Below are 72,089 nucleotides of genomic sequence, written 5' to 3'. Positions count from 1 at the left end.
CTGGGCACTTTACTATTTCTCCACAAATCCTTGCCAACCCAAAGTCTACTCTCCTCATTCTTGAACGGTATCTTTTATATAATCACTCTCTTTTTCAGTTGCTGCAGAAACTATGGCTTGATGCGAGATGCATCACACCAAGGAGAGATGGAAGGGAGACAGACTTGAAGAGCAAAGATGACCACACTGGAACATTAATACTTTGTACATATCATGAGACAACATGACTCACTAGAAAAGAGAATAACGCTTGGTTAAGGTAGAAGGCAGTAGGAGAAGAAGATGGCTGCATTCCAGATGGATAGACTCAATCAAGGAATCCATGGTCCAGAGTCTGCAAGACCAGGGCTGTTGATAGGGTGTCCTGGAGGTCTCTCATTCATAGGATCATCTTAAGTCAAATTCAATGACAGCAGTTCACAACAAAGACATTAGGCCTAACTAGGGTTGCCATAACCCGGCTGCAACCGGGATTATCCTGGTTTTGGCGGCCCGGGGCCCCTCCCGTCCTGAGTGCCGCCAAAAACCAGGACAACCCCGGTTGCAGCACTTGACCGCGCTGCCCTCCTCCTCTTCCACCGAGCAGAGGAGGAAGAGGAGGGCCGCGCAGCCTGGGGCAGAGGAGGCGAAGGGGGAAGCCCCGCCCCACACTCCCCGCCTCCCTGTGCGGCTGCGCGCCACCCTCCCTGCCTCCCTGCACGGCGTACCCTAGAGAGCAGGTCTTTGGGACACCCGCCACTCAGAGCTTTTGCCCACCCATGTCAGTATATATACTCTGTAACAGGCATTACCTTCCAGGTTACAGTGAGAAAAGAAAAAAAAGGCCATAAATCATTCATGTTTCACTGGGAGTCTAAACGCCTCATCTTTTAAATGTATACCGCATTGGTATTCTTGTAATTCTTTATCACAGGATCGTTTTTGAGGCCCTAAACACCTTTACTTGTAATATGCAAATTTCTCCCGAAGCTGACCAATGGGAAAGAAGCAATCAGCCCTCCACTTGGGTTGGTTTTCAGTGGCTTGGTGAAGGAAGAGTTTTTGCCTTGCTTGTAAATAGGAAGGGCTTTGGGATAGCAAAAGGCTGCAGAAATAGTTTGACCCCCCCCCCCTTTAAACATCCATGGCTCAGTGCTATGGGATTCTGGGAATTGTAGTTTCTTGTGGCACCAGAGCTCTCTTGACAAAAGGAGGCTGAATGGTCCACAGAGCTACAGTTCCCAGGATTCCATAGCCTGGAGGAGGAGGAGGAGGAGGAGGTGGTGGTGGTGGTAAGTGGCCAGAGGTCTCAAGTTTTTTTAAATTTTATTTTGTGTGCTTTTAATGCTAACAAGGCTCCCTTGTTTTGACAATGATAGTGTGGTGGTGATGATGATGATGATGATGATGATGATGATGATGATGATGATGATGATGATGATATGAGTCAGCTTGAGAGGCATGCAGGCACTGTTTCAGAAGCCGAGAGAGTGTGACTTTCCAAAGTGCCTTTTCTGTGTGTTTTTGGTTCTTTAATGGTGATACTGATATCAGCAAGCCTCTGAGGCAAGGCCAATGTAAATTGCTGTGATTTTTACAAACTCATGCGCAGTGAAGAAAAACCAAAGTCCCTTGACCAAGTACACACTTCTGAGAAGTACACTTGGTGCAGGAACGGTGAAACCACCTTGACATGTTCAGTATGCATAGCCATGTTAAACCATGCTAAGTGTTAAACCCAAAGGGCTTGGTTATGGAATAAGCCTCTGAAATATGCACGAGGCCATGTTCATTAAAGCCATGTTCAATGCCCAAATGTGCTGTTGTGTGTGTTTTGGAATGGAGAGGGGTGTTTGGCCAGAAAGGGAAGTCCATTTCTGCCATCTGTCTAGGAATAATGCCCAAATGTCCTCCATTTTGATCATGCCTAAGAAACATGCATTTATATTAACATTTTAAAAAAATCATCAATTTTTTTTGCGTGTCCTCCATTTTTAAGAAATGTTGTCCTACATTTGAAAATGTTGTCCTACATTTGTCCTACATTTGTCCCGGTTTGGAGGTCCTGACTTATGGCAACCCTAGGCCTAACAGACATCAGGCTTGGCATTAACACAAAAACCTCAGTTGGCAGATGCTAGAGTACAGTAGTAGAAATTTCTTGGCTGTTCCTCTTGAGCCCCCTTTGTCTTTCTGGTGCCTATATATGCCTATACTGTTGGAAAATGTGAAAGATAGTATCAGACCTCTCAAATAGAATAATCACCCCTTCATAATCAAACGTATCTAGCTTGCAGCATGTGAACAGGGTTGTTGATAACAAGGAGGTCTCTTCTTCATTGGATTGCCATAAATCAACTTGATGGCAATTAGTAACATCAATTAGAAAGATGAGAGAAAAATGGCTGCTGGTTAGAGCATTTTAGGAAGGGAGCAGTTGTGGCAAATCAAATCAAAAAGAAGTCTGTAAACATGCAAACTAGCAATTAGTGAGTGTCGGCACGCAAATGTTGGCAACTCTAGCACGTGCGCACAGACACACATATACAACCTATTTCCTGAAACTGGTCTGCTGGCCTCTGGTTTGGTTAAGGATGCTATTCTTTGAGAGTTGCTTGCAAAGGACAATATCAAAGGAGGTCAAACAAACAAATGCCTTATATTTATCCTGAATAAACCTGTAGTATAATTAAATGCTAATAAACTATAAACAGTGAGGCAGAACTCCATCAAAATGAAACACATGCATGGCCTTCAGATTGGCATCATGTTACTTTACTGCATTTTTAATTGTAGCTCAATTGTCTCTCCCTCTCCCTCCCTCTTTTCCATGCTGTGGGATATTGTCATTCAACAACACAGAGGACATGGATGATTGTGAAAAATAATAATCTTTTTAAGCATCTTCTGCTGAGGAACAACATGTGCTTTATAACCATGAATGAGCTAAGCCCCTTGAATCCCTGTGATGAAGAAGAAATACAATATGAGTCCTTCTCCATCTGCTGTAAGAACATGTGCATGTGTGGCAGCTGCCTTGCTCAGTCCTTGTTGACATGACACAGTTTCTCACATGTCCTTCACTGCAGCGTATTATGGGTTTCCCATTTAACCTTGGCCACAGGGCAATGAAGCTGCTGAGTTCATCATCATAATCATATCATGACTGGCCCAGATTTCAGGATGCCTGCTGACAGAGCAGGGGGGAAACAATCTCTTGGCATGTTTCTAAAATTCTCTCCACAATTTTGTTGAAGGGATTTAATGAAATAAGGACAATGACTGGCACGTGTGACCTCTCAATTAAAAGCTGCTAGCATAGCCCTGATTACAAGTGTTGCCCTACTTGAATTTTGTAACTGAGAGTTATTCTTTCTTTACCACCTGCCTCTACTGGCCACTTTCTTCTGTCTTTAAGTTATTTTGAAGAAGATTTCTTATATGTACAGGGACAGTGGCTGGAATTCCATTAGATCTCATGCTTTCTGTTATGTACCAAAGACTGTTACTCAGGTTGAACCCAAAATGTATGTTTATACGGTTGACTCTTAGTACCACAGATTCTACATCCATGGCTTGAAAAAAAAAATTAAAACCCAAAAGCAAACTTTGATTTTGCCATTTCATATCAGGGACACCATTTTACTATGCCATTGGGACTAATAAGATGTGAACATCCACAGATTTTGGTATCCACAGAGGGCCCTGAACCAAACTCCTGCAGATACCAAGGTCCCACTGTAAGTTAAAATGTATACTTGGTTAAGATTGTGACTGGTTTACAAGACATATCCATTTAGATTTCACATTGAGGTTAAAATGCATTAGCTGCACTCACACTTCGCTTTCTTTATTTGTAAATTGGGTGCATCTACACTGTACAAATAATGCCTTCTGACACCACTTACATGCTGTAGCTCCATCGTACGGAATCCTAGGATGCCAAAGAATGATGGTGCCTCACAAAACTACAAATCCCAGGATTCTGTATAATGGAGCATTGGCAGTTAAAGTCTTGTCAAACTGCATTATTTCTACAGCGTAGATGCACCCTTGCTAGGATGTCCTTGAACAGGATGTAATGGTTCAGATCAATAAATATCTTTCTTGGTGTATACACACACACACACACACACACACAGAGAGAGAGAGAGAGCTTTCAAGTATGACCAATCCCTCATTTGTGTTGGGTTAACAATATTTAATAATAATTCCTTAGGTTTATGGAAAAAGCCAATAGCCTAGCATTTTGCTTTCTGAGGCAGAGCAGTACAGGCTGCCCTGTCTCCCTCCACCATTCAGTGCACAATATCTGAGCCCATCAAGTTATGTGCGCACTTGACACAAAGGGAGCCCTGGTGGTGCAGTAGTTAAATGCCAGTATTGCAGTCGTTCACTCACCGACACAAGGTTGTGAGTTCGATTCCAGCCAGGGGCTCCAGGCTTGACTCAGCCTGGAATCCTTCCAAAGTTGCTAAAATGAGTACCCAGCTTGTTGGGGGCAATTAGTTTACATGTTGTAAACTGCTTAGAGACTTCTTAGTTCAATAGGCAGTGGTATAGAAATGTAGCACAGATGCCCTCCCCTGGCAGTATGTTGCCTCTTCTTAATGCCGAAAATCCTTTGGTCCCAGGAAAGCTTCTGGAAAGAAAGAAACAATGGCGGTTTACAGATCGCCCCTTTCCTCGCCGGATCGGGGCCTCAGTTGCCACAGTGGCAGCCTCTGAGGCCCCGATCCACCGCTTTCCAGGCCGTGGGGAAGTGGCAAAAGGCCGCTTCCCCGCGACCTGGAAAGGGGTGTCCTTGGGGCTTCACGTCCCAAGGACACCTGACGGTGGCGGGGACAAAAAGAAAGGGGCAAAGCTGGAAGGAGCTCCGTTTCGTGGTCATGACATCCCAATGGCAGCGCCCATGTAGAATGGGCGCTGCCATTTTGTACGTACTAGGTACGTACTAGGGTTAGGCGTCCGGAAAGGACACCCTTTCCTAACCCTAGTATGTACCTAGTACGTACTTTGCACGCATCTGGAACACGCCTATGTTAGCTAATGGGCACAAATATGCCATTGGTTCCTGGTTCATGGAGGGGGAGCCAGTCACCACATCAGATAGCTGAAGAAACCCCTGTGTGGCTAGATGACCTTTGGATTCCTTTCCAACTCCACAATTCTGTGATTTTATGAAATATCTGAACACACAAAACCTCCAGTCAGAGATAATATCCCTCTCCAAAGATGCTAGCTTTGTTGCCTGGATTCTCGCACTTTCTCTCATGCTTGTCATCCTAACCAGCCACGGTCCTAGACATTTTTATGCTTGAAGCACAGCTGTAAAAAGATAGTGACAAGCTAACATTGCAGATTATCACACCATGGCCAAGTCAGCAACAATTGCGCTTTTGGATGGTAGCGCAACAGTAGCACTATAGCAATACTTATTTTCACACAGTCGCACAATGATGGCATAAAACCTAATTAATTGTGTGATTGCATTCCACACACATGCATGAATGAATCGCTATTACATTGTGGGTGATCACTTTGCATATATGCCATTTCGGCACATGTTAATGTTTCCATCAAGCACAGAATAAAATTAAAGATTTTTTTAAACTTTACTACATTAATTCTATCTGGTGCAAAGAAAATCATGTCCTATAGCACACAACAAGACTGAAATCCACGCCAAAAACTATCCTACCAATGTGAATGAAATGCCTCTGCTGAAATGCAGCATGGGTTAATGTCCCCGGTTGCTCCCACAATAGTGCAGTTGAAATGTAATTGCTTTTCACACTCACATAATTGTGCTTCACTTGTGCTACTGGAAACTCATTCATGCCAGTTCCCCACGAATGAGTTGTTGCTGGATCATGCTGGGTTCTTTATGGGAGCAGTCCGGGATGAGTGCAACGTCATCCAAAACAGTTCAGCAAAATTGTGTGATTTTCCCAGGACAATCCCTTTTACTCCTGGTTTTCCTCCTCATCTGAAAATCTTCTAAGGCAGCCACCACAAACTAAGGTATACAATATCAAAATGCCACTGAAATGATTTTAGCACCTAGAGCAGAAAATCCCACAAGTGCTTCTCCCAATTTTTGGTGGTAAAAATGAAACAATAAAAAAGTAAGAAACTATGCTAGGACAGGCGTTAATCCTAATCTTCAATCCATTTTTCTTCATCCTCCTAATCCCAGACCCCACTTCTCTCACACATCTGTCCCTTTAACCTCCTTCCGATCAGTCTCCAGTGAGATTCTTGTCCATCATTTCTGTGGTCTCTTACCTTCCTTTCACCTCCTATCACTCACTCTCTGCTCCCTCTTCTCTGACACAGCAAAAGATTAGAATCCGGCATATTATTTACATCATTCTGAAACATTAATTGAGTCATTGATCACACGCTGGAAACCCAAAGAGATAGATTTGTTTTGCTGAACCTTTAACTAAGATCTGTTTAACTCCATATTTACACATAATCCAAAATCCCAAGACCGTGCTATCAATTCAGCAGCTTGGCTTGTTTAGCTACAATATGCTACAATAATCCAGATCTCAGTGAGAGAAGAATCCCATGGCAGCTCTTCTGTTGTCTTTGTGTTACTTGAAGAATTGATGAAATATGAATCTACCTTATGCTGTTGGTTTTTCTAGTAAACATAGTGTGCTGTGACTAGCGGCAGTGCTCAAAACTACAGGCAGAAGTTTTTTTCACCATTGAATCAAATTTTTTCTCAGGGATATTTTCAAAGAGATATTGGCCACATTACAATAGTCTGTTTCAATATAAAAAGGGGAGGAAAGGCAAAAGGAATCTTAGGTCACCTTTAAGACAATTCAGTTTGTTTCACCATAAGTTTTCATAGGTGACTGTTCACTTCTTCAGATGCATGGAGTGCATCCTCAATAGATAAATGTTGGTAGCAGGAATGCAAAATGTAACATACTGGTAAACACAAAATGATGGCATGGTGATAGGATGACAAATACAAATCTTTATGGTAGCTATGAAGAATCTTAGCGATCTTCCTATGCCCATCATGCATTTGGTGATATGAAATGTATAAAAATAAGACTCTTTATCTCATGGCCTCATGGCATGTGTTAAAGTCTGTTTTTTATTGTTGTGTGCCTTCACGATATTTCCAATTTATGGCAACCCTAAGGTGAACCTATCATACGGTTTTCCTGGTAAGTTTCTTCTGAGGAGGTTTGCCATTACCATCCTCTGAGGCTGAGAGAGTGTGTTTTGTCCAAGGTCACTCAGTGGATTTCCATGCCCGAGCTGGGATTTGAACCCTGGGTTCCCAGTGTCCTAGTCGAACACTCAAACCATTACAGCACACTGAAACATCTGTATTTTAGCATTAAAACAAAAACAGAGCTATTACTTATGCATAGAGCCCTATCTAACTAGGCCCACTAAGGGGCAGTACAGATGGGCGGCTGGAAGCCCCCCTTCCTGCCCCGGTTTGGTGCCACAGCAGCCGCACACTGTGACATCAACTCAGTCCCTAAAAGAAGCTGCTCTGAGCAGCTTCCTGGAAGGGGCGTCACAGGCACACTTGTGTTCCATGATGACGCCCCTTATGGCTAGTGTCTTTGGATGCTGTGTGCCACGGACATCATCATAGCACACGCTGTGTGGACGGGCACATACCATAATGGTGGTGGGGTGGCATGGTAAGGGTTTCCAATGTGTGAATGCTGTTCCCAGACTTACAGCCTTCCCCTTGGCTGGTGAGTCCTAAGTGAAGCTGAGCAGCCCCAGCCAGCTCTCTTTGGCTCAGAAACGGTATCTTTTACAAGCACTGCATGCTGCCGCCAGAGAAGCTGTCCTAACATGAGGAATGGGGCCATCAGTTAATAACTGGCTGACTGGATTTCCAGGCATGCAGACACATTGCTTACCAAGCAGCTGACATTCTGCAATGACCTGAGGTGACAATGATGAAAACCAGAAAATTATTTTCCTTATTTTGCCTCTTCTCTCATTCTGGTTCTTTTAAAAGACAGTAAATAACACGTTAGGAATATGACATCAATCTAACCCACCTTTTCAGCACAGGACTGCCATGTGCACACAGCTCTGTGGTAAAGCAAAGGTTGGCCCACATTATTGGTTGCCTGAGGTAATGGAGGTCCACCACCACCAAAGTCATGGTGCATTATACCTAAGGCCTTATTTTTGGCATCTGGGGCAGAAAACCCCACAGATAATTTTCTCCATCTCCCTGACAGTACAAATTCAAAACTGATAACTTAAATAATAGTACCTCAACTCTCTTGACTGAGGTGGCTACCTCACTCTACCTAATGGGAGGGCTTTGCATGAAAAAAGTCCCTAGTTTAATCCCTGGAGTTTCCAGAGAAGGCTGGGAAGCACTCTTGTCTGAAATCCTAGAGAGCCATAACCAATCAAAATAGATAACCCTGAGCAAAATGGACCAATGATCTTATTTGATATATAGGATATCTTTCTATAGGAATAGTCTATATAAGCAGTAGTACCTAACTCAAGACTTCTTCACATGGGAGGAATGTATCACCATCCTGAAAGAAAAAGAAAGTGGGGCCAATTTGAAAATGCATGAAATTATGTACTAGCTCATCACATGCAAAGATAACACAGCATCCATCCTAAAGAGAAAGCAGTGCGAATGTGAATGCTAATGCGAATGCATTCATCACATGAGCACATACCCATCGGCTTCTTCATTATGAATTAATGTGTTTGGGCCTGTGCAGGGAGGACAGGATTGCATCTGGAAGCCAGCCAAAAAGACCAGTCATCTCCCCACCACCACCTTCATCCTCCCCTTGTTTGGAAACATTTCCTGTTAGAGCATTAAACTGAGTTTTTATATTGTTGCGACGTGCCTTCAAGTTGTTTCAAACTTATGCCAGACCCTATCATGGGGTTTTCTGGGAAAGATTTCTTCAGGGGGTTTGCCACTCACCCACCTTCAATCTTTTCCCCAAAACAGCTGCTTTGCTCTTGGCAGCCAGGGAGTACAGGAAGGAAAATCACAACAAAAAAGGATCATGAGAATTGTAGTCTAATTGGGGGGGGGGGGGGGGGGTCAAGATGCATTTCATACTAACACAAATTCGAATTGACTTCGAATTTGCTGTGGAAAAGGATTTATAAATTCGATAGTTTTCCGAATGCAGCTATTTCTGGGATGACCCACAACTGCGTTTGGATTGCCTTCCAATTGCGTTTGGCATTGTTTGATATTCTTTTGTGAAATTATGTGAAATACCATGGATGACTCTGGATTGACTCTGGGTTAACCTTCCAATTTCCCCCATGAGAAAAGGTCCTCAGTCCAGCTATACCATTAGGCTAAAAGAGGTACCTGCCTCAAATTGTCAAGAGAAGACACCAAATTGTTAGTAATTTTGTATTTTTATTACCACAGAGAGGAAGAGATACATGTGACATTTTCTGCTTGATGTTCCAAAAGCACTTGATTGGCTTTGGGTACTTTGACTGAGATGGATGATCATTTGCTGCTCTGCCTCAGGCAGCAAAATGTCTTTGGCCTGATTTAATCATTTAGATAGAGGGAGGAGGAGGAAATCTATTGCAAGTTTTATTGGCTGAGATTGGTGTTTTTTTCTGCATATGAAATAGCAACAATATGCAGTGGACCCTTGTCATCCATTGGGGCTTAGTTCCAGGACCTGCTGTGCATACCAAAATTATTGGATCCTCATTAAATACTCTCTCTCTCTCTGGCTTTGCTTCGTGAACGAAGATTCAGGAAGCATTCATCCCACGCTTTGTACAAGCGCGTTGGTGACTAAAAAGGCCAATCCGGGACAAACAGGTCCGGTTGCAGAAAGCACAGCGGAAAGTCTCCTCGGGTGATGTTTCCGGGTTGTGGTTCTTTCTGTGTTGTCTTCGAGACTTGTTCGCTGTGAGTTTTTGAAAAAGGCTGCAGCATTGTGGATAGTGCGTCTCCATGCCTCCCAATGTGAAGCCAGAGCGGACCATTGTTGGTGATCAATTTGGCCAAGCCTGAGATGTTGTTTCAGGGAGTCCTTGTATCTCTTCTTTGGGGCGCCCCTCTTACGCTGACCCATGGTGAGTTCACCATAGAATACTATTTTTGGGAGGCGATGGTCCTTCATCGTAGAAACGTGTCCTGCCCAGCGCAACTGCATTCTCAATAGCATGGCCTCAATGCTGGTGATCCCTGCTTGGTCAAGGACAGCAACATTTGTCACATAGTCAGTCCAGTGTATATTTAAAATTGTGCGTAAACAGCGTTGATGAAAGCGTTCAAGGAGTCGTAGATGCTGGCAATAGGTGACCCATGTTTCAGACCCATAGAGGAGAATAGACAGTACAATGGCTCTATACACACTGATTTTTGTGCTTCGCCTCAAGTGTTTGTTACTCCAGACACTTTTGTGAAGCCTTCTGAATGCACTATATGTCTTTGCTAGTCTGTGATCGATCTCTTTATCAATCTTGGCGTCTGAGGAGATGATGCTTCCCAGGTAGGTGAACTGCTGGACGGACTTAAGCACAGATGTGCCTACAGTGATGTGGGGATGGTAGTGTTCTTCGTGAGGTGCCGGCTGGTAGAGCTCACAACATCATTAGGGTGCGCAAGCCTCTCCCCCATGACAAGGGGGCATCCATGGAGAGGTCATTAAATACAGTGGCATAGTAAAATAGTGTCCCTTTTATAAAATGGCAAAATCAAGGGTTGTTTTTTTTTAATATATTTTTTAAAAAATATTTTCAAGCCATGAATGGTTGAATCCGTGGGGGGGGGGGGGGATCCATGAATAGAGAGGGCCGGCTATAGATAAGAATGCAATTCAGAAAACCCATTTTAATTACAGAGAAAGCTAAAGATGTAAAGCAAATGAAACAAGAAAGCTCTGGGTAGTAAGAGGGCTGCCTTCTCCATCTTTACTTTCAACATAAAATCACATGTAACACAAACACTAAGCATTATGCCTAATGCCTGGAAGTTCATCACCCATCTGTTTTGAACAGTAATGTGACACGTACCCTTCCCTATGGGATGACAGTTGCCCTCATTTTATAAACTTTTTTTGTTTGCTTTTATGTAACAATGACAAAAAAAAAGGGGGGGGGGGGTGAGACCAGCAGTTCGTTGTGAACATATTAAGAGTTTATATTAATTCTATTTCATTTGCTTGGCCCTTTTCAAGTAACTGTTCATATTGTCTCCAAATAAATGTCACCAAACGTTTGTCTGAGACCTCAGGTGGCTTTTTGCAATATAAAATAAGAGGATACCACACTGTCTGCATCTTAACACACAAGTGTGTGCATCATTAACAAAGTGATGTTGAAGAAGCAACCTTTAGCACTATTTCTTTTCAAGACTAATCAATATAAAGTAGTTATGGGAAAAATAATAAGAGAGGAGAGCAATGTATTGATTTGCTCAGTGTCAACAAAAAAAAGATGACTGCTTTTAAAACTAAATAAGCAAACAGTACCAAGTAGTAATGTTCATTCTTGTACTCTCTTTACACTAACCACTGTGGAACACTCCCTATTTCCTTTGTGATCAAGACATTTGACATTTATTACTCTTCCTGTTTCATTGCTAATTTTATGTAATTTTCAAATTCCTCTTTATTTAGCAGTTCCATTTGGCACATATCCAGAGGGGTCTGTTATATAACAAAAGCAACCATATACTAAGAATAGAATGCAGAAGAAAGCCTGGAGCAGGAAGAGCTGCTGAGAAGGAACAGATCAAGTAAATGAAATGCCCAAGAAAATGTCATTCTTAGTTAATGGTGACAGCTTTCACCCTGGCCTGTTAGCATTCCCCTGAGCACTTGCGTCATTTCCCAGAAGGTGTTAAAGTGTATCCTTTGGCATTTCCGATCCTACAGCAACAAGGTCCACAAGAGAATAAAGTCCCATTTATCTTGGATAGTATGTTTATGTGCTGATTTCATTCAAGACGTAGTTGCCATGTTTAACTTGCTTGCTGATTTGTAGCCACTGCAGTATGCACAGCTACCACTGAAAGCTCTCTGACTTCTAAAAAGTGCTGGCGGAGCGCGGATGGGACCCAGATGGGACCTGGGCTGATGTCAGCTGGCAGTTCAGTGGCAATTTAGTGAGCAGTAATCCCCACCTCCATCCTGCATCCTGGTTCCAGCTCAGGAGGCTGGAGCCAGTTTAAAATGCCAAGCAATAAGCTCCTTCAACTGCTAAAACTGTCTGACTTTGAATGTCCTTCTCTTTCCCTTAACATTTAGTGAGACATATCCATCCTGTGATATCATTATATTTCTCTGCCAACAATCATCCTATACTACTGAGTGGGGAGGGACGGAAAGGAAATGTTTAATGTGATAGTAATACCTGTAGTAAGCATGGCCCAGCTTGGTTAGTACTTGGAAGGGTCACTATCAGGGAATATTGAATTGTTGTGGCTATATTTTTTAAAAGGCAATGAATGGCAAACTTCCTCCGATTACCATATATACAATTGGCTCTTCGTTTTTGTGAGGGATCCGTTCCAGACATGCACACTCCATGAAAACAGAGGCTTGTGCATATTCAAGACCCATAGGATTGAATGGGGTGCACCCCCATGCACGTGCACCATTGAAAATAATGGAGGTTGATCCTCCACGGATATTCAAGGTTGTGGATGTCAGATAAGCAAGCTAGGAGGGTCAATTGTAGTCATGTACAAGTCCACCACATGTATAAGTTGAGGGAAGGTTTTGGGGTCAATATCATGGATTTTGATAAGACCCATTGGTAAGTAGAGGCTATAACAAAGGATGTTGTTACCGAGTTTGGATTTATATAAATTTTGGGTGCCAAGTGATCAAAAATCATGACCCCTGACTGACCCCATCGCAGCCGCCATTATCCCAAAAGCGAGCTGACCACGTAGCCAGGCAGCCTTGCAAGCCATGTCCACCTTCCAACATCCCTCACATCCATCGCTTGGAGAAGACTCCTAAGGTAATTATTTCAACGGTGCCTCTATCCTTTCTCCTTTATCCCCAAACTCTTCCCCTCCCTTGCTTTAGCATTGAATGTCTGTGTGCGTGTGTGATCCCCTTTGGTTGTGTGGCTTTAATAAATGTTTATATTTTAATTGCAACTCATTGGCATTGGAGTCTCTGTTTCTTGGGGTTGGACTAGATGACCTCTGGAATACACATAGGGACACGATCCACTGCGTGCATTGTTAGGACACGCCTCTCGTATTTGAGCTAATTAAATTCCCCTAATTCGATCCTTTCTAACAATGTGAAGGGGGAAACACAACTTCCTCCCCTCCTTCTCCTTTGCTAGACCTCTTCTGACCACCTAACACCACTTCTTGGGTGCTGGAGGGGAAAGGGTTAACATCAGGCTGAGAAGGGAAGGAAATTGAATTACTAGGGGTGTTTGATGGGGAGAGAATACTTTAACATTGGAAGTGGACTTAAATGGGGTGGAGGGAAGTGGAGTTCAAGATGGGGGCAGAGAAGTCTTTAACAGTGGATTGGGAAGGGAGGAAAGTGGAGTTAAATGGGGTGACTGATGAAGAGGGATCTGGAAGAGGAGGAGGATGGGAAAAGGTTTTATTATCTGAGGAGGAAATCACCTCTCTCTCTCTCTCTCTCTCTGATGTACTGTAGAATGAGGTACTGTATTAGCAACCTCCCTCGTAAGAAAACACCAAGAATGGAGCCAGCTGTGTTGCTCTATTGTTGTTGTTGTGTGCCTTCAGGTGACCCTAAGATAAGCCTATAATGGGGTTTTCATGGCAAAATTTGTTCAGAGATTTCCCCCTGAGGCTGAGAGTGTGTGACTTGCTCAAGGTAACTTAGTGGGTTTCATGGGCAAACTGGGAATCAAACTCTGGTCTCCAGAGTTGTAGTCCAGTACTCAAACTACTTATCTAGTCATTCATCATGTTGTAAATATTATAATGGAATCTTTGCAAATTTGCCCAGGGGATCTAGGGTTCTTGGTCGTCATGGCTAACAGCCAAACATTGCCATGCAGAGCCAATAACTCTGCATGGCAATGCCTCCACAATCACTTTTTCAGATCTCAGTCCTGGAAAAGAGCTTTCTGTTTGAACAGTGAGGTGATTCCGACTGGGCCCAATGCTTTGACATTGTCACATGTTCCATCACTTTTAATTCCAGAAGAATCTAGTATTCAGCTTGTTGGGAAGGAAGTAAATTGTGGTCTGCATATGAATTCTTTCAGTCAGTGACTGGATGTTTCAAAACGTCCCTTGGTTTTTATATGAATTGATACTTTTAATTCTTTGTTGGTTTTAGTAAAATTATGTGTTAAAATGCTTATTGTTTATTGTTATTGTTAGGAAAATTCTTTTCATTTTAGTGGATTTTGCAAGCTGCTGTAAGAATGTACATTTTAGAAATAAAGACTTTAAATTGTAAAAATGTCCAGATTAATAACAAGGAGATTTGAATCTGGCATTACTTTAAAAAAAAAAAAAAAGCCTGACAATATTTCTGCCACCATTATTTTCCCATGGTAGAAGTTATTGGTGAATAATGAAAGCCAGAGAAGAAATTAAGACATCCAGTACTTAAAAGCTATTGTTCTACCATTTTTCGTAGGACTAACTCTGTATATTTTCATTGGAAACATCAGGATTAATCCTGAGCACAGCAGCCTAAAGCTGTGTAGGAGATCTGAGAAATAATTTCACACTGGCACAGATCACACAAATAATTATGCTACATAATTCACACCATTTATGTGCTTGGTAATTTACATAATTACATAATTTATCCTCTAATTTGGATTAAGAGTCCATGTAAGACTATTTCAGGGGATGATGGAAGATTTCTCTTAAAAAAAACAGAAAAAGTAACAAAAGCAGTGCTCAGTCCTGTTTTTAGAAATGGGAATCAATGAAGTGCAAAGAGAAATCACTTTCCAAGTTGGGCTGAGTCAGAAGAACTGATGTTTCAGATATACCAAATTGCACTGCATATCCCTCATTTGCTGAGGCAGCCAATCACTGTGTATATGTGATATCATCCAGAGTATGCATTTCAAGCCTCCTTGCCTTTTCCTGATAGCAATTTACAAAACAGATGCCTCTTAAATGGCACATTATAGATTAATTAGGGTTTTGCTGGATATGATCAGCCAATTAAAAGGAGCTTTGACTTAAGGCGTGATCATCCATTAATGACAGCCTTAGGTAAGAAAAATACAAATTCAACATCTGTGACTCACCCAGCTCTGGGTCATTAGAAATGGCTGCTGTCCCCCACCTACTCTGCCCATCCACCCATCTAACCAACTTGGTTAGAATCTCAATGCAAAATTTTAGCTCCAGTAAATAAAGATCTGGCACATCCAGACTTCAATACCTATTGTTCTTGTTTTTGCTACAGCACCCTACCATGAGACAGAGTGAGGGGGCTACCTCAGGCATCAGATTCCAGATGTCATATAAGACCAGCAAATTGTTTGTAATTCCTGTATTTTTACCATCAGAGAGGGAGAGCGATATCTGCAGAATGTTCTGCCTTTCGTACCAAAATAATTGTCATAGCTGCATCTTAGTGTTTGTAGTGTGTTGAGGAAGTTAGGATTTTTTTGCAAGAAGTCTATAGCCCACTCCAGTATACTGCTGTTCTAGAGCTCTCTAGCAGAGAATTTCAGTTCTGTCATCAAACTACAAATCCCAGGATTCTGAGGGAAGGAGCCATGGCAATTAAGGTGGTATGAAAGGATGCCACTGGGTGGGAGGCATTTGATTTTTGCCTCAAGCAGCAACATGTCTTGCATTGGACTACACAACTCAGTAAAGATGTGTGGCTGGCATGTGCCTCCCCAAAGTGGCACACCACAGGGTCACTGAAGTGACCTGTATTGCAACACTGTCTTTCAGACACTCTTGCTTTTAAAGTGCTTTCATTTTAAATCTTATTTCATGAAAGCCTGATGGAAAGTGAAGGGACTTCAGGGTACCTTTTTTTTTTTTTTTTTTGGTAACATGCTGTCCTGAGGCGTCCTTTTCAGCTCATCAATGTTAATGGCACCTAGTATCCTTCAAATCCATTAAATGAGGACCAGTTAACTCTTAAAGAAACATCATCTGTTCAAATTCTCTCCAAGGACCACAGCCCATTATGCACTTTGCATTGACTGGGATAAAAGAATTACATACTCATATTACTGCAGGATATCAAGTGACAGAGCAGCAAAAGGTAGTGTGTGGGTACTTTATAAAATTAATAATAATAATAATAATAATAATAATAATAGAAGCTTCTTATGGTGATCCTGTTGATGAGACATCTCCAAGACCCCTATCTTCCACCTACTCTTCCCAGTTTCTGCAGATACTTAATTGAGTCCCTCCATCTAACATGAGGTCTTCCACCTTTCGCAACATTATTGTTTTTTCTAATAAGTCATGTCATTTCATGATGTGACCAAAGTACAACAGCCTCAGTTTAGTCATTTTGGCCTCCAGAGAAATTTCAGGCTTGGTCTGCTCTGTGACCCACCTATTTGTTCCTTTTGCTGTCCATGGTATCCTCAGCACTGTCCTCGAACACCACATCTCAAATGAATTTATTTTCTTTTTTTCCATTTTCTTAATTGTCCAGCTCTCACATCAGTACATGGTAATGGGGAATATGACTGCTTATATGATTCTGACTTTTGTGCTTAGTTGTATATCTTTGCTCTTTAAGACCTTTTCTATTTCTTTCATAGCTGCCCTCCCCCTTAGTCTTCTTCTGATTTCTTGACTGCAGTTCCCATTCTGATCTAAGTTTGATTTCGGGTATAGGATCTATTTTATTATTTCTGTTTCTGTTTCCTATTTTTTACTATGGGATTCTGGGATTTGTAGTTTTGTGAGATATTTAGCCTTTTCTGTCAGAGAGCACTGGTGCCACAACAGACTACAAATCCCAAAATTCCATAACATTGGGGCCTGTCAGTTAAAGTGGTGTCAAACTGCATTGTTTCTGCAATGAAGATTAGGCCATAGCTACAATTTATTTATTTATTTATTTATTTATTTATTTATTTATTTAGGTATTTATATCCAGCCCTTCAGCCCTAATGGCTCTCAGGGCGGCTTACAATTATTATTTTTAATCAGACAGTTCCCTGCCCTCAGGCTTACAATCTAAAAGACACGAAACAAAAGGAGAAGGGAATGGTGGAGGGAAAGGGGATGAGGTCCAGTGGTTCTTCTCTCCCTCTTAAAGATTACCACTATTTGCTCTGAGATAGTCCCTCCCAATTCTTCTTCTGCTCATAATCTTCTATCGCCCTTGCCTAACTAATTTTCTGTGTTTCCTCCTGCTTCTTTGGATGAACTCGCTACACTTCTGAACTCTTCTAAACCTGCAACCTGTCCTCTTGACAGGTTATTGTTGTAACCCGCCCGGATTCCTTGTGATTGGGTGGGCTAGAAATAAATCTATTATTAGTATATTATTATTGATCCAATTCCTACTCGTCTTCTAATTTCCATAGCTCCCTCTTTTCTGCCCTCGCTTCTCCATATCTTTAATCTCTCTCTCTCTACAGGCTCCTTCCCTTCGGACTTCAAACATGCTCTCATTTCCCCAATTCTGAAAAAACCTTCTCTTGACCCCTCCTCTCTGTCTAGCTATCGTCCGATTTCTCTTCTTCCCTTTCTTTCTAAGGTTTTGGAACGGGTTGTTTATCCTCGCTGTCTCGAGTTTCTTAAAGCCAACTCCATTCTTGATCCCTTTCAGTCTGGTTTCCGCCCAAGGCATTCCACAGAGACAGCTCTCACTAAGATCTCAAATGACCTTTTATGGGCCAAGGCTAATGACCTTTACTCTGTTCTCATCCTTCTTGGTTTGTCTGCAGCCTTTGACACCGTTGATCACTGTCTTCTAGTGGATATACTTTCTGAACTTGGGTTCTCAGACTCTGTTCTCGACTGGTTTAGATCTTATTTGTCAGACAGATCTTTTGCAGTAGTCACAGGTGGTCAGACTTCATCCTCTGTTCCCTCATCTGTTGGAGTTCCCCAGGGCTCTGTCTTGGGTCCCCTTCTGTTTTCTCTCTACACACTGTCCTTAGGAAAACTAATTAGCTCTTTTGGTTTTTCCTGCCATCTGTATGCTGATAACACCCAGTTGTATCTTTCCACCCCTGACCTTTCTCCAAGGCTTGAACAGAAAGTCTCGTCTTGCCTCACAGCTGTCTCGCAGTGGATGCGCCATCGGCGTTTGAAGCTCAACATGTCCAAGACAGAGCTTCTTGTCTTTCCTCCTAAGTCCACCCTTCAACACTCCTTTTCTGTCTCTGTGGACAACATTTCTATTCAACCAGTCCAGCAAGCCCACAGTCTTGGTTTTATCTTTGATTCTTCTCTGTCGTGTATCCCTCAGATCCAGACCACAGCCAAGGCTTGTAGATTCTTTTTATACAATATTGCCAAAATCTGACCATATCTCTCTGCCTCTACTGCCAAGATCCTGGTCCATGCCCTAGTGGTCTCACAACTCGATTACTGCAACATCCTCCTGGCTGGGCTTCCTCTCTCTCACCTCCGTCCTTTAATTTCTGTCCAGCATTCAGCTGCACGCATTATCACTTCTGCCCACCGCTCTGACCACATCTCTCCTGTGTTGGTATCCCTTCACTGGCTCCCTCTCCCTTTCTGCATTCAGTACAAGCTCCTGCTGTCGACGTTTAAAGCCCTCCATGGACTGGCCCCTCCTTACTTATCAGACCTTATTTCTCCTCACCTTCCCACTAGGTCCCTCCGTTCTGGTAGTCAAGGTCTGCTGTCCCAGCCCAGGATTTCCTCTGCCCCATCTCGGATTTGCCCCTTTTCACTTGCTGCCCCTCACTCCTGGAACCTTCTTCCCCTGCGAGTAAGAGCCATCACTTCTGTAACCAGCTTCAAAACGGAGCTGAAGACCATCCTGTTCAGAGAAGCGTTCCCAGGCATTGCATAATTGTCACTTGCTATTTGATGTTCTTTTGATGTCTGTTTTATTGAATCATTTCCTGTATTTTTATGTATTTTATATGTATTATCCTACTAGAGAGGCCCCTTCCCCACCACTACTCCCTTCTCCTTTTGTGTTGTGTCTTTCTAGATTGTAAGCCTGAGGGCAGGGAACCGTCCAATTAAAAAGATTGTATGGACAGCGCTGTGTAAATTTACAGCGCTTTATAAATAATGGTTAATAATAATAATAATAATTCCAACTGAACATCTATCAACTTTCCCACTGCAGGATCTTTTTCCCACTTGTCCATTTTTTCCCAACTGCATACTAAAACCAAAGTCAAAACCATACCAAACCAATAAGAGATCTTCCTGTTCACTGAAACATACATGGAAATTCAGCCATTTACCTATTTTAAAAATTTTTAAAATGTGCAGCATGGAAAGCTTTTTTGGATTACTATATTCACATATTTACAAGGCTACTTAAGAGGTGTAGATTCAGAGAGGCTTTTTAAAAAAACCAAAACAAACAAAACAAACAAAACAAAAATGAATATTAACTATGATGCTATAATATCAGAGAAATTTGCTAGAAATCAAGAGTGAAGTGGTTTGGAAGAATCCATTAATTAAAGATTACTGACAAAGCTGCAAATACTCAAAACATCTTACCACAAAAAGAAAAACATGTGCCTTGGGTTTAGTATTAGTTGGCAGTCACAGAGATGAAAATGATGAGGATGATTGTGATGATGATGAGGAGGATGAAAGAAGAATATATTTTCCCCTACCCCAGGCAAGTTACAGCCCCCATTCAATAAAATTAAAAATGTGAGCTAAAGGTATAATTTTGTTATTACTAAAATAGCACCATTAAGATGGTATATCTGTTAAAAGCAGAACATTAAAAATAGAAGATTGCACTAATATTAAATGAAATATTAAAAGCCTGTTGAAAAATAAGAGTCTTTAGTAGGTGCTTAAAAGCAGATAGAGGAGTCCAGTAAAAATATACAGAGAGTCTTTACAAGATAAGCAAATGCTATGTGACATTACTATGATGGTTTCAAGTGTTCAAGTGTTGAAAGCAATTAAAAAACTTTCGAACAACTCTGAAAAGTAGACCGGTATTATTTTCACCATATCGCAAATAAGAGGCTGCCCAAAAGTGTGGCTTGGCTAAGGCAGAGGGCCTTTGGCCCTCGAGGTGTTTTGCATTACAAACCCACAGTCCCTGGGAATTGGCTATGTTGGTGATGCTAATGGGAATTGTAGATCAAAACATCTGGAAAGACAAAATTTCTACTCTTCACTTTTGGCCTACGATCTTTAACACACTTATTAGTGAGCAACTACCACTGAACACAGTGGAGCTTGCTTCTCAGTAAACAAGTATAGTACAGTCGGCCCTTCTTATACATGGATTTTTTTATACATGGATTCAAGCATACATGGTTTGAAAATGTTCCCAAAAAGTATAAATTTACCTTGATTATCCATTTTTTATAAGGGACACTATTTTGCTATGTCATTATATTTAATGGGACTTGAGCATACACGGATTTTGTTATACACGGGGGATCTTGGAACCAAACCCCAGCGTATAACAAGGGTCCACTGTATTGGAGTGTCATTCTCCTAGCTGGAGCAAGCTATGTCAGTTCCAGGAACAATATAATAATGATCCTCATATTTATACACAAAAGTCATATATATGTACGAGGCCATTTGGAAAAGTCACTTTCTATACTACAGCTCCCAGAATCCCATGGAGAGTATGATCACTGGCCATACAGGCTGGGCAATACTGGGAGATGTATCCAAAAATCAACATTCCCAAGCTTGGTATGTGGTTATGTGTGCAAAAATAACTTTTTTGCTTGCTTTGCCAGCTTTCAGACCTTATCGCACACACAATTTTAAACGTTCTGGGGACCGAAGGAGGACGCTCATGTGCGCGCGCGTGCTGCAGAAAAAGGAGTTTACTGCACACGAATACGTCCTCCAAGAGGCCCTGTTCCGTCCCCCAGCGCGCACCCGTTCGTGTCCAGTCCTGACGGGTGTGATTTTTGCCTGATGGATCCATCAGCAAAAAATCAAGCCTGTCAGGACTGGACGTGAACGGGTGCGCACCAGGGGACGGGACAGGGCTTCTTGGAGGACGTATTCATGTGTGGTAAACTCCGTTGTCTGCAGCACGCGCGTGCACACGAGCGTCCTCCTTCGGTCCCCAGAATGTGTGTGTGATAAGGTCCTTCCTTGAAGAGAATAATCTGGCTCCCCAGTTTCCATTTTTTTGGATGGGCGAATGCAAGCATGGCATAGTGGGTTGAGTGTTGGAGTACAACTCTGGAGACCAGAGCTGGGATGTGATTCCCAGTTTGTCCATGGAACACACTGGGTGACCTTGGGCAAGTCACAAGCTCTCAGCCTCAGGGGAAGGCAATGGCAAACCTCTTCTGAGCAAATCTTGCCAAGAAAATCCTCTAATAGGGTCACTATAAGTCAGAAATGACTTGAAGGCACACAACAACAACAACAACAACAACAACAACAACAACAACGAAATGCACCTTACATTCATTGACAAGTGGGCCAGTCAGGATAAAGGGTTCAAACTGAGAACTTGGAGAGAGTACTGTATTACCGAGGTATCAGTCTACACTGTACGTCTCAGATGAAATCAAAGATGGAATTGCTAAGTAATGACAGACCCACAGATTCTGTAGCTGAAGACTGTAATGAGAGGCTGAGATCAGGCCCTGTGTGCCAGGTATGATGTTTTGGCTCACCTCTCCATCTTCATCTCTTAGCTCTCAGCACTCACCTTTTTGCCCCAGCCTGCAAGGCCTGTGAGTGCTGAGATCTAAGAGACGAAGGTAGAGAGGTGAGCCAGAACATCATACCTGGTGCACATGGTCTGATCTCAGCCTCTCATTACAGTCCTCAGTTACAGCCACCAGTAAGCTGATCATTGGTAGGCATGGGAGGTCAAAGCTTCTAAATGACCTGAGTGAGCTGGAATTGAATCCCACCCCACTATTAAGTGGGGGGGGGGGGGTGGAGGAGGAGAAGGAAGCAGCAAGCACTGGAGAAACCTGATACAACTATAATAATGGGATCATTATCCTAAACCATATGGGAGCGTAAGCTGATCCCACAGCTTTCAATAATGGCTTCAAAGTGCTGTACTGTTCAGTACTTGCCCTCCACTAATTGTGGAACACAAACAAAATGAGAAGGTGGAGGGCAATTACATAATTTATAGTTTTCTGAAGAAAGCTTTATAGATTGGGACTGAGGTCTTATCCAGCTCATCAGTGAATGCATGTTTTGGCTGGGCTTCAGCTTTTTGTCACTCATCCCACAACTTCAGCTTCAGAAAGTATTGGGGGCTAGTGCAGGACATTTTGCTGCCTGAGGCACAGCAGCAAATGCAACCCTCACTCCACCCTCACTCCTGCAAATTAAGAACCAAAGCAGAAGATGTCAGTTTGGCACACGAGGCAGGAAACCCCACAAGCCCCTCTCTCCATCCCTGGAAGCAAAAATACAACAGCCAATTAAAGAACAATTGGTTGGCCTTTCATAGCCACAAATATCTATTGTCTTGAATCCTTTGTGAGGCTCCATTTTTAACACCTTTGCCTGATGAAGAAGCCAGTGGAGCTTCGAAAGCTTGCAACATGTATACTATGCATTTTGGTTGGTCCAATACAGGTGTCACTGTTTTGTGGATTTGGCATGATGCTGTACTTTGCTTACTGGCCAACACGGCTACTCCTGGAAACTTTTTCTGGATATGAAGATACTGCATTTTAGCCACCACAGGGGAATCCTAAAGAGAGAGCCAATGGACCGGGACTTTACTATTTGAGGTTTCTACCTCAAACAAAGGTAAAACATTTTTTTCCTTTTAAATTGGGACTGCATTGGCATGTTTTACCTTAACAACATCTAAAGGTTTTCCTGATGCAAAAGTGTGGAGGCTTCCCAGGAAATTCAGTGTTCTCTTCCTAACAAAAGGGCTTGTGGATCTCAAAGGCAGTAGCTTTTTGTCTCACTAATGGAATTTAAAGTTTATTTCCTAGACTGAATCTTCCAGTAGCCACATGGCCAGAAGGAGGAGTGGCCCACCTGCATTAATACCCATCTATACCGTCTGAACTGAGGACAATAACCACATCTTCACCAAATGCAGGCCTATGGATAACAATGTCATCTTTCTTTCTTTCTTTCTTTCTTTCTTTCTTTCTTTCTTTCTTTCTCCTGTATCATTTTTAACACCTTTGCCTGATGAAGAAGCAAATGGAACATCAAAAGCTTTCAACATGTATAATGTGTATTTTGGTTGACCCAATAAAAAATATCACTATTTTGTGGATTTTGGATGGCACTATACTTTCCTATGTGGCCAACATGGCTACCCCTGGATATGTTAAAAAAGGAGTTGAAGAAAGTTGGCTTTTTCCAATATTTAATGCAGTGGCTTTTTCCAATATTTAAGGAGCCCTGGTGGCGCAGTGGTTAAATGCCTGTACTGCAGCCATTCACTCGAAACCACAAGGTTGCGAGTTCAAGACCAGCAAAAGGGCCCAAGCTCGACTCAGGCTTGCATCCTTCCGAGGTCGCTAAAATGAGTACCCAGACTGTTGGGGGCAAAATTAGCTTACTTGCTAATTAGCTTACTTGCTGTTCACCGCTATGATCTTTGGAATAGTGGTATATAAATAAAACAAATTATTATTATTATTATTATTATTATTAATGCAGAAAACTTAATTTTATCATACTTAATAGATAACTGTGTGCTTTTAAAAAAATTCTGAGTACAGTGCTCTGAGCAACTGTTATTGATGGTTAATGTATCATACTTTATGACATCACCACCACCCCTATATAAAGTTACCAGAGGCTATCCCTAAAGCCCTGACTTTGGTCCTTAACTATCTGGGCTTGGGGAACATCTGACTTGCTGACCCTAAATATCTTGTAGAGTCTATTTTTAAATGGGATCAAAGGCCTTTTTGGAAACATGTATTTTCTCTAAACCAGAGTTTTTGGGTCTAACACTTTACAAGGTTGTTACTGGGAACTAGTTACATTTGAGTAACAAGGATGTAACAAAGTTATATTTTAAAAGCAATTTAATGAGTAAGAGCTGAGTTACTCTACTAGTGTAAGGAATAACAGTATCTAATTATTCCAAAAAGTTACTCTGAAGGTCATGTTCACAGAAATTTTGTCAGGATGTTTTTGAGTTTTAAGCCACTATCATTTCTGAGGTCCCCCCCCCCCCCCCAGAAAGTAACAAAAAGTAATGGGAAACCAATGAACAGTGTAAATGGTAACATAATGAGTTAACTTTTTGAAAGCATGATAATGAATAACTTCATAAATATGAGTTACTTTATAAACACTAGACTAGAATGAGTAGTGGAATGGATTATTTTTGAAAAGTAACTTTCCAAGCTTTGCTGAATACCCTACCAAACAGTGTGAATGGCTTTTACTCATGGAATCCTTATTCCTCCATGTTATAAGCCGTGCGTTGTGTTTCAAAGTATTCATTCTTCTTGAGATGAAACATAAAGAAAATGCTAGGTTTCATTTTTCAAATTTACAGTCATCTGCCTTGCCTTTTTTAAAAAGCCTATATGTGAAATATACATACCAGGTTGAGTTCCAAGATAATGATAAGTTCATTTTATAAAATCATATGTTAGTTGGGCAGCTTGATTAAATAGCCAGATGGTGGCAATCTAGCAAGGTTTTTTTAAATAGGTTTTTGGTCCACGAGAGAAGATAAATGAGTGGCGTACAGAGCAAGAGGTTAAAGAGAAAAATGTACATGTCTTGTGCCTGTTACAGATATATTGTCTTGGGGGAATGATAATTGTATGCTCAAAAACATGTCATAATGTTCGCGGCAGAAGTGCCACCTGAGAGAAACTGTCTGTATCCTGCACAAGAAATAAATAGCAACGACTCACTATTTATTATGCAAAAGAAAAAAAAGGTGCAGAAAGACAAGGCAAATCTCACCGACTGTCAATAATCTACACCATAAATTAGCAGTCTCACAATGAGCCGTGTTTGTCTCTCACACTGCAAAACCTACCCTAAAAGAACAGAAAGATCTTAAAAGCATTGTGAACTGTGATGGATTATGAGAAAGTGACAGATGGAGAGATGGGGGAGGAGACTGAGAATACCAGAACCTTTTGTTCCAGATCAACTGATCTGTGGACAGATTCATCTGAGAACTTGGGAGAACAAGCCTCAGACTTGTCTTACTATAACAAGTGGAGAAAACAAAATGTTTGGACCCAATGTGCACAGAGGAGGGCAACCAAAATGGTAAAAGATCTGGAAACCATGCTCTGTGAAGAATGGCTTAGAGAGCTATTTAGCCTGGGGAAAATGGCTTAGAGGGATATTTAGCCTGGGGAAGAGAAGGTTAAGAGGTGACATGGGCTGCATCTGCACTGCAGAAATAATGCAGGTTGACACTGCTTTAACTGCCATGTCTCATTGCTATTGTAGGCTCATTGGAATTGTAGGACTGGTAGTTTTGTGAGATATTTAGCTTTCTCTGTCAGAGTGCTGTAATGCCAAAACAAATTACAAACACCAGGATCCCCTAGCATGGAGTAATGGCAGTGAAAGCAGTGTGAAACTTCATTAGTTCTACAGTGCAGATGCAGCCATTGTAGCCTTGTTTAAATATTTGAAAGGATGTCATACTGAGTATGGACCAAGCTTGTTTTCTGCTGCTCCAGATACTAGGACACAGAGCAATGGATTCAAACTAAAGGAAAAGGGATTCCAACAAAACGTTAAGAAAAACTACTTGATGGTAAGAGCTATTTGACAGTGGAACATGCTGTCTCTGAATGTGGTGGATTCTCCTTCTTTGGAGGTTTTTAAACAGAGGCTGGACAGCCATCTGTCAGGAGTGCTTTGATTGTGTGTTCCTGCATGGAAAAATAGGAGTGGACTTGATGGCCCTTGTGATAATTCTAATGCATATACTTTACAATCTCAGGGCAATACAATTGCAAATAGTTGTAGAACCATCCTCACAATTATACCACCAAGCCATTCTGAACACATGCGGTCTCATCTTATTTTGGAAGCAAAGCTGTTTCATGTCAGTGTTTGGAGGGGAAACCACTGTGGATTTGAAATGGCTGAGTGTCAACAATATCCAAACAAAACCACTACGGCCTGTTTTATACTACACAATTATAGTGCCATGATCCTACTTTAACTGTCATGTTTGCATTCATTTGAATCATGTGGTTTATATTCAAAGATATAGCTGTGTTAATTTGTAGAATCAGTACGCAGAGAGATCTTGTAGCACCTTTGTGTGGTTTATAGTCAGGGGAGGCATTAGAGCTCTCTGGCTGAGAATTTTAAACACCTCTCCCTAAACTGCAAATCCTAAGACTCCATAGGCTGTTGCCATGACAGTTAAAATAAAATCATAGTGCTATAATTGTTTAGTGTGAAAGGTCCCTGTGAAACATGTGGGAGGTATCAGCATGCTGGGATGAACCATAAAGCATGCACTAGTATAAAATATTTCCGAACCTACACCATCCGTGCCAGTTGCCCCAAAGGTCTCAGCATGTTCCTTGCTATCCCAAAATGCTGATACGTTTTGTCATTTGCAAAAGAAAAATTGAAAACCTGGTGTAAGATAAAAAAGCAGCTTGGCCTACTTGATCTCTTACTGTTTTAGAAAAGGGGATGGATGGCTCATTAAACAAAAACACCATGGCGAGGAGGAGAAAAGATGAGGATGCACTTCACTATTTTGTTGCAGATATGAAATGTGTCAGGCTTTTTTGCTAATAAACAAACCATCATTTCAGAATCTTGAGGTGCGTCTTTTGTGAAGTTTATTGGATGATCCCCCATTTTTGCTTTTTTTGAAGGAAATACTAGACATAGCAGATTGTCCTCTACTGTAGAAAAGAACTCAGACTGGTACCTTTGCTTGGCTATGTTCAAAGAAACAACTGTGCAAGCTTCCTGGAAATTCAGTTCCTTGATGAGCTGCTCTTATTGTTTCCGAATATATATTCAACCCATCCTATCATTTTATCCTACATTTTGCAAATGTTCACCAATAGCCTGTCTCATCCTTTTGTCATTCTTTTAAAATATCTAAATGCTCTTTGGCTTTCTAATCTCGCTCATTTCTTTTATTCTAGCTGTTCCTACATAAAGCCGGCTGCGGCCCCATAAAGCCGGCTCCCGGCCTCCTCAAAGGAGACGCTGCCGCTCGCCTCCCTCCCACCTGGCAGCGGCTGGAGGACTGCTCTTTCGCCGCCGGAGCGGCGCTTCTGGAGGGGTGGGGCCGGTGAGAGCGGCCCCATAAAGCCGGCTCCCGGCCTCCTCAAAGGAGACGCTGCCGCTCGCCTCCCTCCCACCTGGCAGCGGCTGGAGGACTGCTCTTTCGCCGCCGGAGCGGCGCTTCTGGAGGGGCGGGGCCGGTGAGAGCGGCCCCATAAAGCCGGCTCCCGGCCTCCTCAAAGGAGACGCTGCCGCTCGCCTCCCTCCCACCTGGCAGCGGCTGGAGGACTGCTCTTTCGCCGCCGGAGCGGCGCTTCTGGAGGGGCGGGGCCGGTGAGAGCGGCCCCATAAAGCCGGCTCCCGGCCTCCTCAAAGGAGACGCTGCCGCTCGCCTCCCTCCCACCTGGCAGCGGCTGGAGGACTGCTCTTTCGCCGCCGGAGCGGCGCTTCTGGAGGGGCGGGGCCGGTGAGAGCGGCCCCATAAAGCCGGCTCCCGGCCTCCTCAAAGGAGACGCTGCCGCTCGCCTCCCTCCCACCTGGCAGCGGCTGGAGGACTGCTCTTTCGCCGCCGGAGCGGCGCTTCTGGAGGGGCGGGGCCGGTGAGAGCGGCCCCATAAAGCCGGCTCCCGGCCTCCTCAAAGGAGACGCTGCCGCTCGCCTCCCTCCCACCTGGCAGCGGCTGGAGGACTGCTCTTTCGCCGCCGGAGCGGCGCTTCTGGAGGGGTGGGGCCGGTGAGAGCGGCCCCATAAAGCCGGCTCCCGGCCTCATCAACGGAGACGCCGCCACTTGCCTTTCTTCCACCTGGCAGCGGCCTGGAGGACCTTTCTTTCGCCGCCGGAGCGGCATTTTCGGAGGGGCAGGGCCGGTGAGAACGGCCCTATAAAATCGGCTCCCCTCCAGAGACGCTGCCGCTTGCCCCTCTTCCGTTCGGGCAGCGGCCTAGGAGGTTTTCTTTTTTGCCTCCTTGCGCAAGGGACCACCGGCCGCCACCGACCCTGCTGTCGCTGGGGCTGCGTCTTTCGCCGGGCGGCCTCTCCCGGGGTTCTCCGAGCTGCATAGTGGCGGGTGTAGGAGGCTAGAATAGCCTTAGGAGCGGGGAATGCCTATTGTGGCTAGCCCCTGCTCCATTAACAGCCATAGGAGGGTGGGGGAGGGATAGAGATGCGGGGGATGTCTGGGCCGGGGACAACATCTTGGTGGGCGGAGCCCCAATTGAGGTTGTGTGGGGCAGGGGGAGGTATGGCGGTGGGAGAAGGGACTTTCGTTCCAGGGGAAGACGGGATAGATGCGTCATATCTATCTCGCCTTCCTGTCCCCCTCCCAACCTGAAGGACCTGAGGGTCATTCCAACCGTGCCACAAACCCTGTCGCTGCTCCTGTGCAATGCCAGGTCTATTAATAACAAGACCCACATCCTCCAGGACCTCCTGGAGGACTCTAAGTGTGACCTGGCTTGCATTACCGAGACCTGGCTGGGGCCTGAAGGGGATGCTGTGTGGGCTCAGGCCCTCCCTGCCGGGTACTCGGTGAAGGACCAGCGCAGGTTAGGTGGGCGGGGGGGGGGGAGTCGCCTTGGTGCATAGGAACACCGTACCCCTCACCAGGAACCACCTCCGACAGACCACCTATATCGAGTGTATTTACCTGACCCTAAAGGCTAGGGACAGTCTAGGGATTCTGTTAGTGTATCGGCCACCCCGTGCATTAGCGGACTCCCTTAACGAGCTGACACAGCTTGTTGCTGAGCTGATGTTGGAGACGCCCAGGCTTCTTGTCCTGGGTGACTTCAACATCTCCCTCACGGCAAGCTCTGTTCCACCTGGTGCGGCTCGGGAATTCATGGAGACCATGGCGGCCATGGGCCTGTCCCAGCTGATACGGGGTCCCACGCATTGCGCAGGTAATACTCTCGATTTGGTCTTCTGTTCGGAGGCGGAAAATCCGTGGGTGGAAATAGCTGTTATTTCCCCCTTGTCATGGACGGATCATTTCCTGGTGGAGGCGAAAATCAAGGCTTCTACCCAGATCCCCCCCGGGGGTGGTGGACTGATTAGGATGGTCCACCCTCGAAGGCTGATGGAACCTGAGAGGTTCCAAGAAGCCTTAGAGGGGCTCACGGTTGGAAATGACGGCGACTCTGTTGATGCCCTTACCGGTATCTGGAATACCGGTCTCTCTTGGGCTATACACAGAATCGCTCCCAAGCGCCCTCTCAGGCCCGCTTCCAAACGCAAGCCCTGGTACACGGAAGATCTCCGGGCGAGGAAGCGGGCTCTGCGACGGCTAGAGTACCGTTGGCGGAAACACCTTCGCTTAAGCGACAAGACTCTCCTAGACCGACTGTTAGAGGACTATGGAGAGGCAATACGAGCAACAAAGAATTCGTTCTATGGTGCTCGTATTGCGTCCGCGGAGTCCCGTCCAGCAGAGTTGTTCAGGGTGGTCAGGGAGCTAACTCAGCTCCCTCCCGCCCTGAACCAGATCCTTGAACCCTCTAAGGCCTGCTGCGACTTATTTAACGACTTTTTCGTGGATAAAACTTCTCGTATAAGCGAAGGTCTGAACGCCGACATTATCGCAGAACCTAGGGTAGAAGTGTCCGGAGCCTCCGTAGACTGTATTATTCTGGATCAGTTTGAGTCGGTGAGTACCGAGGATGTGGACAAGATCCTCGGAAGTGTTCGGAAAACAACCTGCTCTCTTGATCCCTGCCCCTCATGGTTAGCGGCCCAGGGGGGACCGGCGGTGACACTTTTGTTACGCCGGATAATAAATACATCTTTCAGGGATGGGCGATTTCCATCGGATCTTAAATTGGCCATAGTAAGACCGATCCTAAAAAAGCCCTCCCTTGACCCCCTGGTTCATAATAATTATCGGCCGGTGTCGCTGCTACCATTTTTGGGGAAGGTGATTGAGAGGGCGGTTGCGATTCAGCTTCAGGGGGTCTTGGATGAAACGGATTATCTGGACCCATTTCAAACTGGCTTCCGGGCGGGTCATGGGGTTGAGACGGCCATGGTCGCCTTGGTCGATGATCTCCGTCTGGGCATTGACAGGGGAAGCGTGTCCCTGTTGGTGCTCTTGGACATCTCAGCGGCTTTCGATACCATAGACCATGGTATCCTTCTGGGGCGCCTGGCTGAGGTGGGAATCGGGGGCACTGCGCTCCAGTGGTTCCGCTCCTACCTCTCTGGGAGGTCCCAGATGGTGCAGCTGGGGGACGTGTGCTCCAGTGAGCGGGCCCTTAAAACTGGGGTCCCTCAAGGAGCCATTCTGTCCCCCATGCTATTTAACATTTACATGAAACCGCTGGGAGAGATCATCCGGAGACATGGGGCGCGGGGTTATCAGTACGCTGATGACACCCAAATTATTTTCTCTATGTCTCCGACTGATGCAGTGACCGGGGATGGCGTCTCTTCCCTTGTGGCCTGTCTGGAGTCAGTAATGGGCTGGATGAGGGAAAACCGACTCAAACTTAATCCAGAGAAGACGGAGGTACTAGTGATAGGTTCCCCTGGTCCAGGAATGACGGTGGTTCCACCTGTCCTGAATGGGGTCACGCTCCCCGTGAAGGACTCCGTGCGCAGTCTGGGGGTGCTTCTTGACTCTTCCCTTCACCTGACTGCTCAGGTGAATGCGACAGTCAAGAGCACCTGTCATCAGCTTCGGCTGATTCGCCAGCTGCGCCCATACCTGGCCCAGAGGGACCTTGAAACTGTTGTACACGCTCTGGTAACTTCGAGACTGGATTTCTGTAATGTACTCTACATGGGGCAACCCTTATATCTAACTCGGAAGCTGCAACTGGTGCAGAACATGGCAGCACGGCTGGTCACTGGTGCTCCCAGGACCAGCCATATAACACCCGTGCTTAAAGATCTCCATTGGCTGCCCATTCGCTTCCGAGCACAATATAAGGCGTTGGTTATTACCTATAAAGCCCTAAATGGCTTGGGTCCAGGATTCCTGAAGGACCGCCTCTCCCCGTACATTCCGCCTCGCACCCTCAGAACATCCGGGCAGCAACTCCTGAAGGTGCCTGGGGCTAGGTTGGCTGCTACGGCCAGAAGATCTTTTTCCACAGCTGCCCCAGCCCTCTGGAACACGCTGCCCACGGAGCTCCGCTCATCCACCACCCTGGCCCAATTTAGGAAGGGCTTAAAAACCTTCCTATTTAATCAGGCATTCCCCGTCTAAGACATCCTGTGGGCCTCCCTCCTCTCTCGTGGCCGTGAGGTTGGGCTAAGGGGGTTTTTATTGTTTTTATGACTGATAATATTGTGTTTGTTTTTAACCTTGTACTCTGTCTGCGCTTCGGTGCACTTTGTTAGCCGCCCTGATCATTCGGAAGGGCGGGGTATAAATAAAAATTTTATTATTATTATTTTAAAAATGTCCCTACTTCCCTTACTGTTCTCTGGACAACATTTGTCTTTTTGTTCCAATCTTTCCCCTGCAGCTCTTCTCTGAATCGTTTCCAGTTCATCTGCAACCTTCTTGAACTGCAGTTTTCAGTGCTCATTGTTGCTGCCAAGCCGAGATATAATATTACTGTTTTTCTCTTGGATGTTGCTGTTAACACAGTTGAAATGTGCTAAGGCAGCATCTCTTTGTTGATCCTTGCTGTTCTATAGGAATGCTCAAACAGTTCTGGGTATTGCTGTGGAATACACATCATTCTTTATTATACATGTAATACAGGAGAAATGTCTTGCTTAGTCCTTATTGACTTTTAAGGTGTGTAATATTAGTACAAAGTGTTAGCAATTCAGGCCTAAGCAACCCTCTCATTCCAGGAATGTGATTAATTGGGAGTTATGACTACGTCACTTATCTCAAATCTCTTCATTGGTAAACACACCAGCAACTGCCATTCTCTGCAGCTGCCTTTTGTCTTTCAGAGATGGCAGGTCTATTAAGGTAGCTTCAGTAAGGGCATCCTCCTTACATTTTCATATGCAGCACTCCTGGATGAAAGCACTGGCTGCAATACGGGTTCAGCACTCTATAAAGGACAGTCAGCTCCCCACATTTGTGGCTTTGATTATTCACAGACTTGAGTAATAAGTTTTCTCTAGGAAATTATAGGTCCTCCAGCACAACTCTGCTGGAGGTTTCCCCCTTTTCTCTGTCTTCTTCTCTGTACTGTTAGTCTAGTGTCAAAGCAGTAAAGTGCCTGAATATACTTTAAAAATGTATCCCTCTTGTGTTAGAGCATTTCAGTTTTATTTATTGGGGGGGGGGGATATCACATTTCCAGAGAGGGAGTTTGAAAGCAAAGGCAGAGAGAACAAAAAGGGTAGATTCTACCCTTGGCTTTCTAGAAACATTGGAGCCAGCAAGTACCTGAGGTGACTTTAGAAGCAGTTGTGAGAGCAATCACAAAAACAGATCAAAACCACACAGAAAAATAGTTCACAGTCCCACACAACAACAAATCCTGATGAATCATAAATCAAAAGCTTATTTAGTGCATTCACACAAGAAGTGGCTTATAATTGCCAGAAACATGCCATGGGCTCAAGAAGATGGCACAGGATAATGAAATATCTAAGTGATGCAGACTCAGAAAAGGGACAAGTGACATTGCTATGTTTGAACTAAAACCAATGGAGACAACTGGATGCGTTTGCAGCACAAAGGAGAGAGCGTACAAGAATAATTTCTAACCAGTGCAGTTTGGATAAAGCTGAACGAAAACAGTAATTGTCAGGTCAAAAGCTTTTTCCTATGTGAAATGAACACCTTCCTGAAATAAACATCTTGGGTAAAAAGGATTGACTTACAGATGAGCTTATGCAAGCCATATGAAAGTCAAGGGTGTAATGGAAAATTAATTAGCAATGCACCGTCTTAAATGACAGGGATATTTTTTGTGAGATAAGAATTAAGGGTGCCATCCAGATGTCACCAACTGCCCTGAAAGATCACCAACTCGCCAGTGATTTTTCTTTCTTTCCAAAATCCACCTTTTAGCCAGTTAGTCATGCTTTGGAACAATGGTACTTTTGTTCTGTTGCAATAAATACGTTTACTACAGTATTACTTTTAAAGTGATATTTAAAGGGCTTTCAAAGACCTTTTGGGTGCATCTATAGAAATAATAGTTTGATACTATTTTAACTGTCATGGCTCCCCCCTACAGAATTCTGGGATTTGTAGTTTGGTGAGGGATCAGCACTCTTTGACAGAGAAGGCTGAAGACCTTATAAAACTACTAATCCCAGGATTCCATAGGATGGAGCTACAGCACTTAAACTGGTGTCAAACTGCATTGTGTCTACAGTGTAGCTGCACCCTTAGAGGCTTTTTGTGCTGAATTTTGGGGGCTTTCTTTATCATCAGTGCCTCCCGCTGCTCTGCTCAGGTCTTGTAGATTCAGGCCTATGGCCTCCCTAAGGAAAGTCTATCCAACTAGAGTGGGGTCTTCTTCTCTTTCTACTGCCTTCTACCTTTCCTAGCATCATGCCTTCTCATGATGTGGGCAAAGTATGACAGCCTCAGTTTGATCATCTTGGCTTCCAAGGAGATTCCAGGCTTGATTTGTTCTAGGACCTATTTGCTTGCCTCTTTGACTGTCCATGCTACCCTCAGCACCCTTCTCCAGCAACACATCTTGAATGAATTTTCTTCTTATCTGCTTTCTTCACTGTCCACCAAACACAGTGACGATGAGGAATACAATGGCTTGGACAATTCTAATCTGAGTGCAGGGCCCAGTGCTATTCAACATCTTTATCAATGGCTGGGATGAAGGGCAAGTTTATCAAATTTGCAGGTGACACCAAATCAGGAGGAGCGGTTAATACTCCAGAGGACAAAACCTTCAAAATTCAATTGAATGGATTGGGACTTAACTGGGCCAAAGTTAACAAATGAATGGTTTTTTGTGGGTTTTTTGGGCTATGTGGCCATGTTCTAGAAGAGTTTCTTCCTGAAGTTTCGTCAGCTAACAAATTAATTTCAACATGGAGAAATGTAAGGTACTGCACTTAGGGCAGAAAAATGGAATGCACAGATATAGGATGGGGGACACCTGGCTGAATGAAACTACATGTGAAAGGGATCTGGGAGTCCAAGTAGACCACAAGTTGAACATGAGTCAACAGTGCGATGCGGCAGCTAAAAAGGCCAATGCAATTTTAGGCTGCATCAATAAAGGTATAGTGTCTAGATCAAGGGAAGTAATAGTGCCACTCTATTCTGCTTTGGTCAGGCCCCAACTGGAATATTGTGTCCAGTTCTGGGCACCACAATTAAAAAAGGACATTGAGAAACTGGAATGTGTCCAAAGGAGGGCGACTAAAATGGTGAAAGGTCTGGAAACCTTGCCCTATGAGGAACGACTCAGGGAGCTGGGGATGTTTAGCCTGGAGAAGAGAAGGTTAAGAGGTGATATGATAGCCCTGTTTAAATATTTGAAGGGATGTCATGTTGAGGAGGGAGCAAGCTTGTTTTCTGCTGCTCCAGAGAACAGGACCCAGAACAATGGATGCAAGCTGCAGGAAAAGAGATTCCACCTCTGCTTAAAGACCTCCAAGGAGGGAGACTCCACCACACACCAAGGAAGGAGTGTGTTCCACTGTCGGACAGCCCTTACTGTCAGGAGGTTCCTCCTAATGTTGAGGTGGAATCTCTTTTCCATTGCTCTGGGTCCTGTTCTCTGGAGCAGCAGAAAACAAGCTTGATCAATCCTCAATATGACATCCCTTCAAATACTTAAAGAGGGCTATCATATCATCCCATGCAATGCACCCAAGGGTGGGAGAGACTCCTTAAAGCGTTGCCAAACCGGGTTATGATGTCTGCAGTGTGGCTGCAGCCTTTGTATTCCCCTCCTCCCTCCAGCTGTTCCCCTGCTTTCTGCCATGGCCTCCCTCACGCGGCGCACGATGCCTCCCCGCCCGCCACGGCTCCCCTAGCAACAGCTCCTCGCTCCCTCCTCCACCAATCAGGGGAGCCTTGCTCCGTCGGAGCCAATGGCGAGGCGGGGGCGGGGCCAGGAGGCTGGCTGCCGCTGAGTGTGGGGGGAGGGGGAGCGGGAGGGAAAGGGCCGCCATTTTGCCTTGCGAGAGACAAAAGAGTCGGAGGCGCTGCTGGGGAGGACTTGATTGGCAGGTAACGGTGTGGCAGCGGGCGAGGGGGGGCGTCTCCAAAGGCGCTCTTGGGCCCCGAGGGGGGGGCCTCCAGGTGGCCCCCAGGGTGACCAGGCGTCCTCCTTTCCCAGGACGCGTCCTCCATGTCAGCCTTCTGTCCAGGAGGGGCTCCCAAACGCCTTCCATTGTGAGCGTGACTCAGAAGCATGGCTTCACATTCCTACCAATGGAGCTTTTCCTTGGGTCATGTCCTCCATTTTTCTTAGTCGTCCTCCATTTTGAGTATGACTCAGAAGCATGGATTCACATGCCTAGGAATGTAGCTTTTCCATTGGGGATGTCCTCCATTTTTCTGAAAACGCCCTCCATTTTGAGCATGTCCCAGAAGCATGGATGCACATTTCTGTGAATGTATTTAGCTTTCCCTTTGGTCGTGTCCTCCATTCTTTTCTTAAACGTCCTCCATTTCGAGCATGACCAAGAAGCATGGTTTCACGTTTCTATTAAAGGGTTTTGAGCTTTTCCTTTGGTCATGTCCTCCATGTTTTTCTTGGGTGCCCTCCCTTTTGAGCATGACTAAACAGGATGGGTTCACATTTCTGTTGAGTGTTGTGCCCTTTTCCTTTGGCCAGGTCCTCCATTTTCCTTTAGTGTCCTCCCTTTTGAGCATAACTGAGAAGAATGGATTCGCGTTTCTATTGAAAAGGCGTTGAGCTGATCCTTTGGTCATGTCCTCATGTTTTTCTTGAACATGCCTCAGAAGCATGGATTCACATTTCTCTTGGGTGTTTTGAGCCTTTTTATTTGGTCGTGTCCTCCTCCATGTTTTTCTTGACTGTCCTCCTTTCCAAGCATGACTAAGAAGCATGATTATACATGTCTGTTGCAGTGTTTTGAGCCTGCTCCTGTCCTCCATTTTCCTGGAGCGTCCTCCCTTTTGAGCATGGCCAAGAATGTATATCTCTATTGAGTGTCTGGAGCTTTTCCTTTGTCTGGGAGGTCCTGGCTTTTGGGGTGCCTGGTTGACCTCTCTTGGGGTGCTAGGATCCCCTCTGGTTCCTCTCCCTGGCCTGGGAAGGAAGGCCTTCGCTTCCAGCGGTGGAGAGGAGGACATCATGGCTCCTTCCTCACGAGCAGCTTCTACCTTGGGCTTATGAGGCAGCCCTCCCTAGAAGGCCCCCAAAGCCCCCTCCTCCCATTATACACCTTAAAGTGTATTCTATATCAGAGATGCCAGCCACAGATGCTGGAGAAACCTCAGGAATAAACTCTTCTCGAACATGGCCTCATAGCCCAAAAAACCCACAAAACACTATGGATGCCGGCCATGAAAGCCTTCGACTTCACAAAGGTATCATTGCTTGGATGTTATTGGCTTAACAGCACTGTGCTTTGACATTGGCAGGTGCAATGGCTGCAGCCGCACTGCAGAAATGATCCAGTTTGACACCACTTTTAACTAGCACGGCTCCGTCCTCTGTAATCCTGGGAATTGTAGTTTCTTGTGACAGGAGGCTAAATGTCTTGCAAAACTACAGTTCCCAGAATTCCCTAACATTGAGCCATGGCAGTTAAAAATGGTGCCAGGCTGGATCATTTCTGCAGTACAGATGCAAGCCCTTCAGTTCCAATTTTGGGGGGAAAGCAGGATATAACTATAATAATGATCAGGGTGGTGATGATAATACTTTTCCAAGGCGTGAAGGAGGGGAGGGTTTCTCAAGGAAGGACTGTTCCCATCCTTCTTGGAAACATCACACCTTTCCCCCATCCTAAGAACACTCTTGGGATCTGTGTGAGTCTGTAACCCCCTTTGTTCCTTTCAGGATAACAGGACTTGTGACTCTTTTGGGTAACAGGACTTGAGAGATCAAGTCTCAGTCTTGTCTCACTGTAACAAGTGGAGAAGACAAAATGTCTGGCCCCAAGGTGCCCAGAGGAGGGTGACCAAAATGGTAAAAGATCTGGAAGTCATGCCTTGTGAGGTGAGGCTTAGGAAACGGTATGTTTAGCTTGGAGAAGAGAAGGTTAAGAGATGGTATGGGCTGCATCTGCACTGCAGAAATAATGCAGTTTGACACCACTTTAGCCACCATAACACAATGCTATGGAATTGTCGGATTTGTAGTTTTGTGGGCTAGTTATCTTTCTCTGTCAGAGAGCTCTGGTGCCACAATAAAGTGCACAGTAGTCCCAGGAGTCCATAGCATTGCGTCATGGCAGTTACAGTGGTTTCAAACTGCATTCATTCTACAAGGCAGCAGCAAACCTTGTCTGTATATGCTCCTTTTGTTTGTGTCCTCCCCCCCCCCCCCCAGTCAGAATTGCTTTAGATTTTAAATAGCTGAGAGCATTGTTCATTCTCTCTGTCCAGTCTGGCTGTGATTAGAAAACCCAGGGTTTAGGCCTAGCATGTCACAAAATGGGGAGATAATTAAAACTTCTCTCTCTCTCTCTGTTCTGTTTATTGTGATAGGAAATACATGACTCATTGTTATTTGGCGATTTTGCAACAGCACTGGTTGGCTTTTCAAACCCTTGTGTGTCATACTTTCTCCTTCCCCTTCCCCCATCTATGTTTACTGAGATTTATATCACAAATTCTGGAACATCTTGAACTATGTGATACACCATTCCTTAATGAGTTGCATCTCTAAATAGCTAATTTCTATCTGGCAAAGTACCTTGATCACCATGAAAAAGTACTTTTGCTCACTCTCTAGAACACCATCCACCATTTATTAAGGCTCTGTTAAAAGGGTGTATGTGCAAAATTCTAAGAATTCACACAATTCTTAAAACACACTGCTGCTAGCATCCAGTGAAATAATATCTATTAAACTCTATAGAGTTGCAGTTGAACACCTCCTTGTGTGTTATTGATTTGATGCACAAACTGTTGGTAGCAGCAGGACTAGGATCTTGATTCTTTTTAACTATAATACTTATCAGCTGTATTTTCAGAGCAAGTTGTTTAAAGCTGTGTGCAATGTATGATATAAGTACAATAAAATGAACAGTAATAAAACATGTACTCACCACAAAATGAGAGCACTGGCTGCACTGAAAGTTAGTCAAAAGCCTTTGGTAAATAAAGCTTGTAACAAGAAAGCCAAAAGCAAACAGTGAAATGACCCGACAGAAGCCTGCAGGAGATTCTGGAATGTTGGTAAAAATTCTTCTGATCTTCTATCACTTAATGAACTCTTTTCCCCACCAATTTTAATTTCAAAGACACCATATTTTACAGTATGTTCTTACAGAATTGTGATGGCTGCCAAATCTGAAGGAACAAAGTGTCAACACCTTTTCACCTGATGGTGATAGTTAAAAGTATCCCTGATGACTATTGCAACAGATTCTATGGGAATACTGTAAGTCTCTAATTTGCAGTGAGCAGGGATGAATGATTGCCATCAAAAATGAGTCCCTGCTCCCTCAGTCTCTAGGATACTGGATTACATTGTTTTGTGGGTTTACAGGGCTTTTTAGAAATCTTCCACTGGTACCTTCTATGACAAGCTGCACCATAAAAACACAATACAGAAAACATTACGGGGTAGCAGTGTTGCCCATTTAACAAATACAAACAAAAATCCATTATTGATACCTATATTGACCAACCAAAATGCACAATATACTTGTTGCAAGCTTTCAAAGTTCTATGGGCTTCTTCATCAGGCAAGATGTTACAAACCAAACAGGAGGGGAAAAAACCCCAATTGGATATACTAGTCAGATGCCTGCATGTTTCAGTCCTTAGTTAACATGTTATGATGGGGAGGATATCTTTTGCAGGCAGACTCCTCCTCCTTCTGGCCAAGTGCACTGTATCTTCTGGTTGGCCAATAAAGGTATCACTGATGGATATTCATAAAAACACAGGTTGGTCTGAACTATAGATTTATTTAAAAATTAAATAGGCATGCATTACATTCAGTCCATTTATAATCAGTGCCACATATATTTCAGTAAGGCATTAAACCAGTGATGGAAATTGTGCACCCCTCCAGATGATGTTGAATTGCAAGTCCACACATTCTTAATTAGTGGCTGTGCTTCCCAGAACTGGTGGAAGTTGCAGTTCAACATACTGGGGGTGCATAATTTTCATCCCAGATTTATATCATGTCTATCTGAAGTTGTATCTTGTTGCTCCAGGTGAATTGTTTACATCATGGATGCAAGTCCTGCAGCCCTGAAGGCCATAAGCACATTCTTTGGGACCCCACCATCCTTTTAAGAAATGGACAGGATGAAATGGAGAACTGCTCCTTCTGAAGCCACAATGGGGTGTAATTCTGGCCTAAAGCAAGTGCTTCCCTTGTGGCCAGCCAGAACCCTGATTTTGGGGGAAATGGTGGTGACCATTTGGTTTCTCAGGGTTGGGCAAGAAAAGTCTACCATGGTTTAGCAGTCCAGCAGTAAGTCCCACTCCCTTCTGAACTTCAGCAGGTAGCTGAAGAGGTAGTGGTTCATAGAATCATAGAATTATAGAGCTGGAAGAGACCACAAAGCAGGGGGAAGGACAGGCAAAGTAAAGTTGGCTTCTTCATTCTCACACAGTGTTAAATCTAGTAGTGAAGGACATATAGCAAATCTGTTCTTATGTCTTCATACTCTGTGTTAGCGGAGTTATTTGGGTTCCAAATTAGGTAATACATCCTAGTGTGCCTCACATAGATGCTCATGCATATACCTATAAAAGCAATGTTTTAATGTTAAATAAAAGCTGTTACATCTTTTGACTTGGATATCAAAATGAAATCTAAATTGCAAACACAGCTGGTTTCTGCCCCTTCTTCTGTTTATTTGGAACAGTTCTAGATTTGTTTTATCTAAATATGTGAACCGGGTTCATTTAAAGAGGTGTATGAAGCCCCCAGAAGAGCTGAGAAATGGATTTAAATTCAGAACAGAACCTCCTGCTTAGCCTAGGCCTTTTTGCCTCATACTGAAAGAAAATGTTAGGATATTGTTGCAGCATTCCAAGCAGTGGCCCTCTGTTTTTTCTTGCCTTACATAATGACTCATATCATATGTACCAAAGACTTGAGTGTGGTAGATATCTTGATTTCATAACAAAACTGATTTTTGGAAATCTCAGTTCTCAGCAGTGAACCATGGTTTGCATCTAGCTATGGAAGATGATTACAGATTTCTTTTACAAGGCCATAAATGCTGTTGTGTGATATATATATAACAACAAACCATAGTTTATTGTTATATCTGAGCTGAAGTGGTACATATAACAGTTCAACTATATATTTTGTGGAGTGGTGTTATAATGTCAATAATGTAGTAAATACCTATATTAAACGCTATTAGCGTCTGATATGGATATACCAGTTATATATTCATGTGCAAGTCCTAATAATTACATGGTTTTTGCTGCCAGGCAGGCGTGCATAGGTTTGCAGCCTTCATGTCCAACAGGTTGAGAGAACTGTGGTAAATTGGATGTAGAATAAATTAATTGTTGTTCAGCTTGATCCTGCTTTTTCAATATAAAATGCAGTCACAATGGCATAGAAAATATTTAAAATAAAGCTTTTTTTAAAAAAAGCAGTACTAATAGAATTAAAAGAGCCTTAAGAGGATGGGACAGAACAATTAAAAGATGGATTTCGAGCAATAAAAAACTTAGTTTTACAAATTTACTAAATTATGGTCATCAAGAAGAAGGTGGTTGGGGTATCCCCTCTTTGGAGATACATTTTGAGGCAACCCAAATGAAAAGAATCTTAGAATTTTAATATAAAAGGGAAAAGAAATGGGTAAGGTTAGGTCAATAAATCAAATGGAACACAGCTCAGTAATTAGATTGAGTGGACAGAAGCATAAAGGTAATCGGATTGGCCCCTTGAATGTAACTAAACAAATCTGGGAAAAATGGCAAACCATAATGGTAAATGGAAACTTTAAATGGTTTCCTATAGAAAGCTTGAATACAAGCAATAACAATGACTTAGGGAGAACATTAAAGAAAATAAAAAAAAAACTAAGATATTAGAGTTATATGTGACCTGCTTGATGAAGAGGGCAACCCTTGTGGGATGGAGAGACTCACCAATTTAATTGGAAAGAATTATTGGGTCCATGCAAATAGAATTAATAAACAGTTAAAAGATATAGTTAAAAATATGAAAGAAAATAACGTAACACCATTGAGAGGATCATAAAAAGATGCTAAATGAAGGCAAAGGTATTATTGGATTTATATATAGAGTAATATTAGAGCATCAATTTAAAATCATAGACATTTTGAAAGGAGTTTGGGAAAGAGATCTAAATTTAACAAGCGAAGATATACAATTCTGGATACAAGAGGTTAAGAGAAACAAACACACTAGAATAAAAGAGCAACAGATGAAATGAATAGGGCGATGGTACAGGACCCCTTCTCAGTTAGCACTTTTCAATAACAATCTAACAGCTAAATGTTGCCACTGCGGTGGGTCCAAGGGTTTTTGCATGCATGTGTGGTGGGATTGTCCATTTGTTCAGAAGTTTTCGGTGAAGTGATAAGAGAGATTAATACAATTAGAGGTAAGGATGTTCATTTGAGCAAAGAGAATTGTATAACTTTAAATCTGAAGAATAAGGGACTGAAGAACAATGAAGAGAAAACAATAAAAATATATATTAAAAGCAACACAGGCTGTGATAGCATCAGGATGGAAAGAAAGTAAAAATTGGAACTTCACCAAGGTAGATAAGTATTTGGCAGATAACCTGTTGTTTGATATTATTAGAGATAGAAGATTAAAATATACTGGAGAAAGGAAAGTAGAAGCTTTGGATTTGGGTTGGGAAATCCTGCTTGAGAAGGTTAAAGGGAATACGGAGTACGATGAAGTCAATAATGTAATTAAATCCCACATATTGAATGTTAGGTATTAATTGTAAACAGTTTATTCATCCTAAACTCTTCAAGTCATGCGGGAGAGGGGAGTAGGGAAGGGGGCGTATGCAACATTGTATATATGTTAAAATAATTTAATAAAGATTTATTTTTTTAAAATAAAAAACTTCTGTGGGATTCAAAGGTTAATAACATTGAATTAAGGCTGGAAATAAATAGATAGAACTGCAGATAATCACACAACTGTACCTGCAATTTTGAATGCACCTGAAATAATCTTTTATCATAATAGAAGAGATAGTGATTTCTCTAAAAGAGCAGGTATAGACTCTAGGATGACTTCTGAGAATAGCCTGACCTCTGGATTTTCAAATATGAGGCATTTTTGTCATTTAATAATTAATATACCACCTGCAGCTCATTTTGGAGATCAGAGTCTTTATGATTAGCACCTGTACTTTGTAGGAACAGGGAACTGCCATCTATTCGGTCACACTGTTTATCAGTCTAACCCAGTGCTGTCTTCTTTGTTTTGCAATGGTTCTCCAGTGGTTTGGGCAGATGTCTTTTCCATCAACTAGTAAACATGTTTTGCTACTGATTTTTAATACTAGGAATGCCAGGAACCAGATCTGCAGTCAACATATGTGCTTTACTGGTTCTTCCCAAAAACACTGTGAGTGTTTACTATATTGGGCTGCCTTTGAAGAATGCCTGCATCAAATAGTGATAACTATTTATATCATGTTTTAAAGTATTTACAGTACATAACAACACTTTCTCAGCAGTCCCTACAGCAGTTGTGTAAAGTGCTTTAGCATTATTAGCCCTGTGTTTTAGACTGAGGCTGAGAGAGTAATTTGTCTAAGGCTCTCTAGCGGGTTCAGACTAGTACAATTTGAACTAATTCATCATAAAGCCCTATATGGCTTGGGCCCGAGTTACTTGAGGGACCGCATCTCCCCATATAATCCGCTCTGCACACTCAGGACGTCTGGGAAGAACTTGTTGGAAATTCCATCTTCCAAACATGTTTCTACATCCCGGATGGCCTATTCTGTGATGGCCCCACAAATTTGTAATGGTCTCCCCGAGGAGCTCTGTCTTGTGACCTCCCTGGTAACATTTAAAAAGAGGCTCAAAACCTTCCTCTTTTGTCAAGCCTTCCCCCCTGTAAAATGAAGCTGTGTATTCCCGTTCCCATCGATTCTCTGCCTTACCCTGTTGAATGATTGTGTTCAAATTTTGTATAATTTGTATTAGTGGATTTTATCTATTTTTATGGGATGTGTTTTAAATGGCTTTAAATATGGTCTGTAAACCGCTTTGATCTATGGAAAAGCGGTATATAAATAAAATTTATTATTATTATTATCATCATCATCATCATCATCATAGCTGAATCCTAGCCATTCAGCACAGCTATTGTGAAATATTGCTGTTTCCACTACTAACCATGACTGGGCTGTTGCAGACCATGACTTACTTTATCCTCTGAATTCACAAGGTCTCTAGGTGCTGATGAATAAATCCTTTGAAGTGGGATCAGGGTCCACTTTTTTGATCCATCTTGTCCTTAAGGCTGCATTAATTTGATTTTTGTTTTGTTTTTTAAACCTGAAAATGTTATTAAATAGTTTTTTGTAGGTTTTTCGGGCTATGTAGCCATGTTCTAGAAGAGTTTCTTCCTGACGTTTCGTTAGCATCAGTGGCTGGCATCTTCAGAGAATGCTTGCCTGGAAAGGAGTTGGGTATATATATTGTGTGATCTAGAAAGGCAGGAATGATTTGCATGTGTATTCTGTTGCTAATGGCAGGCCTCAGGGTGGGAGGGTCTGCACAAGAGGATTAGTGTCTGCTTGATTAGTGCTCACAGATTAGGTCTGGGTAATGCACACAACTCGTACCTTTGCTAGTTGAGTGGCTGTTCACACCCTCCATATCTCCATGGTGCTTCGCATCAAGCCATAATTTCTGTAGCAACTGAAAAATAGTGAGTGTGGAAAAAACACTGCTTGAAAGTTTATTTATTTATTTACGGTATTTATACCCTGCCATTCAGCCCTAATGGCTCTCAGAGTGGCTTACAAATTATTATTATTTTTAATAAGACGGTTCCCTGCCCTCAGGCTTACAATCTAAAAAGACATGACACAAAAGGAGAAGGGAATGTTGGTGGGGAAGGGGATCAGGTCCAACATTCTTCTCTCCCTCTGAGGCCTGGACCAAGGCTGATGGACTGGAGGGAGGGCCCAGCTTCTTGTGAGGAGGTTTGTAAGGTAGATTAGGTTAAGTTAGAGATGTTATTAGTCTTTTTTATTTTTTAAGTGTGTGGTGTTGTTGTGTTGTACTATTTTAATTTTCAATAAAAAAATAAAAAAAGAAAGTGAGGAGGTTGGACTTTGGGTTGGCAAGGGTTTGTGGTGTAGGAGAGAAGTAGAAAAGTGATGGGTGAAGAATGGGTGGTGGATTGGGTGGCAAGGTTCTGAATCACTTTGTTTAGTAATTTGCTGCAGAATTTAGGTAATAGATTGTGCTGCTAATTTTTGGTGGCATGATTTTTAAATGCATTTTACTTCAAGGCAAGATTGACAACAAAAAGGGAGTGGGTGGGCTAGATGAAGCCCACTGGCCACACCCTCCTGCACCTCCCTCCCACTGCCAATGCTTCTAAAAAAGTTTCTGGCTAGACAGAGGATGGGGGGAAGGCAGCTGTACAGGAGTAAAAAGACTTTATAAAATAGAGCTTCTTTGTTGGAGGCTTTGTTAACTGAGGTATGTATATTGTATTAATGTGAAAGCTTGTGATCCATGATATTTAACCAAATTGCTATTAGAATTCTGTCTCAAGTGAAATTTCTTCATTGGTATAATCTGTTTTCAACTAGTTATTGTTAAATAATTTGCTTGTTCAATAAAATACTATTGTGATATTAAATTTAAACTTCATTTCTGTGGATTTCCACCCTAGCAAACAACACAGAATATGGGTGCAACACATGGACTTCAAAGGATTAGACCAACAAAATAGTATTATTTCAGTTGAATTGGTGGAATTTAAAAGCATTTGACTTTGACTGACTTTGACATGGTTGTGTATGATTGCCTTGTGAAATTCTTCTTGGGGGCAGTGAGGAGGAAGGAAAAATCCTGGTTGATGCTGAAGTCAAGGGATATATATTTAGCCAAAGTCCTGAAATAGATCTCTTTTAGGTACTGTGAGGGTTTCTAGTTGCCTAATGCTTAAAGTCTTTTGAAGAAGAAATAACTGATTCCCCCATTTTCCAAAATCTCAAATCTAGCTGTTACCTAAATTTACTCCATTTTAAGCACCTTGAATATCTGCCTTAAAAGAGGTACATATAAATAGGATCTAGGGATCTTAGTAGACCACAAATTAAACATAAGGCAACAGTGTGTTGCAGCAGTCAAACAAGCCAATGCAATGTAGACTGCATCAACAGGTATAGTGTCCAGATGAAAGGGAGTAGTAGTGCTACTCTATTCTGCTTTGGTCACACCTCACCTGGAATACTGTGACCAATTTGGGGCACCACTATTCAAGAATTATATTGAGAAGCTGGAAAGTGTCCAAAGAAGGGCAATTAAGCTGATCACAGGTCTGAGAACCAAACATTATAAAGAACAACTTATGGACTGGGTATGTTTAGCTTTGAGAAGAGAAGACTGAAAGGTGACATGGTAGCCATATTTAAATATGTCTAATGTCATGTAGAAGATGTAGCTAGCTTGTTTTCTGCTGTTCCAATGACTAGAACACAAAATCAGTGGATTTAAATGACAAGAAAAGGGATCCCACCTAAACATTACCATAAGAACTGTTTAGCAATGGAATAGAGTATCTGAGATGGTGGTGTACTCTCATTTGGAGGTCTTTAAACAGAGATTGGACGACTATCCTCCAGGACTGCTTTAGTTGAGTGTTCCTGCATGGTAGGGGGTTGGACTTTGCAAGATTCTGTGATTTCCTTTTTTCAGTTTACTAGTTCAGCTTAGTTTAATGTCCCGATCTTGAAAATGGTTATTCCAAGATTGCTTTACTGAATATTGGGCATACATTGTCAAGTGGTTGTTGGTGTAAGGTACAAAAAAGTCTGCATGCAGCACTCAGGGTTGTACGTTCAGTAGCTCTCACTGGATCAAAACAGTGTGCACCTGGTGAACAGATGGCTGTCATAGCCAGCTTTGACAGATCTCATCACCTGTCAGAAGGACTGAAACCAGCATTCTTATCTTCCTCCTTACCATGCCACAGAAGTAATTGGCAGTAATACAGTGCTGACCATCTGTTCTGGGAAATCTATGCATGTAGCAGTATGTGCATAGTCCACTGTTGCAAGCATGGATTTGTGAACTTAGAGCTTGTGAGGGTTGGTGAAGTGCTGTTGTCCTGAAGGAGAAAGCTTATACACAATGATTGTTTTGTTTCATAAGTATAGTAAACATTTGGGACAATGGACTATACACAGACAAGAATGCTAACTAGATCTATTTTGCTGTTTCTTGACATCACATTGTTAAAAGCTGTTGTAATCTTCTTGGTCTAGAATCTAGATGGACTCTAGATAGATCTACAGATAACAACAATCATAAAGATAAAATTGGGAAGTTGCAAACAAACTATTCTATGTTCCGTGCATGTGGTCTTATTTGTGGAGACAGGACATACCAAGTGTCTTACTGGAACCTTTTCAGGAAAAGATTTATTTTCCTTGGATAGTTTTGCAGAAATCTTAATCATATTTTAGTATGCCCAGTCTATATTAGGTATGTCACAGATTATTGGTATTGGGTATAATTTGTAAAAAACAGGAAGGCAAATTTTTGAAGATGATACTTTGCTTGTGCAGAGAAATTCTAAAACTTACTACATGTTTCTAAATAGAGTTTAGAATTGCATATCTTAATGTATATAACTTATTCAAAACCAGAAGAGGTGCTATAAACAACAGTATACTTGTGATTTCAAAATAGCAACCTTTCTAAGAGAAGAAAAACAAAGTGAACTTAGAAACAATGGAAAAATTCTCAGCAGTAATGGAAAATTTTAATCCGTTTAAGCAAGCTTCAGAGATGGTAAAATGAATCTGAGATTACTAGATACAATATTGTAGGGCTGACAGAAAAGAAGCATAGTATTGGAATGCAGAGCAATTAAGAAATTAGCTAAATTTTAGAGGGACCATTACTTTATTTTTCTTGATCCTGTACAGGTAATTTAATGACTATAGCACACACAGAGATGTATGTGAAACAGTTAAAGTTGCATCATAGCACTATGAAATTCAGTGGAGCTATGTAAACTTGCATTTTCAGTTTGAAAGCCCCCAGAACAGGGATGGCAATCTCTGGTCTGCTCCCCCTGCCTGAGTCCATCTTTTCTAAGAAGGGCAAGGAAGACAGGAAGTTCAGTTGCATCAGGAGGTAAAATTTCAGAGTGCTGCACCTTGAAGCAAAGACTCTACTGATTCCTTGGCTTTCCAAATGGGAAGGACAAGAGTTTAGTTGAAACCACATTTGTTGTCTGGAGCATGTTGCCAGGGGGTCCTTGAAGAAGCAGTTCTCTGGGGGGTACTTTCAATGGGAGGTAACCCTGTGCCACTGCTAACATCCAGCTCTGGCATATCTCCTATATGCTAGTGTGGCCCTCTGGAGAAATAGAAGTCCCCCCCCCCCCCCCCGTGCCCTAGATGCGCTGTTGTTTAGGTTTGGCTTTTGCTGTAGTACATTGGGCCCTCCCTATCAATGGACCTACCATCCGTTGATTCAAGCATCTGTGGATGGCAACTCATATAGGTATTAGGACAAGGTGGGCTCCAGAGGGGATCCGATCCAGGTGCTTGGCTTCTTTGCTTCCCGGATGCCCATAGAAGAGAGGTGGAGGAAGAAGAGGGAAGGATGGTAGCCTGTTGGTCTCAGGGCAGATGGCTTCAGAGGGAGCAGGTGTGGAACATGGCAGAAAGGAGAGCCCTGGCAGCATTCAGAGTGAGCAGGCGCTCCTCCTTCTCAGTGTGGGTGCCTACTGACCTATTCGCATCAGCCAGGAACCTGTTCTGGTGCTGCCCTCTTTTGCCTCTCTGAGGAAGGGGACTAGAGACCCCCCCCCGCCCCTCCTCACCCAGGGATCCTCCCTCCCTCACTCACTCCCATCCCTTCTTCCAGCCTTCCCTGCCTGCTGCTCCTTCTTCCCTCTGGAGATGTAAATGTGGCAGCGCTGCTGCTGCTGGACAACCTCCTAGCCAAGGGAGGACATGGAATGCCTGAGACATGCCCCCTCCAGGCAGGACACACCCCCTTTTGCTCTGCCCAGGAGGGAACTTGAGCATGCATGGATTTTGTTATCTGCATGGGGGTCCGGAGTAGATACCCAGCGGATACCGAGGGCCGACTGTAGCGCTGCCCTAATAATTTTGTGGATTCAGACTTCATCTTCTTCCACCCCTTAATTGAGAACCCAAGTAACACTATAGATGGCTCTTGTCTAGCTAGTTACTATCTCTGGGGGTAATATCAGAACAAGGGGTTCAGTTGTTCTATGATAGCTCTCAAAGGAAATGGAAGTTTTCCCCTCTGCTTGTGCTGCAAGGCTAGAAATGTTTTCTATCTCTGAACACCAGCCTAGTGTTAGGAAAAGTTCACTAAGGCGCATTACAGATGGGCCCATGAGGCGCCGTCATTACGCACGAGGGGCGGTGCTTCCTGACGTGCCTTGCCCCTTGCACGTAATGACTGCCAAAATGGCAGCGCTGCATATAGATGGGCGCCACCATTTTGACATAGCAGATGCTGTGTGTCCGCACGTCGCGCGGCAGAAGTGACACCGTGAGTGTGCGCTTTGGCACTTGCGGTGTCTCTTCTGGGCCGCAGGAAGGAGCGCGATTTCGCGCTCCTTCTTTGCAGTGTCCGGGAACCGCAGCATTTGGCTGCTGCGGTTCCCGGACGCTGCAACCAGCAGCGGCGTGAGACTGCCCCTTCTGGGCGGTCTGTAACACGCCTAAGTATGTATTGTTAAATGAAACATCATTTGAATTGTTGAACCAACATGGCATTCATTTAAAGTAATATCTCAAATGATCTTGCCTCTAAAATGTATGTTTTGACTCTTCATCTGGATGATGTAACTTGGGGTGAAAAAGATGGCCCTGATGGGGTGGCTGGGAGCCGGCCAATTTAAGGCTGGATGGGGCCATGGCAACCACATGCTTGCCTTCCTCTGAAGTAGATGTTTTATAAGGTGGCACTACTACACTGAGCATTAGTCTGTGTTAAATTCAAGTGAGTTTGCATTTGACTGCTTGTCTAGTGTTAACAAGACAGACTAGCCAAGCAGCCACTTATGTGATTGATAAGAAATTTTACACTAATATAATTCACCAACACTGAATGACAATCAGGGCCAGAACAGATTGTCCAGACAGCTTCCGCCCCAAATAGAAGTGGAAAAAATCAGCCAGCTCCTATTTGGGGTGGAAAAAGGCCGCTTCTAGAGCCAGATTTTTGCTGGCTCCAAGGTGCGTGGCAAGTCACCCGAAAGCTGCCTGGCATGTAATCGCCGGTGCGACTTCTGAGTGACTTGGGGGCATAGTGCATGTAAATGACACGCCTCCAAGCTGGCTGAAGCTGCAGGTCTGTTCCGGCCCTGATTGTCATTCAGTGTTGGTGAATTATATTACAGTGCGCCCTTGCCTTACCCGGAAATCTGTTCTGGACCCCTCCGCGCAAGGCAAATCGTGTGTATGCTTGAGCCCCATTGAAAACAATGGGGCTCATGCATGGCGCGCGCACCATTATTCTCCTTTCGCACGGCTTTCAGTGTAGTTAGTGTAATAAAATTTCTTATCAGCCATATAAGTGGCTACTTTGCCAGTGTGTCTCATTAACACTAGACAAGCAGTCAAATGTAAACTCACTTGAATTTAACATAGACTTTTCTGCTCCTGTTTGGGGCTGAAGCTGGCCGGGTTGGGGATGTGGTATGCGGTTGCCTTTGCCCCAATCCAGTCACACTGCCCCTTCAGGGCTATCTGTTTTGCCCCTAAGTTTAAACAATCTCTGTAGTGTTGAAATATAGCATCAGCTAATAGATGTCAGAGCAGGAATTGCCCTTTACCTTTTGTGGAACCTGGTTTTGCCAGTCATGTTGTTTGAGCATCCGTTGCTGATGGAAGCTGCCCCATGAGTGTACAATGGAAATAGGAGCTGAGCTCTGTAATCATGATATAGTCATAGATCTTCTGAAAATGCTTTTAGATTTCCAGTGTGGAAAATTTGTGCCTGCTTTTGTTAGTATTATTTTTAATAATTCATTTATCCTGCTTTATACAAGAGGGGATAGTTTTACAGTTAAAAGTGTTTTGGCATCAGATATACTGTCAGCCCTCCTTATCCACTGATTTAAGCATCCACAGTTTGAAAATATTCAAAAAATATATAAATTCTAAAAAGGAAAACTTGATTTTGTCATTTTATATAAAGGGCAAAAAGAAAAAAACTGGGTGGGGGGGGGGAGATACAAAGTGAAAATGAAAGAACAAGAAATGAAGGAAAGGGGTATGCCAGGGACTTTAATGCAAGGTGACCAGACATCCTCTTTTTCCAGGACACTTCCTACATTTCAACCTTCTGTCCAGGAAGAATCCCCAAATTTCCCCCTTTTTGAGCATGACTAAGAGGCACACTGAGTTGCATCATGTCCCCTGTTCCCCTTCAAGAAATTGGTCTATTGTGCCGCCTATCCTCACTGCAAATAAGGGAGTGGGATGGATCCTTCTAAAGTTCTTTTTTTGGAGGAGCAGCAACAAACAAGGCCTGCTCCCAGAGCTTAGGGCAAAAGTTTGTTTCTCAGAGGGGAAAAGGACATTGAACATGTTAGGCAATGGGATGCTTGAAGATATAATTCAAATGTTGAAAGGTTTTCCCCCTTAATTTCAGCACAGTGGACAAATGAAAGGAATCATTTAAACGTAGATTCAGTCATTGTTGCTAGTAATGTACAATTTGAAGCATTTGAATTGCTTAGAGTTCTATAACTATGTTGAAAGCTAACAAGGCATTTTAACAAAGATAAGTTCATCAGAAAATACAGTTGAGTACATAATAAAGTACAGTATATATAATATAGCTGTAAATAAACCATATGAAATAAATTTATATATTAGTGTTTTTCGCTTTTTTATAATATCCACATTTTTCTTGAATATCCTACATTTTGCAGTGCCTTGTCCTCCTTTGCAGTTGTGACTACTGGTCACCCTACATTAATGGTTGAAACTACAGGAAGAGCAGGTAGAAGAGAGTGAAAATGGTAGTGATAGTTGTGAGAAGAGGGTGCTAAGGAAAGAAGTGGGCAAAACTACTAATAGTAGCAAGAACTTCAATCCCAAACCTTTTTATAGTTATTTCTTGGTGTATGACCATTGGGACCTGGCTTTGTTAGTCTTGGATAAGGAGGGCCTTGGCATAGATTGGCTTGGTTTTGACAGCCACCTTCCCCTTCTAGACTCATAGTACAGGTACATCACCTCTGGACCCACTCTTACCTCACAGATTCCTGGCACTGAAGCTCTCAGATTGTATTTCAGAAGCCTTGGTTCAAATTTGGATCTTGGCAAGATGAGAAAAAAGTAGGAGTTGGTGCCTCTAGAAAGAATATATAAGCAATTTACACTTTGTGTAGAAGTTTAAGAATCAATTCAGTGAGTATATTATTATCTTGTTTTTCTGAATTTGTTGCACACTGCCACATAATTTTGAATACCTGTATACTGTATTGTTTAACTTAGATATGTGTGTTACTGATCTACTGTAAAATGTCAGTTGTTCAGTATAGTTAAATCTAGATATAAAGAGAGCCAGTGTGGTGTAGTAATTTGAGCGCTGGGTTCAAATCTCTCACTTGGTCATGGAAACCCACGGGGGGGGGGGGAAGTCACACACACTCAGCCTCGGAGGAAGGCAAAAATAAACCCCCTCTGAACAAATCTTACTAAGAAGGTCCCATGAGAGGGTTGCCATAGGGTTGCCATAAAGGCACACAAAAACAATAGAATTTAAAATTTACCTGTGTCAAGATGATTTAACAATCATTTGCATTCCAGCTGTTGAAGTAATCTGTGTACATCCTAGCTTTAAATATAATAAGTTTTCTGCTCACTGCCCTCTTTTGTCCACATTTGTCATGGGGCTCTTGTTTTACATGTTCAGTTTTGGCTACTCCCCCACATACATCAGGAGTAGTCTTGCTTCCACCCTTTGACACGATTGCTGTGAAATCTTACAGGAATTTCTCTCCATTAGTCTCCTGAAAAATTTCCATTCATAGCTATTACTATCTAGTGTTGATATACTGGCTTTAGTCAGTTATTCATAGATAACTTTGAAGTAGGGTTTGTATCCAGTTTTCAAAGCCAGCTTTGGCAATCTGTTTACATATAGCAGACACTGAGATTTCAATCTCTGGCATTTTTGAACAGCTAAACTTGTTGAAATGATCTAGACTGTTCAGTCTCCCTCTAACCCCATATTGTCTAATGTTCCTTGAAATGGAGACACTGTGATGTCTTCTGTTATTGGTATCTTGTTTCATATGGCCCAAGGTATGTTCTCAGGATCCGAGGCTAAAATCTGACTTTATCCTTTGGACTAAAGAATAGCAAAAGTATCATCAGTATATTCCTTCCTACCTAGGTTGTGATGCTAGATCTGGAGTTTTCATAGGAAGTGATTTTGTGAACGATCACCATCTTCAACAAGATATATTCCAAGTGTTAGAGATGAATCCAGAATATGCTAGGGTAGTAAAGCCAAATAGATAGATATGTAATCATTACTTTTAAGAAAGAGAAATATATATCCCTTTGTTTGTTGTTGATGTCTTGTATATCTGAGAGATTTATATCCCTTAACATCCAGTCTCAGCTTGATGTTATTTGAACACTCTTCCTGTTTAACCAAGGTGGACTGAAAGGGAGGGGAGCAGGATGGGGTAGCAGGTTCCACCAGCAAAGAAATCAAAAGAGACTGGGAGTGAATGGTAGAGTTCTCTGAATATGATAAAAAGCACTTTTGAAAACAGATGGAAATGTCAAAGGCTATACCTTCTAAAAAGCCCTTTCTTAACAACAGCAGCAACAACAAAAATCAGGTCCCCAAAGAATGTAAGAAAAACTATCCTTGCCTGTTAACAGAAGAAAAGTCTTAGGGATTCTAGCCTCCTTAAGAAGGGAGTGCAGGGCAGCCACAGAGAAGGCCCTATCTCATGCCTACTCCCACACCTGCCATGTCTGTGAAGCTGGTGGGACTTGAGAAAAGGTCTTCTCAGAATCTCAGGATCTGGCCATGAAGGAAGATACAGTGGTCCCTTGATATCTGCTGAGTATGGTTCCAGGACACCCACACACCCCAAATACATACCAAAATCTGTGTATGCTCAAGTCCAAATAAACATAATGCCATAGTGAAATGGTGTCCCTTATATAAAATAGCAAAATCAAGTTTTCTTTTTTGGGGGGATTTAGGTTGTTTCAGAATATTTTCAAACCGTGGATGGTTGAATCCGTAGATAAAACATCCATGGACATGGAGGGTTAGTGGTACATTCTGTTAGATAGCCTGCACCTAAGCCAAGTAGGTCTTCGTAGGTCATAACCAGCATGTGAAGTCGAAGGCTTTCATAGCCAGCATCCATAGTTTTCTGTGGGGTTTTGGGGCTATGTGGCCATGTTCTAGAAGAGTTTATTTCTGATGTTTCGCCAGCATCTGAAGACATTCTCCGAAGATGCCAGCCAAAGATGCTGGCATAATGTCAGGAATAAGCTCTTCTAGAACATGGCCACATAGCCCGAAAAACCCACAAAAAACTCATAACCAGCACTTTCAAATGTGCCCAGAAACAGCCAGTGGAGCTGTTGAAGCAAGGGAATTGAATGGTCCCTGAAACCAGTAAAATCATTAAATTTTGAGCATTGAAGCTCAAGATTGTGCTTAGTCACTTATACTTAGATTTTTTTTTGAAGATACTGTAGTTGAATTGTTGGGATTATTTTATTAATAGGGTAGCTTGCAATTTAGATAGAAATGAGGTAGGAGATATAGTAGAAAAGAAGTAGGGAGAGCTAGTCATTGCGAAAAAGGTAGTCTTTTAAAAAGATTATCAATAGAAAAGCATTTCTTATGGTTTACTAGTTAAATTCCTTGTTCACAGACATGGGTTATTTCTCTACATCTACTTGATATTTAAGAAGGATATTCTGTTTTTTGCTAACAATTAAAATACTTCTCTTATTATACTCAGGAGATTTAGTAGGAATTAAAAGTCTTTCCCTTTAGAGTTACATAAATGGTCTTACGAGGAAAAAGATAGAAGACCTTGTATGGGGTGGAACTAGGAAAAATAAAGATGCCATTGTTATCATGAGCTATAACACCAAAGGGTCAAGTGTTGTTAAAAATGCTGTACAGAACAAAACTTTATGTAAGGAAATCTTGAGGCTTAGATTGACTTGTGCTGCTTCTAGGCAGGCTTTGAGAATGTCAAGTATACAAGCACCTGCATGCCACACGGGGACTGTGACGATACCCATACTGATCTGTCTTAATCCAAACAACAAACTAGCAGGATAAGTATGGGCAGCATGGTTGCAAAGTACAGCTGTGGTGCAAAAAGTAAACCTTCCCCTATGAAAGCTTATTTCAGTGGTTAAAGACACAAAACAAGAGCTAAGAGGTGCATAGTTCAAACCTTTCCCCAGCAAAGATGCATTGCCTGTCTCATACTTGGCTCTTCCAGGCTTGAAACTATAATACTGTACCAGACTCAGAGCAATATAGGTATGTGCAAGTTTCAAAAAAAGTGTATGTGATGAGTGGCCTATCTACCTCCTAGCACTGAAGTCCATGCAGATGTGCAGTGGTTTGCACAATCTTAAAGTTGGGAGGAAAGCTAGGGATTGCTTCTAGCTGTGTGGCAAGAGAATTCACATAGCCTTGGTGATGCAAAGCCTAAGGACCACCATCACGTGTGTCTTGCCTGCTCCAGCTTTCATATGTGTCACCTGTCCTTGACAAAGCTAGATAGGTAGCGTGCAAAGGGATCTTATAGCACCTTTGATACTTAACTGAGCAAAAGAAGTTGTTGCATAACCTTTTGTAGACTTGGTCTACTTCCTCAGATACAGAGTATTCAATACCACTGCTTGAAGGCTCTCAGGGGCCCTTAAGTCTTAAGAAAATAGAAGATATGCCTGTACAGTCAGCTCTCCATATCCACAGATTACTTATCCAAGGATTCAACTATCCACATCTTCAAAATATTTTTTAAAATATATAAATTCCAAAAAGCAAACCTTGATTTTGCCATTTTATATAAAGGATAACATTTTACTATGACATTGTATTTAAGGGGACTTGAGCATCCACAGATTTTGGTATTGACAGTGAGTCCTGGAACCAAAACTGCAGCAGATACCATGGGCCCAGTATTTATTAATTATGAGAACAAGGAGAACTTATAACGAGGCAAGGACATGTTTCACTGTCATTTTAAACACTGTATAGAATTGATTGTATCTCATAGGTTGGGATGTAACACTCCTGGCATGAATTTATTTATTTATTACACTTCCAATTTTCTCCATAGCTGGAATTTTCTGACTAGCATACAGTAAATTACAAACATAAAATACTGTACAATAAGCAGTGACCAAAAACACACATTAAAAAATCAAGATAAAATTATCAGCAAGATAAAACAGCATAAACTAAGCCTAAATTGGCAAATGAAAGCTTTTTACTACAAAAAAAAAAAAACCCTATAAAAAGGAAGGGGGTCAGAGAAGGATGCTGCACCATATTGTGGGTGCTGAAATAGAAATGATCCTGCTCCTATGGTAGTTAATAAGTGAGGAAGTATATATATGAGAAAAGGTGCTCTATGATATGGATAAGATAAACTGTTTAGTGTTTTCAGAGTAAAACAAAACAAAACCTCCAAACTCAAAACAGGACTTTGAGTTGGATCTTAAACTTAAGAGGCAGCCCAATGCAATCATGTTGGTACTGGAGTAATGCAGTTGCTTTGATGGATGCCAGTCAAAAGATAGCTGGTAAATGGAAACTTCCAAACCTTTTCCAAGTTTGAAGGTTCCAAACAATTCTCAGATAAAGTGTTTACATTCTAAGCAGAGGGTTCTCCATGAATATCTAAATTTTATTCTTGCCCTGATACAAGGTGCACTTTTAATTCTTTGTGCGTTTGGGGGTGAGAGCCTGTTGAATCATGCTCTGCATAATACCCAAGGGGCTTCATTTCTGTAAATACACTGTTCAACATTCCCTATGGCCTGCTTTGAACATGTATGAAAAAAAACCAAGTTGTGAAAGTGCTTGAAAAAAATTAATGAGCTCACTGGGGATGATTGAGAGTGGAAGTTGCATGATTTTGTGAACACTGTGAAATTTACTTTATGACAAATACTCAGTTCTGTAAGGATTAGAAGATGTGATTTTGACAGAATTATTGGTGCACATTTTCACTATTTTTTGCAGACACTGAGCAATTTTTTTTTAAAAAAAAATTCATTGTATGGTTTAAATTAAAACCAGATGTAAAGCTCCACTCATATGTATATTTGTTTACTCACAGTTAAGCCCCTGTAATGTTAATGTTTCTGAATCAGAAGGGGTCCAGGATTATACTTGTATCTTTATGAGCGAGCTTAGCTGGTAAAATAGTAAGGATGCCCTCTTCTGGATAAAAGGGTGTTACAGAAGTGGACCAAATGCAGCACTGTTTAAGAAGTTGGAATATATTTTACATAGTTATCCATTAAGAGAGTAAATGTTTCAGGATCTTTTTTATCTTTGGAATGAGTGTTTTAAGGGGCAGAATATAAAGGCTTGCACTCCAAATATTTCTGTAAAATTGAATAGCATTGTACTTACATCAGATAGTACAATAGTTATGGTCTGGTAATCAGCATTAAATACTCTGTTAAGCGCTAGCCCCTTTCCCTCACCCATACCTCTGTAAACGTAACAGTTCTGATAGAAAATAATTCTTTGTTTCTATAATCTCCAGTACCTAGTTTGAAGATGAAGGGCTATATTTTTCGTACACTTACTTGAAAGTAAGCAAAATTAACTCTGTAGCATTTGCTGCTGAGTCAAGATGTGCTAAACAGCCTTTAAATTGTTATCCTATACTTGAGTATACATAAAAATAGGTGTATGATCTAGAACACTTTGTGGTTCCTAGAATTAGGTGTATTATTGTTCATTTAATACTCTTTAAAGGAAAGTTAAGTGTCGTGTTATTTTTAGATACAAAAGCTGAAGCTCAGATTGTATCAGACTCTTTGCATTTGCTAATAAGATTTTGGCCATCTTATCCTCTGCTTTACTGTTCCAGAAGACACTTCAGAACAATATCATAGGCCATTGAGTTACTACATGTATTAAATGTACTTCTGGTTAATATTTGTCCTATGTAGATAAAATAGTTGCTAGCTTGTATAATTTTTCAGATTGCTCTTTTGGTATTAGAGCATGAAATGTGGAACATACTCTGAAAAAGTGCATAGCAGGTTTTGAGACATTTTTAAACTGATGGAAACGGTGGATTTTTTCCATGTTACTGTGATCTGCACTACAAAGTAATGTGTAGATGACTTTTGTCACTTTTCTTCTCAGAAGCTGTGTCCACAACCATCAGGTTGCGTTTGGGAATTTAACTCAAGAGCCTTTAGAAATAAAAATGCCTGTGAGCATTCTGTACATTCTCCTGGTGCAAGAACCTGAATTGCAAACTGCAGTACATAGGGATACATATAACATCTTTTTAAAAGAAGGTTTCTATGCATGTATTTAAGGAAGCATCAAATGCAAATGCTGGTTTACTTCATTGGTTAAATGTTACCTATGCTAGATTTCAGAAGTCTAGTTTAGTATCTTATAATGTGATTCAGAGAGAAGAGTGAAAATGCATAATTGATGTTCAGTGTTGCCCTATGGTCTGTTGTGTTGATAAGAAAATATTGCAAGGATTAGCCAACAGGGAGAGCTGAGAAGAGCAGTGTGAGGCTTCCTCCTCCCACCCTCTCTCTGCCTTGCCAGTCTTGCCACACCTTCGCAGTAGCCCTGCCTAGTGGCTCCGTGCTGATTCCCATTGGCTGAGACTGGGCTGGGGGCGTGGGCTGCAGCCTTTGGCATGACCTCACTCCTGTTTGTCTCAGCCCCGTTGGCTCTTTTCAGTTTCGGCTTCTGGGAGGAGAGTTTCACTTCTGCTTCGCTCGCTGGAGCTTACAAAAGAATTTGTTCCTGTCGGCTGTTCCTGATCCCAGTTGGTAAATGAAGAGGGATTTTCTTCTCTTTCCATAGGACTAAAGATCCTCTGGGGGGAACACATCTCTGTGGGAGCTGACTTCACCACTGCCACATTGGTGTGTGTCTAATGTGCTACAAGGATGAGCCCGGCATTTGGAGCTATGGAAGTGGAGCATTATTCCAAAGGCGTCCTGCTGGAGCCTTTTGTTCATCAGGTTGGGGGGCACTCTTGTGTCCTCCGGTTTAATGACAAGACCATCTGTAAGCCTCTTATCCAGCGAGAACACCAGTTTTATGAGACCCTTCCTGCAGAAATGCGTAAATTCACTCCTCAGTATGAAGGTATGTTACCAACTTTAGAAGGGGGTTGGGCATTCTGATCCCATCATCAATCCAAATGTGCTCCTTTTTTTTGTCTCTAAAATCTCTTACACTGAAGAGATTTTAGGGAGTTTCTTTTCATGTATTTTGATGTTGTCTGAGCCAGGCTGTGGAGATGCAGGGTGGAGATGCTTGCCAGTGGGTCTTTGGGCTGACTAACAGCATTAGAGTAGAACAACTCTGCTGATGATAGCCTATAGATCGCCTTTAGGCACAGGTAGGTAAGTATATTGATAACAGCTTGTAAATGTTTTCAGTAATACTGTGCTCTTCACTCTGATTTTTTGTTGTTGTTCACTTTTAAAAATTATTACTATAGAACAATATGAGTAAGATTTGCTTGTCTTGTGGAAGTTTAGTGTGGATTTTTGGGTTGTTCCTTACCTCTTACATTTTGGTCACACTGCATATGTCAGTCAAATGTCATCATAGCAGTGACAGATAAAAATTAATGTTAAACATACTGAGCTTGTATTTTCCCTTAAGGAAATGGAAAAAAACCCGTGGCTGTACGGTAGGCAAAAGGTGAATTATGTTTGAAATAATTGTCTCAGATGGTATGTGGAAGTGGATATTCCAGTTCTTAGCATTGCATTAGCCAACCCAAACATTCAGTTATTCATAGGTATATTCAAGGGATTTAATTAATAATAATCCAAATTTTAAAATTTTCAGTAGCTTTTTATGTTGCGTTACATTTTTTCATTAACAAAACAACCAGTTTTATTTCCCAGTTATATATGTGAACTGGGAGGACAGACTAAGGGAAAAGATGACACTTTGCTGAATTGCTGTTTGATGTGCACGCTTACTGAAACATTTGAAAACTTCTCATTACAAGCTCTTAACATGAATAAATGCAAATGCTTTTTTTTAAAAAAAATGTTTGACACAATGTAACAAATTGTACTAGCATATGTGGTTTTTCTCTTTGGGGTGTGTGTGTAAGGGGTAAGGGGAGGGGGCTCATTTGGTCCGTCTCTGTTGTTTTTTCCAGGATAAAGCCAAAGGCCACTTTCTAGCTGGCTTCCCCTTTTCTGTAGATCTTTCCTGTGTGGACAGCAGGACTGTCAGTCAGAGCTTCCGCACTCCCCACCCTTGCTACTGTAGGTCCCAGAGCCGCCTGCCCTGCTCAGAAGTGCCAGTCTCTCGCCAAGAACTCTAGTGATGAGCGGCAAGAATGTGCAGATTGGTTGATTTCAGGATAAAGAGAGAGGACTGAGGAAAAAAACCATTCAGCCAGTTGTTACAACTTCGGCCGTAACATTCCTATATGGCACAGGGAAGCACCCCTGTCAGAACTTTCCTCTAAGACTCTCAAAACATTACACAGTGCTCTAGAGACTCTGAGATGAGGAGGCAAAATGCTTTCAAGGTTCACCATGTTTTGATGTATCTCAGTCAAATTTGTTTTGTACTTCATTTTGTTACTTCTTTTACAAGACTTCTACATAAGTGAAATCAATAAAATATATTTCCCAAAGGAAAATAAAAAAATACAAGTTGTGAACTTAAACGTGGTGATTCTAAATGGAAGCCTTTGAATTAGTTGTCTGTTGTAATGTGTTTTGTTGTTCTTGTTTTGCTCTGCTTTTGAAAGCCTTTCCTTTCCCTGGAATCTCTTAACCCTCCTGCAAGCCTTTGTTTGGGTAAATGCTTTTTGCTTTGCTGTTAAGCAAAACTTAAAGCTTTTGGTGTTTCTGTGCAGGGCATATTCATTCCACTGCAATATGTAAATATTCAGTGTTTTACATCTCTCTTAGGGACAGATAAGTCAGATTTTTAAAAAAATAATAATAAAATTTTTCAATAATTGAAAACGTCTCCTGTTATTATTTGATTCTTATGTCATTCTGCTCAAGAGAAAGAGAAGAATCTCCTGCATCATTAATGTGTTGTCTTCATGATAACTTGTCTTCTCTGTGAGGTGTCACTTTGTCTAGATGTTTTGATATTTGTTAGGTTGACAGATGAGTTTTGGCCTGTGGCAAGATAAAAAACTAAGGACTGGGGTAAGAGAAAAACCAAAGTTGCTACATTCTTAGTGTAAAATTATGTTGTGTTCTAAGATTTTTTAGCTTTTCATTTATCTGGTTCTTAACTGGGTGTCTCATTTCTCCATTTCAAGGTGTGGTATCTGTAAGCTTTGAAGAGGATGAAGATGGAAACCTCTGTCTAATAGCATACCCATTAAATGGGGACTATGGTAATTTGGAAAGCCTAGATAATTCTGACTGTGAACCCAAAAATAAATTGCTACGATGGACAAATAAAAAGACTGTATTGCTAGAAAATGAAAAGTTAACTAAGGAATGGGTCCGGCAACACAGAAAAGAAGAAAAAATGAAAAGGTAATTTTGTGGAAAAGCAAACAAAGCACAAACTTAGACTGTGATTTTGCTTCTCATATACATTCAAGTTCATGGCTTAACAAAACATCATCATAAGAATGTTAACTTGGGACTAAAGGGACAGACTGAGGCTGCCCTTTTATTCCCCGCAACGTTGCTGTGGCGACCGCACATCCTGGCAATGATGTGCTCAAAAAAGGAGCTGTGATACATGACTCTTTTCCTGCTGCTGCCAAGGCGGCATTAGCGTCCTGGCATGATGTCCGTTGTGCACCGTGCTGTTTGGACGTGGTGCACAACGCGTGTCATTGGCGGCACATACACCGTCTGAAGTTGTGCGCGCCAAAATGACGCTGGGAGAGCACAGTAGGGCTTGGGAGTGTGGGGATGCTCCGCTATCCCGAGCCCTTAAATTGGCCCATAGTGCCCATCTGTACCGGGCCAATGTCTGTTCATATTTAATATGCCTTATTTTTAGTCCGCTTTGCATAGAATTGAAACATTAAGATTTAGTGCTGTCCATACATACTTGGGAATAAACCCCACTTCAGTGAGATTAATTTTGGAATAAATTTACTAGGATTGCACATTGTCTTAACTGCATAGGTCTGTGTTCTATGTAGTTTCTGCCATGATTTTGCTTTCCTTTGTAAGTTGGAAAAAAGAGCCCATGAATTTCAGCCTTCTTTTACCATATACTTGTCATGTTTTCAAGAGTAATTTGAGTCATGTTTGGCGAGAGAAAGATTTAATATGATCTTGAAAGATTTTACTGTAGTGCTAGTTACCCGCAGAAGTAACTTAACTTATGCCCATTTTATAGAGGCATGTAAAATGTTAGTCTATTGGTGCAAAATACAAAGTTGATTGTGGCATATCAATTTGTAGATTAGAATCTACTCAATGAAATGCAAAGTCCTTAAAAATGAAGCAGAAGGTTTGCTGTGAGAATGTTGGACAAATTGCTCAGATAATATAAACAAAGATAGTGATTGTCAGCTGTCACTTGTAACATGTTTGAAATTATTATTAAATTATTGATCCTTATTAGAGCACAGCCCCAGTTTTCATATTGTTTGTTAAAGGATAGTATACTTCCATTTGGCCATAGATATTAATAGTTATTCATATTTTTCAGCCATAAATTAGAGGAAGAATTTGAACTGCTGAAGAAATCTGAAGTGTTGTTTTATAGTGTTGAGAAAAAGGGGAATGTCAGTTCACAGTTTAAACATCATAATCCTTGGAGTATGAAATGCCATCAACAGCAGCTACAGCGAATGAAGGAAAATGCAAAACATCGGAATCAATATAGTATCCTTTCTACAAATATATCATTTTTGCTAACCGAACAAAGATCATGCTTAGGAACACTATAAGATTAAATATCATCACACAGATTTAAACACTGGGAGACTGTTAAGGCTAATTTCAGGTTTCTTGTCAATCATTGCTAAATAGTAACTATAAAGGAGATTTTTCCACTACTGGAATTTAGACTCAGACACAACGATGCTGAGTCTCTGGCGTCATAACTCTGCAGGCCAGTTGTCTTTGCAGCAAACTGCAATTGATGTTGAGTCTCTGCAGCCAATGTAGGCTATTGATTGGAGTGTGTTTGTAATAGCGAAGGAGCTATGTTACCTATGTCAGTCCAAGACAATAACCCTCTAAACCACTGAAGTATGTTGTGAAATGTTATATAGTAATTGTGCTGCGAGTCAATTTCTTTGCATGGCTCTTACTAGTGTTGCCTCTTTGAAAGATATCAGGCTAGGCTTAATTTCTATGCTGCATCTTCAAAAGATCAAGTGTGCCTTTTTTCCCCATTTAAAAAATAGGATAAGGAGACCTTGCTTTTTGTTGATAGGTGCACAGAGAAAAGCAAGTTACAAAGTAGAAATTTGCCATCATCTTTCCTCTATTTTGCAAATTCAGTGATGTGTCTAATATATTCGTTTCACACTTAAAAACTTCATTTACATTAAGAAAATGAACACTGCCCTCCTCTCATACCCTGTAAGTGCAAACACTCCTCTCATACCTTGTAAGTGATACATGCAGAGTGGTTTGAAACCGTCTTAAATATTCTCTTGATTTCTGGGAGGTGCATATTAATGAAGGAATTTGAGTGAATGTAATTATAACACTTTAACAAAAGATGAATCATCCTTTGTATAGTGGATAACTAAACCCGGATAGCTACAAGATCCAATTGACTGTCATTTGAATGGCTTTAAAAGAGGATTGGAGCCAGTGTGGTGTAGTGGTCTGAGCACTGGTCAACAGCACTGGAGACCAGGGGTTGAATGCACACTCAGCCATGGAAAACCACTGGCTGACCTTGGGCATGTCACACACACTCAGCCTCAGAAAAAAGCAAAGGCAAAACCCCTTTGCACAAATCTTGCCAAGAAAACCTTTTGATAGGGTCTCCTTAAGGTTGCCATAAATCAGAAATGACTTGCAGGCACACAACAATAATAAAAAATGGGATTAGGCAAATTCATGAAGGATAAAAGTAGAAATAACTATTAGTTATGAAGATGATATATTGTCTCTAGTATCAGAAGCAGTATACTTCTCGGTATAAATTGTTGGGGAACATGAATGATGGGTGTTTTGGGGTTTCTGGACTTCTCCTAGGCATTTGGTTGGCCAGTGTGAGAACAGAACGCACAGACCAGATAAAACTTTGGTCTGATCCAGGAGGGATGTTCTTTATTTCTCAATGAGACACAAGGCTAATGTTTTGTTGTATTTTGCTTTTTAGTAGGTTATTTGCTCTGTACTGCAGATGACTCTCACAGATAAGAAATGCTAATGGTTTTCAGCTGGGTGTTAAGTTTTCAAATACAGAAGAAAATTCATCCTTGTAATGAAATGAGCTTCATATGAATGAATTTGCTCAATAATTGAACTACTTTAGAATATTTCTCCTAATATGAAAAGAGCAGTTGATTAAAGATATGCCAGAAGTATGGGACGTTCAGGAGACTGAATCCAAATTGATGGACTAGGAGGTTTTTTATGCTTTCTCTTAAATACTTGCTATCTCACAGGACAGTATTTTGCTAATGTTTTTGGAAAACAAGACATTATATCATAGGGGACACAAATGCAGTCAATCAAGTTTTAAATAATGGGCCTTTTGTTGTTAAATCAGTTCACACAAGTTCCAAATCATCCAGAGCAGAAGCTTCCTTGAGAATTGCTAGGTTAGAGCATTTATTTACTTTGCAAGTAAAACAAGAATATAGTTGCAGTTCTTGCAGGTTTTTCCTTAATGAAACAGAATTTATCTTACTGGAAAACCTAACCTCACGATATGAGGTGCCTTGTGTGTTGGATCTCAAGATGGGAACCCGACAGCACGGAGATGATGCCTCTGAAGAAAAGAAGGCTAATCAGATCCGGAAGTGTCAGCAAAGTACTTCGGCAGTTATAGGCGTCCGGGTGTGTGGAATGCAGGTGAGTCTCAAAAAAGGATAAGAGCAGAATGGTGGTTCCTGCTTAATGAGGGTTCCTCTTAAAAGAGACTGTGTGTGAAACCAGTTTGTACTTACATTTTGTTGCTGTAGAAATACTAGCTTTCTTCTGAATCAAGTCTTGGAACTATTTTGAATTAGAGAAATATGAGGTTTTTATTACAATTGTCATGGAATCATAGACCTAGATGTGGTGGGTGTGTAAATTTATAATTGGACATTGCCAAGCAATTTAAAATTCCAAGCCTGCTAAGTGTCTTCAGTGCAAAGTAATGCAGCTATGTTACTAATTTCAATACATTCTGTAACTATACTACTTCATACTTTTCTAGCTGAGAAATTTTACATTTTCTTCATCTTGCTGAAGAAAGCTCCAGAACGTGGCAGTATAACTAATCAGGTGGATGGGCCACTTGAGAGCAGTTGCTCTTATCAAGAGTAAAGAAAGTGAGCCACTCTGCCTTTCTCTAACTATGCATGGAATTTGCTGTTTAACCATCAGGCTGTCCTAAATTTGATTAGCAAATCCTTCATAGGAGATAGTTAGAGGATGTTTGTTTCCATGTGCATGTGCATGGAGTGAAGCATGCACATACAAGTCCTTTCTACCAAAGGATCAAATTCAGTTGTCCTTTCTGGCAAAACATGCAAAATCTTCTTCAGATGCTGTCATGGAGCTTTGAAAGGCTACATTTGGATGTAGATCTTACTTACCATTAAAATAGCTGTTAGGTTATAGCTGTTTCTCATTCAGCTTTGGATTGTAACATTAGGATTTCAGGAAAGAGATGTGCAAGGTTATTTCTGTTGAAGTGAAAAAAGGGTTTTGTAAGGTTAGAGAATTGCATTTATATTTTGATGGTAGTGAGAGTAGAAAAATCTTGCTCCCATTATGGTTTTCCTCCCCTCAAAGAAACTAGGTCTTCATAATGTGGGCATGATAAAACATCAAAGTGTAGCTCAGTTTTATTAAGAGCAGAATAAAAGAATGGGTTATATGTAAAAGGGATGGGTTAAAACTATTGCCAAACTAATAGGCAGACAGGGATCCTTGGGTCTGTGTGCAGAACCCGGATGTTGAATAAAATAATACTCAAACCCGTCAGTAAAAATGCTGATAAATCCAATAAGTACTAGGCTAAGAGACTATAAATCCCAACCAATAGACAAAGTGAAGGGAAATGTTTGACATACAAAATGAAGGTAAGGTAAAGTATTCAACAATTCCATAGATACAAATGGGAGGGATAACAGTACAAGCCCATTACAAATGAGAAGTAGGTTAAAATGACCAAATGCGTTTCGACACTAGGTCTTCTTCAGTGGTCGAAGGATGCTGTTACAACAGCATAGGAGGAATAACAATGTGTGTAGGCACATCCGGTAATAAGAGACTTATTCTGCTGTGGTACATCCAGGTTACAGTAAGTTTATATTGAACTAATTACTTACCTTTACCGGATGAACCTGAAGTAAAGGGTGAGGGGTTTAATTGCCCAAGGGCTAAGATAAGAGGAGCAGCAGTTATGTGCTTCAGAGGAAATGTTCCACTGTTTAGATATGGAGTTCCAACTCCCTGTAAGTAGGGGAAGCTAACAAATGTGACCATAGGGACAATAAAAATAGATATGCATCCTTGTATCCCAACTGTCACTTCACAAGCTTTCTTTTAATTTTTTTAAGTTAATCTGAATGTAGAGCTTCAGATATGTCAGTCACAGAGTATCACTTTTGCATAGCCTTTCACTGCTGTTAGATGAGATAATTATATCCCTACTGGAACTTTTATTTTTGGGAAGAAGCATCTCGTTCCTCTTTCATAGTAACACTCCATGGCAGGTAGCACTTGCTAGAAGCCTGCTGTTCACAACAGCTTTTCTTATTTCAAGTGACAATTTTGTTCTGAGGTATTTGTCACTTCATGGTTTGTGTTTATACAAAGTGCAGCTTTCAGTAGCATGCTTTCTTGCCACATGCCTTTTTATTGGGCATTATGTGGATCTTTTCATGAATCTAGTAATTTGCTTCAAATAATATAGACCAGCACAGTAGCTTTGGACTTTTTTAAAAAAATGTTTTTTGTTGTCAATGGGCAGGTCACTAAACACCACAGGCAGCAACTCCAATTGGCAGTAGTTTTTCAAACAGAGTTAACAAGCACAAGCATGATATTGCAGTTAATGAGCTGAGTTAGAGTGGTGCAATTATGCATGTCAGAACATGACTTTGGAAATGTTGGCCAAATAAATTTTTAATCCTACTTAAATTCTTCAGTCTTACTTCCTAAATGGAAAAAAAAACGAGTAATATAAATCTGAAGAATTTACTTGGTAATTAAAAATGCATTGAAGAGTTGTACAGTTGGCCCTTCTTATACATGGATTTTTTTTATACACGGATTCAAGCATACATGGTTTGAAAATATTCAAAAAAAGTATAAATTTCAAATATCAAACCTTGATTTTCCATTTTTTATAAGGGACACCATTTTGCTATGTCTTCATATTTAATGGGACTTGAGCATACACGGGTCTTGTTATACACGGGAGATCTTGGAACCAAATCCCAGTGTATAACAAGAGTCCACTGTAATCGCCAAATGAGGCCATCTCTCCTTTCCTTTACATCAGAAGAGCTTTTTCAAGATTTTCTTCTCTCCTGAAGCTGTTGATTTATTCAGAGTTTTGACTGAGACATACTGTTGCATTTGATGCTAACTTTTTCTTGCCTTAATTTTTCTACAGGTTTACCAGCCAGGTTCTGGCCAGTTAATGTTCATGAATAAATATCATGGGAGGAAGCTTTCTGTCCAAGGATTTAAAGAAGCACTTTACCAGTTTTTTCATAATGGCAAATACTTGCGAAGAGAACTCTTTGAACCTGTACTCAAGAAACTGACTGAATTAAAATCAGTCTTGGAGAAACAGGAATCATACCGTTTTTACTCCAGCTCTTTGCTCATTATTTATGATGGAAAGGAATTACAAGATGTACCAGTGGACTCTGACCCAGAAGACCTTGAGGGTCTTTCAGAGGAGTCATCTGATGAATCTGCAGGTGCATACGCCTACAAGCCCACTGCTAGCTCTGTTGACGTTCGAATGATAGACTTTGCCCACACAACTTGCAGGTATTATGGAGAAGATAGTGTGGTACATGAGGGCCAAGATACGGGTTATGTTTTTGGACTCCAAAACTTAATAGTTATTATTAAAGAAATAAGGGACGAAAACAGCGAATAAACATTTTAAATGCAAAAGTGTAGAAATCACTATAGTGACTCTTTGTATTCCAGAAATATTGACCACTTTCTGGTGGTAGCAGACTGTACAGACTCTGTTGGGGCAGCTCAATCAGAGAGTGAGCTGTTCAGAAGAGGGCATTTCCTTTTAGTGGTGCTACTAAAGTTAGCACTGATGCATCTGGGTATCTTTATTATTTATTTTAACTCTTTCGTAAACATTCCATTTTTGATTATTCAAATACCTCTGTTATTTCTGTGTGTATATGTATCAATAAAATTCTTTTTGTTCATTATAAGTGGTAGTGTTATCTTTCTAATGCCAGTCATTTATTAAAACAGCCTGCATGGTATCATACACGTTGGCTTAGGTAGACCCCTTGTTCAGGTCTTTGTCCTCATAAAATTCAATGTTAGTTTGAAGGATGCTATTACAGTACAGGTTGAATCTCCCTTATCTGGAATTCTGAAACCCAGAATCTCCCCAAACCAGAACTTTTTTCATGGGTGGCTGAAATAGTGACACCTTTCCTTTCTGATGGTTCAGTGTACACAAACTTTGTTAGATGCACAAAACTATTTTAAAATATTGTATAAAATTATCTTCAGGTTAAGTGTATAAGGTGTGTATGAAACATAAATGAATTCTGTCTTTAGGCATGGGTCCCATCTCCAAGATATCTCATTATGTACATATATGTACTTAGAGGTATTCCAGATTCCATAAAAAAATGAAATCCAAAACACTTCTGTTTGCAAGCATGTCAGATAAAGGATATTCAGCCTGTATACTTTTGATATTTTACTTGGCCACAAACAATATGAAGAGAACAAGCTGATCATTCTTCTATATTAAGAGTTACCTTAGATTATGCTAGATGTTGGAGGAATGCTTCTGATCAATATACCCAATCCTGCCTTGTTCATTCCAAATGTGATGAGGGGCCTTTTGCAGAGAGCCAAAAAGCTCCCTAAGGAGCCTAAACATGCCAATGTAAAGGCCCCAGTTCATCCCAGCAATTGTCACTGCCTTTTACAGTACCTTGATGCTGGTTTGCCTCTTTATAAGTAGCAAGCCAACACTACTACCATTGTTTTTCCATCTTGCCTTACCAGATAGTCTTGTAGCTGCATGTATCTTTATTGGTCTTTCCAATTACCTCCATTGTTGGGCATGTGGCAATTTGAGACATCCTTTTCTTGTTTTTTCTTGTCGATGGAGCAAGGTCTTAGGCAACTGACACTTAAATCTCAGTATTCTGATTCATTGGAACAGCAAACAGTTCTTTCACTGGGTCTTCTGAGAATTTTCAGTTTGTCCTGAGTGGGATCTTTTGCCAACTTGGGGGTATGTGTTTGGACTTGTTTATTTTTCTGCATGTTTTCATATGAAACAATTTCATGTAAGGCCCTAAAGAAATCAATGTGACTGATGTGCTTTGATGCATATGCATGTACAGTTTTACCATGACCAGAAATAGAAGATCAGTAGTTCTTGTTTTTAAGGCTAAGTGAGCAAAATATTGTCTGGAGAACTGAATGCTGAATAAAGGTGAACACTGTGTATTTATAGACTCAGTAGATTGTTATGACACCCAGTGTTCATCTATAACATTTTTGCAATATCACCAAGTTCTTGTTCCTGTTTTAGTATAGTGGATGAGTGATTAGTTCAACTACAATAACTGAAATCAGGAAAACATCAAAGAGGCCCTGCAAGCGAATGTATGGAGCCTGTGGTATGAATGAGTTAAAGGAAACTTTAATTGTAATCCTCAATGTCTTCTCCCCATTTTAAATGTACTGCTTGTTATGTTAGTTGTGTTCTCTGACACAGTGAGGCCACTGAGACTCTCCTGCTTTCTGTGAACAGTTGCTTTTATTTTCATTTTTTTAAAAATAATTCCTTCCTCACTTCTTGCTAGATTATAAGTACTAAAGGAACTGATTTGCTCCATTTGTTCATAGGCTTTGGCAACTGAGTGTTTCTTCTAGCGAGTGCATCCTCTGAGTAAACATGCAGGATAGAGAATGGATGGCAAGCAGAGTCCTTCCCAAAGCATTCCATACACAGAACAGTTTTATCCACGTATATCAGTTGCTTCTATTCATCCATTCATTTATTTTGGTATGCCATTTGTTCAGCCTGTTCGGTGTCAGATCTGGATTCTTGGGATTAGTCTATTTCCCATCAAAGAGCTTTTTAGCATTAGTACTCTTGGCAAACCTTGCAAAGAATATCCAGTGATAGGTTCACCTTAGGGTAGCTTTAAGTCAGAAATGACTTGAAAGCACAAAACAACAAAAACCCTTATTCCAAATACTTGTGTCTCTACCTTGCCTTTGAGACATCTTTCCGATCATATATTTCTACCATAGTAGATGGATGAACTCTGAATCCTTTTGAGTAGCTCAGAAGGATTAGGTGGTCAGAGGCTGCTGAAATGTCTAGTAAAACTAACAAGGCAATACTGCATATCTGTCTACACATGAAGATTGTCAAACAACACCACTAAAGCAGTCTTATCAATAGCCCAGTCTGTGCTCAGATCAGTTTGAATCTAAGCGCTGGGTAGACCAGGGCTTGAATCCTGGTTCAGCAGTGTAACCCCCTGGGTGACCTTGGGCAAGTCACACACACTCAGCCTCAGAGGATAGCCATGACAACCCCAACGGTGAAGAAATGTGCCAAGAAAACCTTGTGATAGGTTTGCCTGACGGTTACCATAAGTTGGAAATGACTTGAAGGCATTCGACGACAACAACAAAGAACACACCCTCTAGATGTAGCTGATCTGCATGTCCCATTAGGAATGCTGAGAGTTGCATATTTAGCCATCCTTGATCTTCTAGATCAGCAATTCCCAAACTTTGATCCTCCAGATGTTTTGGACTTTAGCTCCCAGAATTCCTGACCATTAGCCAAGCTCACTGGGGCTTCTGGGAGCTAAAGTCCAAAACACTAGGAGGACCAAAGTTTGGGAACCACTGATCTAGATAATCATGTCCAGTAATCAGCTGGTGCTGCTCCTCCTAGAGGTCTATAGTTGTCAACATTAGATTTAATTTGGACTAACTTGGCTTTAGAGGTGAGTGCTGGTGCCTAGAAATCGGGCCTTTTCCGCAGTGGAGTCTGAGTTATAGAGTTTCCCAGGACATATATATGCATCTGCTGTGTTTTATTTCCAACTTTTTCCCCATTAAGAGAAAAGTCCAGGCTTTCTGCCCTGGTGTGCTGAAGTCGATCTTAATAGGATGCTGTATCAGACAGATAGATTTTCATTGAATATGAGGAGAAACAACACTATGACCAATATGACAATGATACTAAATACCTTGAGGAGTGGTGGATTCTCCCTTGCTAAATCTCTTCAACCAGGTTAGACATGTGCTAGGAATACTCTGTTTCTAGACTCTCTTGGAATCAAAGCAGGAGTTCCCTTGACAGCACCTGATGCTATGGCAGAAACATGAAATGTATGTGTGTGTGGCAGTAGGGGGGGTAATAGTTTGTTACTGGATTAATTATTATCATTTCTGATGTGGTTGAGAAAAAGTCCCTACCTGTTCCTTGCATGAAGCATTTCTTGTAACCAATCAAAAATGAAGGTAAGATGTTACACTAGATGAATGCCAAAGTAATTTCCAATCCTAATGCCAAACAACTGGTGTAATATCTTTCAAGGACCAGGAAATAAAATCTGAAATTTTAAATAGGATATCCCCGGTTCTATCCCAGTTCGTTGGAGCAAACATTTCCTGGTTAAACTGGAATTAATTATGGGAACCATGCAGATAAATGCTATGTGGACCATTTCACATATCCACCTATACAGGTATCATTGTTTGATCTTTGTCTCCATTTGGTTGTTCAACGTCTGAGGCAGCTGACTGCATTGCATGATAACATGAAACCTATGGCTGAGGCGTTTCATTTCTGAAGGCTCTGACTTTCACGCATAACAGCAATTATTCTCTGAATGCTCAGATCAGACGTAGACAGGACCCGAAAGACACAGAGCTATTGGATAGCTCCTTGCAAAACACTCCTGCGTTT

General features: G+C 41.8%; 1 protein-coding gene across 2 annotated transcripts; it reads left to right on the top strand.

Annotated features, from left to right (window-relative positions):
* The first annotated feature begins 35,301 nt into the window (after positions 1–35,301).
* LOC149321441 (inositol hexakisphosphate kinase 2-like) lies at positions 35,302–68,325 on the top strand. 2 transcript variants are annotated; one of them, XM_089521716.1, is made up of 6 exons: positions 35,302–35,387; positions 58,626–58,913; positions 61,081–61,303; positions 62,442–62,617; positions 64,599–64,774; positions 67,536–68,325. In XM_089521716.1, the coding sequence occupies exons 2-6, from the start codon at positions 58,712–58,714 to the stop codon at positions 68,031–68,033; spliced, it is 1,275 nt and encodes a 424-aa protein (XP_089377842.1). In that variant the 5' UTR covers positions 35,302–35,387; positions 58,626–58,711; the 3' UTR covers positions 68,034–68,325. The 2 variants fall into 2 exon arrangements, with proteins under 2 accessions (XP_089377842.1, XP_089377853.1); XM_089521727.1 differs by lacking the exon at positions 35,302–35,387 and having other exon boundaries at positions 58,488–58,913.
* Positions 68,326–72,089: the final 3,764 nt, after the last annotated feature.

Source organism: Sceloporus occidentalis, unplaced genomic scaffold (assembly GCF_023333645.1).
Source record: "Sceloporus occidentalis isolate IW3139 unplaced genomic scaffold, rSceOcc1.0.p SCAF_1, whole genome shotgun sequence".
NCBI classification, from domain to species: domain Eukaryota; kingdom Metazoa; phylum Chordata; class Lepidosauria; order Squamata; family Phrynosomatidae; genus Sceloporus; species Sceloporus occidentalis.
Note: the sequence above shows the minus strand (reverse complement) of the source record. Positions and strands in the feature narration are given on the sequence as shown.

Coding starts and splice junctions, on each gene's coding strand:
- LOC149321441 (XM_089521716.1), top strand. CDS start 58,712: ATGAGCCCGGCATTTGGAGCTATGGAAGTGGAGCATTATTCCAAAGGC. Junction 58,914..61,080: donor ATTCACTCCTCAGTATGAAG/GTATGTTACCAA, acceptor CTCCATTTCAAG/GTGTGGTATCTGTAAGCTTT. Junction 64,775..67,535: donor TCCGGGTGTGTGGAATGCAG/GTGAGTCTCAAA, acceptor ATTTTTCTACAG/GTTTACCAGCCAGGTTCTGG.